The following is a 72,089-nucleotide window of genomic DNA, read 5'->3' as shown; positions in this document are numbered from 1 at the left end:
CAAAGAAACTCATGTGCCCCCAAAGCTCGTACCATAGGTTTGTCCGTAATGTAAGTCTCAACTAATTTAAGCTCACAAAGTCTAGGATCAATTAGGTCTTCATGGGTTGTAATGTAGGCTAAGGGACGGGTAGGATAGATATGGATAATAGTGACTAACCCTCCTAAGTACTTTAATACAATACACTTTAACTTTTAAGCATATCCTACTCATGATCACTCAACATATCGATATGCCACCGTAAATAACGTTGCCCATTGACTTTAAGCACAGCTACACAAGCACTAGCATATATCAAAGTGAGTTAGAGGGATTTTTTTTTGTTCAAAATTTTTTCAACACCCTCCATAAATTGGTATTTCTAGCTAGTAGCTCTCTCTATTCACACATGCACCTTTTAGCCTTTCTATGGTTCCACTCAAAAACTACCCAATCTCTTTTCCTTCTCTTCTAGCGACTTAAGTGCTTTCGGAGGTAAAGGTTCAACAAGATTTAATTAAGAACAAAAGGAATTCGTCTTGTGATGTGGGTACCAAAGAAAAGGTTTACAGGCTCAAACGGGCTAACAAAGGATACTTTTTATCACTAATAGGCAAATAGACTGAAGGATCAACCAAAGAAACGCCTATATCATTTCCTAAACTCACAAGATTTAATCATTTCGCTTCAACTCACACACGGGGAAAGTTCTAGACTAACAAGGTGGCATAGAGTACAACCAAAATCTCACCTCTCACAATGCACATGACTTACTCAGGACACTCAGACCCGATTCTCAAGTTAAAGCAACTAGCACAGTTGTATACGGTTAAAACCGAACTTACCCAATTTTCCTATTTGATCGAGACCAGGGAATTGCATCGAAGGTTAGCCTCATAGTGGATCGGACCGGAGCACGAGGACAAGGTATCGAGTTAGAGAATTAAGCTGCTTGTCAAGATAGAGGCCAGTAGCGATCAAGACCAAATATGGCAAACTTCGAGCAAAGCGCAATAAACGGAAAAGCAAGATATCCGTAATCGGTCGAAGATTACGATGGAAATCCCCGAACAGATCAAATCAAAGGCGATTATTTAGGCTAATCATGGGATTTACTTCCGTAATTAGAATTGTACCATAGATAAGATTTCTCTACTATATAAAGAGGGTTCTAATCATTTTGTATACACCTTACACTCTGAGATATCAAAGCAATATAATGCCTTTTCTTTAGTTCAAATTCTTGTTTATCAGCTTGTTATATTTTAACTATTCATGCACAAATGAGTTCGAGGGTATTCAAGCTCAAGGACTGAATTTCATTCAAACACTGGTTTGCTTTATCCTATTGTTAATTTCCATTACTAATCTTTATATTTATCAATTGGTATTAGGTGAAATCACGTATCCTTAAAACCATATTATAACTTTAATTGTTATCCAGTTTTTAGGGTAAACAGTTTGGCGCTCACCGTAGGGCTAAGGATAATAGTGATTTCCCAGTATTAATTCTTATTACACATACTGCTTTACGCTTGTTCTCATAAGTGTCATTGATTTTAGGAATCAGCATGTCAAACTCTCAAGTAGCACCCACTCACATATACAATGGCCTTGGCCTTCATGACAAAACCGAAAACATAGTCGCCTCGGGAAACGAAGTACCTCCAGCCAACCCCGATGGACCACCGGCCATAGACCTAGTCGATATCAGCTCTCATATTGCCATTAATGGGAATTTGGGCGTCAACTATGAAAATAGAGCGGCTGATCAGAACACACAGAGCGGTGAAGAAGGCGGAATTAGCCTTCGAATGATATTCGAAATGTTGCAGACTCAACAAGTTGCGATAGCACAAATCCAAAACCAAAATCGAGCACCAAGCATAATAGAGCTCGAAACATCACAAGAAGTTATTCATAGAATCAAAACTTACCAGAGAAATCGAACACCAATGAATCGGGGACTGGCCCCACCAATATGAAGATGCTCAAGGAGCTCATTAAGCGGATCGAATCAGGTGAAACGAAAATCGAGGCTAATGACAAAAAGGTAGAAACGTACAACTCACAAATTGACCAAATACCAGGGGCACCCCCGATTCTAAAGGGTTTGGAATCGAAGAAGTCCGTGCAGAAGCCTTTTCCTCCAAGTGCGGCTCCGAAACCCATTCCCAAGAAATTCCGTATGCCAAAAATCCCCAAATACAATGGGACCACAGACCTTAATGATCACGTCACTTCTTATACATGTGCAATAAAGGGGAATGACTTAGAAGATGATGAGATTGAATCTCTTCTATTGAAGAAATTTGGAGAAACTTTATCGAAGGGTGCCATGATATGGTATCATGACTTACCACCCAACTCTATTGATTCGTTTGCTATGCTCGTGGATTCTTTTGTGAAAATCCATGCCAGAGCCATTAAAGTTGCAACAAGAAAATCGGACCTTTTCAAGGTAAGATAGAAGGATAACGAGATGCTTAGGGAATTCGTATCTTGGTTCCAAACGGAGAGAATGGATTTGCCTCCAGTCAAAGATTATGGTCGATGATGATCAACTGGGAACTCCAATTGGTTTGATTTACCCAACAGGCCCGTGGACAGAGTTAAAAGTGACGTCGATTGGGAACCACGATCGAATAGATATAGATACCAGCCTTACAGTGAAGATCAGAGAAATAACAGGCTTGGACGCAGCCCCATAAGAAATGATAGAATGAATGATCGAGGACAGAGTTCCCGGGGGCTTATGAGCAAGAGTGATTTAGATAGGGATGTCGGGTCCAAAGAGGCACCTCTACTGTCAGAATATAACTTTAGCATCGATGCATCAGGTATTGGATCAGCCATTGGTCGGAGTAAGGATACTAGATGTCCCAGACCCTTACAGAGGGATCCAGCTCAAAGGAACCCTAATCAAATGTGCAAATACCATGGTTCCCATGGTCATAGAACTGAAAACTGCAGACAGTTGAGGGAGGAGGTGGCATGTCTATTCAACGAGGGTCACCTTCGAGAATTCTTAAGTGATCGATCTAAGAACCACTTCAAAAATAGATATTCGAACAGACAGAATGAGTAGGAAGAGCCACAGCATGTGATTCACATGATAGTTGGAGTAGTCGATGTTCCTCAAGGACAGGTATTTAAATGCACCAAGGTGAAAATCACAAGGGAAAAGCAAACTAGAGATTACTTACCAGAAGAAACCTTGTCTTTCAATGATGAGGATGCAGAAGGAATCGAGCAACCTCATAACGATGCACTGGTAATATCTATCCTTTTGAATAAAATTCAAGTTAAATGTATGTTGATTGATCCAGGTAGCTCGGCCAAAATTATTCGAACAAGGGTCGTAGAACAACTCGGCCTACAAGATCAAATTGTGGCCGCAACTCGAGTACTTAATGGCTTCAACATGGTGAGTGAAACCACCAAAGGAGAAATTATTTTACTAGTAAACGTGGCTGGGACCATCCAAGAAACGAAGTTCCACATGATCAAAGGACGGCCTCAGCCCGATCAGAGGAGCAGGAAACTTTCGAGGATGATGATTATATGATACCTCGAACCTTCATAATCCCCAATGATTCCGATGTAAGAAAGTCGACAGTCGAAGAGCTGGAACAAATCATACTGATCAATCATCTTCCCAATCGAAAGGTATACCTGCCATAGGGTTAACTCCCGAGCTCAGGAAAAAACTCGTTTTATTACTTTTAAATAACATGGATTGTTTTGCTTGGTCCCACCTAGATATGACAGGGATCCCACTAGAAATCACTAGGCATCGACTGAGCTTGGACCCAAAGTTCTGCGCGGTGAAATAAAAGAGAAAACCTCAGCCCGAGGTAAAACATGCATTCATTAAGGACGAGGTAACAAAACTTCTCAATATAGGATCCATTCGGGAGGTAAATATCTAGAATGGTTAGCAAACATAGTTGTATTCCCTAAAAAGAGAAACAAACTTAGAATGTACGTAGACTATAAGGATTTAAACAAGGCATGCCCTAAAAGTTCTTTTCCTTTGCTGAATATCAATCGCATGATCGATGTCACGGCTAGCCACGAGATCCTTAGTTTTCTCGATGCATATTCCGGAAACAATCAAATACAAATGAACCCGGAGGATCAGGAACAGACTTCATTTATCACTAAATACGGCAGCTATTGCTATAATGTAATGTAGTTAAGACTAAAAAATGTCGGTGCTACTTATCAACGCCTAGTAAATCGAATGTTCGAAGAAAAAATAGGTAAATCAATGGAGGTTTATATTGATGATATGCTAGTTAAGTCCCTACAAGTAGAGGACCATTTGATACATTTGCAAGAGACCTTTGACATATTGAGAAAATACAACATGAAGTTCAACCCAGAGAAATGTGCATTCGGGGTCGGTTCGGGAAAGTTCCTCAACTTTATGGTATCAAATCGGGAAATCAAAATCAACCCCGATAAAATCAAGGCAATCGAAGACATAACAGTTGTTGATAATGTTAAGGTTGTACAAAAGGTTAACACGACGCATAGCCGCCCTAGGTTGATTTATTTCGAGGTCCTAAGATAGGAGCCATCGGTTCTTCTCACTGCTTAAGAAAAATAGCAGTTTCGCATGGACCCCGGAATCTCAATAGGCCTTGGAGGAACTCAAGCGATACCTGTCGAGCCCGACATTGCTTCACACCCCAGAGGCGGATGAGCAACTTTACTTATACTTAGTAGTCTCGGAGATAGGGGTAAGTGGGGTCTTAGTTCGAGAAGAGCAAGGTACACAATTTCTTGTTTATTATGTTAGTCGGACTCTAGGAGAAGCCAAGACCTGATACCCACACTTAGAAAAATTAGCGCTTGCTTTAATAAGCGTCTCTAGGAAATTAAAACCATATTTTCAATGTCACCCAATTTGTGTTGTAACCACCTACCCCCTTCGCAACATTTTGCACAAGCCCAAACTCTCGAGTAAATTTGCCAAATGGGTTGTCGAGATCAGTGGGTATGATATCGAGTATCAACCCCGAACGACCATCAAGTCTTAAATCTTGGCAGACTTCATGGCCGACTTCACGCTAGCCCTCGTATCCGAGGTCGAAAAAGAACTATTATTAAAATCGGGTACATCATTGGGGGTCTGGACCCTCTTCACAGACGGCTCTTTGAACGTGAATGGTCCGGACTAGGCATTATTTTGAAACCACCCACAGGTAATACAATTAGGCAGTCTATCAAAACTTTAAAATTGACTAACAATGAGGCCGAGTATGAGGCCATGATTGCAAGTCTCGAGCTCGCCAAGAGTTTGGGAGTAGAGGTCATCGAAGCCAAGTGTGACTCCCAACTTGTGGTAAATCAAGTCAATAGAACTTTCGAGGTTCGAGAAGATCAAATGTAGAGGTACTTAGACAAACTACAAGCGTCTCTACATCGATTCAAAGAATGGACACTATATTATGTGCCTCGAGAATAAATAGTGAGGCCGATACCCTGGCAAATTTAGGGTCGTCGATCGAAGACGATGAACTTAGCTTGGGGACTGTCGTACAACTTTTGAGTTCAGTAATCGAAAAAGGACATACCGAAATAAACTCCACAAGTCTAACCTAGGATTGGAGGAATAAGTACATTGAATACCTAAAGAACGGGAAGCTGCCATCGGATCCTAAAGAATCGAGGACTCTACGCACGAAGGCCGCACGGTTCACATTGGTCGAAGATGGAACACTATATAGGAGAACGTTCGATGGACCGTTAGCAAAATGTTTGGGACCAGGAGGCACTGACTACGTTCTATGGGAAATTCATGAGGGCACTTGCAGAAATCATTCTGGTGCCGAGTCATTGGTTCACAAAGTCATCAGAGCAAGAATTGGGCCAATATGGAAAAAGATACAAAAGAGTTTGTTCGAAGATGCGACAAGTGCCAAAGGTATGCGCCGATGATTCACTAGCCCGAAGAATAACTCCACTCAATCTTATCCCCGTGGTCGTACATGAAATGGGTAATGGCTATCGCCGGCCCTCTATCATCGACCCCAAGTAAAGCTAAATTCATTTTGTTTATGACTGACTATTTTTCTAAGTGGGTTGAAGCACAAGCTTTCGAGAAAGTCAGAGAAAAAGAAGTCATAGACTTTATTTGGGACCACATTATATGTTGATTCGGGATGCCTACAAAAATTGTATGTGACAATGGAATGTAATTTGTCGACAGCAAAGTGACAAAGTTTTTCGAAGGCCATAAAATAAAAAGGACTCTGTCAATGCCATATCATCCTAGTGGTAACGGACAGGCCGAATTGACAAGCAAGACCATTATACAAAACCTAAAGAAAAGATTGAACGACGCTAAAGGAAAATGGAGAGAAATATTGCTCGAGGTCCTTTGGGTGTTTCGAACGACGTCGAAATCCAGTACAGGGGCAACACCGTTCTCTTTAATCTATGGTGCTGAAGCTCTGATTTCAATCGAAGTCAGGGAACCTAGCTTCAAATTTTGGTATGCAATGGAAATAATCAAATCATGAGGCTATGAGTACAAACCTCGAGTTACTTGATGAAAGACAGGAAGTTGCCCTCGTTCGAATGGCCAAACAAAAATAGCGGGTCGAAAGGTATTACAACCGAAGAGCCAATCTTCGACATTTTAAAATTGGTGACTTAATCTTGAGAAAGGTCACCCTCGATACTCGAGACCCAAACGAAGGAAAACTTTGTCCGAACTGGGAGGGGTCGTATCAGGTCCTCGATATCGTCAGAAAAGGATCCTACAAACTTGGCACGATGGACGGTGAGAAATTACCAAACAATTGGAACATATCACTCCTCAAACGATATTACTGCTAAGGTACGGCCTTCTCCATTTTCATTTATATTTTATACTAACCAATTGCAGGTGTTCGACCAAAAATATCTAAGGATCATTCATCATAAAGTCCTTAGGTCTGAAAGCATGCGTTGCACTCTTTTTTCCTTAGATCGGTTTTTGTCCCAAATGGGTTTTTTCGGCAAGGTTTTTAATGAGGCAACCATTGTTCGTGCTAACTTAGAGCAACTCAATAGTATCTGAGGCTTCTTTACAATCAACCTCGAATACTAGGGGGCATCACCCTCGGATGTTAACTTTGTTACAAGGAAGGTACTTTGTGTCAATAGGGTCTCGATAGGTATAACTTTGTAAAGGCCAAACGGTCAAATAAACCGTGCCCATGTAGATTACTTGTGCCCAAAAGACAAACATATGCACATGTATAATCTATTGAGAGAAGTATTTTTCCTTGCCAAATATTTCATGCCTTATAGAAAATTTAACTTCACAATTTCTTACTTTTGGTCTGTTGTGGAAACAGGCTTAAGGGCCGATCACAACTGAAGTTCAAACAAATTACCCCATATTCGGGGACTCCCGTCCGAAAAATCGATGCAATCGAATTACTAAAATCTCGAGATCATAAGACCTTAAAAAGGCAACCCTTGTTTTTATAGGCCACGGCCACCCCACTTGGGGACTGACATTTCAAACAAGTTCGAAGTATAACCTGGAAACAAGCCAAAGAGGCAAATCCCAAGTTAAAGGCTACGACCAAACCAACACGGCTCGGAGACGTCCGAATTTCGTAATAAAATAGGCCTTCAAATATTTTCATAAAACCGGTTTAAAAGGCTACCCTCGACAAATTTACAAAGGGTTTCAATCACATCAACCCTCAAAAAACCTAAGGGGTACTGAATTGTTCGAACTACCTAGCAAGCTTATTTTGCGCTAAGGCGTATTGAAGCAAAGGGTTTCAATAACACTAACCCTCGAAAACTCTGATGCGTATAAATTTATCTCGTGCTAAGGCGTAACAAATTTTTATATGATTAACTTTTTAAGCCGGAAATGGAGAACAGCCATTCCTTTTTAAGGCCATATCAGCCTAATTCAAGAGCCTAAGGGTCATTTTATTTTTTGAGTTCGAAAAGTCATCCTCACTCAACTAAAACCTAAGGGTCATCCTACTTCGAGTTCGAGCAAGTACTCACTCGATTATAAAGATTACATTAGTCCGACTTCGATCAAATTGCCTAAGCCTTGTACTCATGAAAAAGTCATGGATGAAACAGAATTTTCACAAGGCAGAAATTGAAATAAAGACATGTCAGAAAGCATAGAGATCTTATATATATATATATATATGTGTGTGTGTGTGTGTGTGTGTGTGTGTGTGTGTGAAAATATTTACAAGGACCGATCAGGGTCCTACACAAAAAATCAAAAAAAAATCCTAAGTGCCTAATTTCCTCGGGAACTACATCCTCGCCATCGAGATCTCCTCCGCTCTCAGATCTACTCACGCTCCCAGAATCATCATCATCAAAAGAGAGGAACGTCTTGGCTTCAGCCTCAAGCTCCTTCGTATTCTCGATCTCGACAGCAAGGTTAAAGCCACAAGAATGAATCTCCTCAAGAGTCTCTCTTCGAGACTGACACTTGACAACTCGGCAACCCAGTATGCTTGAGTCTGAGTAGTATCAGTAACTTTCTTTGCTCGAGCTTGAGCGGCTTTGGAATCGGATTGGTAGACGGCAGCAATTGCCTCAGCATTGGCCTTAGCCTTTTCAACCTACAATTTCGCCACTACAAGATCTTTGACCAACCGAGCCTGGAGTTCCTCGATTTTCTTGGATTGTGCCAAGTTCTTTTCTTTCATACCATGGAGCTAGCTTTCAGCTAAGGTTAACTGAGCTTGAACAATCTCTTTCTCTGAGGCAAGGCGGTCCATATTTTGCTTTCACGCTATGGTTTCCACCTTCACCACATCTACCTCTCCATAGAGTTGCCCGATCGTCTCATGCATTTGCTAGACCTATGAGATCGAATTGTTAGCCACCAGTCTCGAACTGAGGCCGTGAGCTTCTAAGACTTTATTTACCTACTCGGTCAGTTCATTCTGTTCTTTTTGAGTTGTTGCCAGTTCATCTCGGAGGCCTTTGATTTCCTCTTCTTTCCGCCCACTAAGAATTTCAAAGGCATTCTTCTCTCGGTAAGCCTTTGAATATCGGTGTCATACCGACTTAGTTCTGCCTTGGATTTGGAGAATGCCTCCTGATAAAGCACCAAGGCCTATACAGATAGATGAAAAGGAATTAGACGAAGAAGGGAAAAAATGCAATTATGATATCAAGGGGAACTAAAGCTTACCCGATTCAGAGCATGTTGTGCCTCATCGAAGAGACTCGGCGCTCTGCCCGAATCTTTCCTCAATGTATACAAGTCACTCAAGCCAGGGATGTCCTCGATCCCAGTAAAGCATCCATGAAAAAGGTCCTCCCCTCTGTGGGCTCCTTCTATGGAAGAAGCCTTTATGGTCCAAGCCTCCTAAATCATCCCCTCAGAAAACAAAGGAAGCGACGGGGAATCTCCAATTTCAATTGCCCCAAGTAGGTCACTTGGGGCGTTCTCTTCATCTCTAAGAGCCTCGAGCTCGGCACCCATTGCCTCTTCAACAGCCTCTTCGCCCTGAGGTAAAATGCCTTTTGGCATAGGACTTGGGCTGAAGCATCCTGTTCAACCTCATCGACCTTAGACCAGTAAGTATCGGCCCCCATTGGCTCTGAAGCCTTCCTAGCCCCAGTGTTGTCTTGAGTTCGGGCTACCAGCCCTGAATAATCTTCTTTTTCTTCTTCTTGTTCACCCTCTTCGGGCTCATTTCGTAGCCTAAGGACAAAGGGATAACATTCCCCTTGTGGGTTTGCCTCTTTTAAGGCTTTTTCTCATCCAAGTTTGTAGAGCTCGAAGCCTATTTCCTTTTCCGCTCTTTCTTCTATTTCGAAGTAGACGATTGGGGAGAGTTTTCTTCCTCCTTGGATGAGGGCCTCATGATAGAATTTTCTCCGAGTCTTGTATGAAAGGAAATCAGATGAGTATAAAAGAAACATTTCAGGGAAAATCATCAAATACGTGAAAATGAGTTTACCATGATTTTTGGCCTCCCATCGGCCCCTTGACAAATCACACCATGAGCACTCAGCGTGCGAAGAGGTCGAAGCCAGGTCTCAAACCTAGCTCTCGAGGTTAGGAATTGCACGAGGCATCCAAGAGACCGTTACATCATAGGAAGGGTGTTAAGTTAAATTCCAAGGTTTCAATGATGACAATGTTCCCTTACCTTATTTTGCAGGAATCATCAAAAGGAAAGAAAACTAATAAGAAGTTGTACAAAGATGTGATTGCTGACTTTATGGACAAGAATAAGGAATAAAAAATTAGCACATTCATTTGGCCTCAATCAAAGGAAATCAGATTACAAATCAAGGAGCCATTGCCAGCAAATATTTAGTATCCTTAATAGCTCAATCAAAGGCTTGATTATCTCGTAAATGAAAGCCTATGACAAGGAAAGTCACGATCGAATCTAGCCCTTCCCAAGATTAGAATTTGAAGAGGCACCCCTTGGGTCAAATCCTTTTAAAGATCTCATGCCTCTATTTTCGGTCAAGGCTCAACGGCTCTTTTCTCTCTTATAAGAAGTCTGCTAAGATCAAATGGTTAAGACTTGCACAACTACACACATTGTTTTCTAAGTCTCTCTACTTCTTAGCCTAAACACTGTAATCCTTAGTTTACCAGTATCTCAAAAGATAGGAAGAGTTAGAACACAAAAGAGAGTTGTGTCATTATTCAAGATTCATTATTGCTATACTTTATTGGTGGTGAACGAATCAAAACCAACTGTAATGTAATACTTTCAAGATCTAAAGGGAACCCTTGTGACCCAAGGGAAACTGGACATAAGTACCACATCGGTACTGAACCAGTATAAAATCGTTGTGTAACATTCTCTTTCCATTTATTGATATTACATTCTGCTCTTAATCTAGTCAACTAAAATCATCGTTAGTCGACTAATTTTTAATAGACCATAATTCACCCTCCCTCTTCCCCTTCCCCCCTCTTGTACTTTCAATTGGTATCAGAGCAAGGCTCACAAACTTTGCTTAACAGCTAGTGAGGAAAAGATCATGGGATCAAACATAGTTGTCGGTGTACTATTTCAAGAGGGAACCTCTCAAGTTCGACCACCATACTTCAACGGACAACACTTCTCTCATTGGAAAGTGCGTATGGAAACATACACCATATTATATGACATCAAAGTCTGGCGGGTGATCAAAAAGGGAAATCATCCAATTCCCCCAAAGAAAGATGAGAATGATCAAGTAATAGTATCTATTGATCCACTTGATTTGGATGACTACACTGATGAGCAAGCTGCTGTCATAACTGTGAATGCTAAAGCAAAAAATCTATTGTACAGTGCTATCAGTGGTGAAGAGTATGAAAAGATCTCAAGCTGTGAAACTGCTAAGGAAATGTGGAAAAAATTGGAAGTCACATATGAAGAAACCAACAGGGTAAAAGAAATAAGGATAAATCTTTTAGTTCATGAGTACGAGCTATTTCAAATGAAGGACAAAGAATCTACTGAAGAAATGTTCTCCAGGTTTAGCAAAATTCTTGGAGATCTCAAATCTTTTGGTAGAACAACAAAAATCGGAAAACAAGTCAGAAAAATTCTTAGAAGTCTACCTACGATTTGGCAGCCAAAGGTCATTGCTCTCGAATGTTAGGATCTTGACAAAATGTCCTATGATGAACTCAGAGGTGAAAATATTCAACAAGAAAAGAAAAAAAATAGTTGCCTTCAAAGCAATTATGGCTGAACTAATAGATGAAGAAGAAGAAGAGGAAGGAGGATAACAGGGTGATAATATAGCCATGCTCTCTCACGTTATAACTAGCATGATGAAGAAAAATAGAAATAGCAGAAGAGGTAAACCAAACTTCAGAAATGGAGGAAAAACAATGAAAATGATGGAAGATACTACGAATGTGGAAAACACAGACACATTCAAGATGATTGTCCCGAACTAAAGAAGAAGCTCAGCAGGAACCTTCAAAGGAAGAAGTATTTTGGAGCCTGGAGTGATAAAGAAGAGTCTGATCATGAAGACATTGCAAATATATGCTTTATGGCCATAGAATATGATAGCAATGAAGAATCAGGAGAGCGTAGATTCTCAAGAAATAGAGGAGCAAATGAAGAAGAAGATTCAGATCAACTTGGTCTCATGGCAGACGACGGAACTAGTGAGGTACGTCACCCCACTTGCCCTAATTGTTATGAACTTAAAGAATTTGTTGATATTGCTCTTGAAGATATTGAAATAGTTTTAAATGAACTCAGAAATATTCAAAAAAAAAAAGAGTGGGCCTTGAAGCTAGAAGTTTGTGAAATTGAGCGTGATATGCTATAGGAAGAAGTTAATGAACTTCAACTTCAATTGAATGGATTGCAAAAATCCACTAGTCATAGTTCAGTCAAATCAAATCAGACTGTTCATCACAAATAGAAGAAATCTCATGCATGTTCCTTTTGTGGTAAAAATGGCCATAGTACTAACCAATGCAGGAACAGAATCAAAGCAGAAAAAGACTCTGAAAATTCTAATAGTCCATCTTGTTTTTATTTTGGTAAAAGGGGTCACACCTCAAATTGTTGTAGGTTCAAGGATAACAGGAGATGGGTCTAGCGACCCAAATCTTCAAATCAAACTAACACTCAACATTCTAATCATTTAGGACCAAAGCAAGCTTGGGTACCTAAAAACAAGTAATTTTGTTTTGCAGGAACACCGAAAGAAGAATCAAAAAGTAAAATAGTATCTCGACAGCATGTGTTCCAGACATATGACTGGTGACATATAATTATTCAAGACAGTCACCAAATTAGATGGAGGAACGGTTATATTTGGAGACAAATCCAAAGGAAATATAATTGGTGTTGGAAAAGTTCCTCTAATCTCAACATGTGATGTAGATGAAGTCTACCTGGTTGATAAACTCGGCTATAATCTTCTCAGCATTAGTCAACTATGTGATAATGACTACGAGGTTCGTTTTAAGAAACATGGTTGGTTTATAGAAGCTGAATCAGGTAAAGTTATTCTTTCAGGTAATAGAGACATAAATGTCTATACTATTAGCAACTTAGATAATCTTGGGGATCAAATTTGTCTTGCTTCCATAATTGATGATCCCTGGGTCTGGCATACAAAACTTGGTCATGCTAGCATGCATACTATTCAAAAGCTTTCTAAACATGATCTCGTTATTGGAGTTCCAAAACTAGATTTTTCAAAGGATCATATTTGTGATGCATGTCAACTAGGAAAACAAACTTGCTCATCTTTCAAAATCAAGAACATTGTTTCCACTTCCAAACCTCTCCAACTATTGCATATGGATTTATTTGGTCCAACTAGAACTGCTAGCATAGGTGGTAGGAAATATGCTTTTGTCATTGTGGATGATTTCTCTAGATTTACCTGGGTTATGTTTTTAAGTCATAAAGATGATGCTCTAAAGAATTTTGAAGTTTTCTGTAAGAAGGTTCAACGAGAAAAGGGTTACTGCATCTCTTCTATCATAAGTGATCATGGAGGAGAATTTGAAAGCAGAGCTTTTGAAAACTTTTGCAACGATCAAGGAATCTATCACAACTTCTCTTCACCAAGATCTCCGCAACAAAATGGAGTGGTAGAGTGTAAAAATAGAACTTTACAGGACATGGCAAGAACCATGATTGTGGAAAACTCTCTACCTCACCATTTTTGGAAGAAGCAGTAAGCACAGCATGCCATATCATCAATAGGTGTCTGATTCGACCAATCCTCAAAAAGACACTGTATGAACTGTGGAATGGTAAGAAACCCAATATTAGCTATTTTCACCTGTTTGGATGCAATTGCTTTATTCACAACAATGGAAAGGAAAATTTGGGTAAGTTCGATCCTAAAAGTGATGAAGGTATATTTCTTGGTTACTCTCCTTCAAGTAGAGCATATAGAGTTTATAATAAAAGAATGTTATGCATTGAAGAATCAATTCATGTTGCTTTTATTTATACTAATCCTTGCCCAAGGAATGAAAAACTTCCTGAAGATGAGGAAATTCCTTTTGTCCCTAAATCTGTCATTATAGGAAAGGATCATCAAAGTGAGTCGGTTGATCAGCAAACTCAACCAGCTGAAGAGTCTATAGAATTTCACGAACCATCTCAAACAGATTAGTCGACTAATGTCGAAAGAGAACCTTCCTCAAACACTCCAAGTGAATGGAAAAGCAAACCTGGCTATCCTTACAAATTCATTATAGGAGATCAACAGGAAGGAATCACTACAAGAAGATCTTAGAAGAACAAATCTCATGTGGCTCTTATTTCTCAACTTGAACCAAAGAAAGTGGATAAAGCTTTGAAAGATACTCATTGGATAAGTGTTATGAAAGAGGAACTAGATCAATTTGAAAGAAATAAAGTATGGGAATTGGTTCCAAGACCTTCAAACTCCTCCATCATTAGAACTAAATGGGTATTCAGAAACAAATTGAATAAATCTGGTCAAGTGGTTCAAAATAAAGCAAGATTGGTTGCTCAAAGATACTCTCAGCAAGAAGGAATCGACTATGATGAAACCTTTGCTCATGTAGCACGACTCGAATCCATACCAATATTACTTACTTTCGCTACTCACAAAGGATTCAAGCTGTTTCAAATGGATGTTAAAAGTGTGTTCCTAAATGGCTATATCTCCGAAGGAATATATGTGAAGCAACCACCAGGATTTGCAAACATCACCTTTCCTGATCATGTATACAAGCTGACTAAAGCTTTGTATGGTCTCAAACAAGCTCTGCGTGCCTGGTATGAAAGGTTAAGTTCTTTTCTTCTAAATCAAGGGTTCAAAAGAGGTAATATCGATACAACCCTATTTATTATGCAGTCTAGTTCAGGTAATCTAATTACTCAAATTTATGTTGATGACATTATTTTTTGTAGTCCTAACTTTGTTCTATGTGAAGAATTTTCTCTTTCCATGAAAGGAGAATTCGAAATGGGCATAATGGGAGAACTGACATTCTTTCTCGGACTTCAAATCAAATAGTATCCTAGATAGATATTCATTAGCCAAACCAAGTACACTATGGAACTTATCAAAAATTTTGGCATGGAAAATGTTATGTCAATCGGCACTCCAATGAGTCCGGCGACAATGGTCGATGAAGACAGCAATGGAAAAAAGTCGATGAAATCATGTATAAAGGGATGATTGGATCTCTATTGTATCTTACTGCTAGTCAACCAGATATTATGTTTAGTGTATGCAAGTGTGCAAGATTTCAGTCGGCTCCTAAGAAATCCCATCTCACTGCTGTTAAACAAATTATTAGATATCTAATTGGTACTTCTGAGCTAGTATTATGGTATGATGGTTCTAACAATTTTACTTTAAGAGGTTTTTCAAATGCAGATTTTGCAGGTGACAAGACTGATAGAAAAGGCACTGGTGGCACGTGTCAACTCTTGGGAAATGCATCAGTATCTTGGCATAGCAAGAAATAAAATTGTGTTTCCCTATCAACGACTGAAGCAGAATATTTAGTTGTTGGAAGCTGTTGTACACAAGTTCTATGGATTATACATCAACTTCTCAACTATGATTTATCTCTTACCTCTACTTCTATATTTTGTGATAATACCAGTGCTATTTGCTTATCAAAAAATTATGTGCATCATTCTAGAGCAAAGCATATAGAAATTAAGCATCATTTTATCCGTGATCATGTCGCTAAAGGTGATATTGTGTTAGAATTTATTAGTATTGATTCTCAACTTGCTGATATTTTTACAAAACCACTTTTGGAAGAAAGATTTTGTTTTCTCAAAAAAAAGATTGGCATTTTTGCCAAATTTGAAAAATAAATCTTTTACCGTGTTCTAAAATATTTTATTTCCTTAAGTATGTGTGGTTTAATTATTTTTCTTGTAAGTGTAATAATTGTTTCTTCATCAGTACCGCCGTTCAGACACTTCAGAAGCATCACTTCCTTTTGAACCCGCATTTTCCTTTAACTAGGGCGACCCTTCGTTCCTCCCAAAAGTACCAATAAAAACCCTTCTATCCTTATTACTCTCTCCATTATCATCAAAGCCAACCTTCTCACCATGGCTAAAAGAAACTCCTCTTCTTCCACTGCAACCAGACGCAGCCAAAGATTTCAAAAACCCCTCAATCCTAAAGAACCTGTAGACCTGGAGTCATCCATTGAGTCGGATTTCCTCAAAACGGATAATGAGAGTAGTGAATCTTCCAAAAATCTTCCCACTAGCCAGAAAAATACAAGCCAAAGACCTGTGGAGCAAACCCACAAAAAGTCTACATGCAAGAAAGGAAAGGTGGAGATCACTGAATTCGGACCTGAGGACAAGTTGATCTTTTATGGCCCAAGTGAAAAAGCAAGGTTTGAGTCCTACAAGTCAAAATTTATGGCTTACAGGACACTCTATAAGTCCCTCTTATGAAAAATCTATACTGTGATGTGACCGCTATGTTTGATTTTTAGCATCTTTCTTCTCTGTTTGACACTATTGGCAACTCTGTTTATGAGGAACTTGTGAGGATGTTTCATGCAAACCTGTTTGTGAATGACAAAGATGATTTGGAATCTATGGTGTTAGGCACTCGAATTGTTCTGGACTCTTATCAATTTGAAAAGAGTTTCTCTGCTAAGTTTAGTGGGTTTGATGTTTTTGTGCAAAATTCTTGGCCAAAAGATTTTGAAGTATCCTTTGAAGAAGCCAAAACCTTTTTATCTGATAACCCTCCTGATATTGTCCGCAAGAACCTAAAGTTTGAACATCGTGTCTTGGCCCACATGATTGCTATTACTTTACTCCTTAGAACTAGGTCGCTTAACACTTTATCCACTAGAGATGTTTTTGTCTTTTACTGTCTTATTAATAATAAAGACTGGATTGGTTTGTGTGGATTCGACAATACATGCTTGAAAGTATTATGGACATATCTTCCTCCGCTGCTTGTTTACCATATGGTCTGCTCATGTCACACATTCTCGAAGTTGTGAAGGTAGATTTGGCACCCTTTACACCAAAGCACATTACCAGCACTTATGATAAGACAGCCTTTTCAATGATAGGGTACACTTTGGGTGATGATGGATGGGTTAAGCGCGCCAAAGTTGAAAGCATTCCAGTTCCAGTTGAAGTTCAAACTGAACAACCAGCATCTCAGTCGATTGCCTCTCAAAATCTTCAGCAGATGCAGCAATATTTAGATGAGGTAAAACAGCTAGTGGTTGAGATGAAGGAACAGGTAGACAAGATCAGGGAAGTCACTAAGGAGACAGGTATAGATGTGGCTAAGCTCATAGGAGCTACGCGGAGACAAGGAACCAATTTAATTCTATGAGTGAAAAGATAGATAAACTTGTCAAAGATGTCGAAAATTCTTATGACTCCTTCTGCACCAAAGTGATCAACACTCTCAAATACTTCCTGGGAAGAAGCTAATGTGTATTTGTGTGATGGTGTTGAAAAATAATATTCTCTTTTCTTGTTTTTTTTGCTTGCTTGTTGGTGGTTCTAACAAACTTTTTATTTTTCTTGGGTCTGTATAACCTATGCCTCTGCTGAAGGCACTACTTTTGCTGCAGTATCTCGCTAGTTATTATGTATATTACTTCCTATATTACTTGTCTTGGTTGTTTTCTTTCCCTTTTTGATTGAGTCAAAGAGGGAGAACATGTAAAGAAGTAAACAGGTAGAGAAGTAAATCAACCACTCAGGAGGAGACAGCATCAACTAGGGGGGAGCAAGCATCAACTCAGGAGGAGCAACTTAGGAAGTGAAATAAAAAGGAAAGTCTCATAATTCATGTTTACTCTCTCTTGATTGTCATCATCAAAAAGAGAAAAATTATTAAGTCAAATTCCAAGGTTTTAATGATAACAATATTCACTTGCCTTGTTTTGCAGGAATCATCAAAAGAAAAGAAAACTAATGAGAAATTGTCCAAAGATGTGATTGCTGAATTTATGGACAAGAAGAAGGAATCAAAAATTAGCACATTCATTCGGCCTCAATCAAAGGAAATAAGATTACAAATCAAGGAGCTATTGCCAGCAAATATTCAGTATCCTTAATTAAGCTCAATCAAAGGCTTGATTGTCTCGTAAATGAAAGCCTATGACAAGGAAAGTCATGATCGAATCCGGCCCTTCCCAAAAGCAGGATTCAAAGAGGCACCCCTTGGATCAAATCCTTTTAAAGACCTCGTGCCTCTATTTTCGGTCAAGACTCAACGGTTCTTTTACGGTAAGAAAATCAAAACAAACACTAACATATATTTGGTTCTGTTTAGTTTATGTATTTAGTAAATCAATATAGTTGGTGTGATTTTTATTTAAGAATAAAATAGATCTATGTATAACCCAATTCTAAAACTATAAACAGTTAAATGTTATGTGCAGCTACATCCTTTCTTACCAGCATCAAACTATCAAAATATAATCAATATAGGAACGCCAAGAATAAAGGAGAAGACATGCATTTTCTGTAGATGGCTAAGCTTATAATTTCTGTAAAATATTCTAGATTTTCTGAAGATATTTTTGGTCACAAGGTACACCATTACATAGAGCTTCGGTGGTCGCTCCCATATGTAATCGGTGGCAATTTAGTTTGTTTTTCTTGTTATATTAATCATTTGTTGAGGTATGTCCTATTTCTATTCTTGTGTAATTGATTTCTTTGTATGCTTCGTGGCTTACTTTAGATAGATGTCTAAGAACCTGTTTGGCCAAAGTGTCAAAACTACTTATTTTGAAAAATACTTTTGTTCAAAAATGTTTTTGAAAAAGTACTTTTGCAAAATAGCAGTTTGTATTTGGCCAACTCATTTGAGTTGTGCTTTTTGTAAGTAAATTGTGTTTGGCCAATCTTTACAAAAAAGTACTTTGGAGTATCGAATTACAAAAAGGACAATAAGAATTCAGTTTGTAATTAGTATTATTTAAAAAGAGATATGCATTTATATTTATTATAAAGAAATTCAACTAAAATATAAAACATAAAGTAACAATATAAATTTAAGATTTTGATCAATATAAAATATATTTATTTCAAAGCAAAAATATCGGGTAACTAGTATTACCTATTATTGAAATACATGATTCAATATAAATTAAAAATCTACTCTTATAAATCAGTATATAAAAGAAGAGATCTATTTATAAGAGAGAATATTCCAATGAGTAATAGGAGAAAGAGAATAAAAAAACAACAAAAATAAAAAAGAAAAAAGAAAAAAGGTATGGTAAAAAAACTAAATTAATAAGGGATAAATTGAAAAATATAAATTTATTGCAAGGATATTTTTGTCCAGAATAAATTAATTGTCTGCTTCTGCTTCTTGGAAGAAACTAAAATTTGTAGTTTCTTCCCAAAAGCAGAAAAATTGCTTTTACTGCTGCTCAAAATCACTTTTTCATCCTAGCCAAACTTCTCAAATTTTTCAATAAGTATTTTTTTGAGCAAAAAAAATACTTTTAACCTCCAAGAAACTTGGCCAAACAAGCTTTAAGTAATTTTTTAGAATATTCCTTTCGTCAAGGCTTATTTTATAATTACGATGACTTTTTGTGAGTTTATTGTTTACTTAATTTTTGTGTAACTAATGGGATTCGAAGACAATTTTTCTTTTATTGATTAGTCAATAAACAATACTAGATAAATCTATGAACATCATTAGAGTATTTCTTCTGATGAAGAATGTTAACTATGAATTGTTCTAGTAAGACAATTCAATTATCCCTTGCGTTTTGGAAGTAAAAATTGCACAGGGCGTCCTATTTGGTCGCCCCTATTTAACCTATACCCATTTTTTTAAAAAGTTTTAATTTGTTCCCACTTTTTAAACAATTTCAGTCTCCTTTCTCCTTCTCCTTCTTCCAGTGATCTTCATATCTCTCCGGAACTTAACATTGATGTAACAATATAATGGCTCGATTTAAGAGCTATTTTTTCCAACCACTATTTCTTCCTCATCTTGCTGTTAGTCTTTTTTGCTGCTTCTTCCGCTAAGGCACAGAAAGAATCTTCCCCTTTCTATTCCATTTACAGCTTTGGAGACAGTGACTCTGCTTCTACTTCTGATCATTTAGATGTTGTACTTGGTCTGCCTTCTCTACAACATTACACCAACGAAGGCGTTGAGTTCGAGTCCGGTATTAGTTTCATGACGCCTGGAGCAACAGTTATGAGTCCCTTTTGTTGAACCAATAGAAGGCTGAAGTTCGCCAGTTACAAACAAAAATTTCAGCTCTAGAGCTGAAGTTCGCCAGTTACAAAAACAAACAAAAACTTCAGCAATTACAAACAAAAACTTCAGCAAATAGATAACAAAACTTCAGCTACTATTCTTAAGTTCAGCAATTACAAACAAAAACTTCAGCACACTTGGTTCAACACACTTGCTACTTCAGTCTCGTCTACTAGAATGCTGAAGTTTTGCGTGATTGACTTTGCTACTTCAGCCCGTATGCTGAAGTTACGCGAAAAAGTGGATACGCTTGCAATTTTTTTTGCAAAGCGGGTATAAGTTAAAACGTGACCAAAAAAACGGGTATAAATACAAATGCCCCGTTTTGGAAGGACTAGATAATGATCCTGCATATGCTTTGTAACTCACTTGTGAATTCAACAAAACTCACTAATCTTTCTTTGATTCTAAATGTGTGCTCTAGCGATAACTGATAGTTTGATACGATAGGATAAAAATCACATTAGGGGTCGTTTGGTTTGAATACGGCTTATACCTGAATAAGTTATGCTGGGATTAATTATGCTGGGACTTGTTATCCTGGTATTGTTTTTTATCCATTGTTTGGTATGTCTTATTAAAAATGACAATAGCATAATTTCTAAGAAGAAGGTATAAGTTATCTCGACACTAATTAACCCGCCCTCTACAAGGTATAAGCTATTCCAGTACTAATTTTAGTCTCGGAATAACTTATACCAGGTTTGCTAACCAAACAATGTATTAAGGTGATATTAAATTTTTATACCAACACTATACCTTCTTATACCTCATACCAAACGACTCCTTAGTGATTCGCCGCCGGTGTGCAAGATGAAGAACAAAGTCAGGCTCAAGCGATAAAATAACGAAGGCAGAATTTGTATAATCCAAAAGAAGGAGCTTCGTCGGATAAAGACAGCGATACGCCTTTGTTCCACACTCATGCTCAATGGACAAGCTAATCACATTCAAAATACCTTTCGCATCCTATCAATAAGATTTAAAAAAAGAAAAAGCCCACGGCCCCCAACTTGGGTCATGATAGGTCTCGTCACCAACATTAATCGCAAGGTAGTCCTGAAGCGAGTCGACAATCCCATCATCATGCACAGCTAATATGCAAAGGTAGCCGGGCAGGTAATCTACCAAATAAACTTAAGGTAATCTACCAAATAAACTTTCTTAACCTTCTAAGGTTATAGAAAAAATTAATTTGACAAAGAGCATTTGTTTGAAGAGCAAACAAAATAACAAAATATTATAATGAATCGGCACTTTCGATTTTTCCCTCTTTTTCTGGTTATTCCGCACACTGTTAGAAAGACCAGTGAAAGTATCGTGTCAAAAACCAAATTAAAATTTGACTGTAGTCAAGTAATCCAAGCAGAGGCATCATGATACATAACATAAAGTCGACTTATTTTACCAAAAAGGCACAACCATTTTGCAAGCACATCAATGAATCAAGAAAGTGAAAGAGACATTTTCTGCGCAGATTCTTCAAATATATAATTCTACTTTTGCCGTGGGCAGATCAGCTTGTCCATGTTAATTACTCCCTTTGTTCACTTTTACTTGGCACGTTTTGACTTTTCACGTCCCTTAAGAAATAATAAATGCAGTACATAATTTACCATAATACTCATATTAATTGATGCATATTTTATTGGATTTGAGAAAATGATTTGAAATGAATAATAAATACTGTGTGTATAACAGGAACAAAAAAAATTATCTCCTCTTAATATGCATAAAGTGACAAGTAAAAATGAAAATCTATTTTTAGTATACATGTCATGTAAAAGTGAACGGAGGGAGTTAGTCCTACTTACTACTAACTTTAGTAAGAAGGCGTCACTGTCCTCCAACGTGATTTCTGCGTATAAATACAGCAGCAAGGATTCACATTTGATTCCTATTAGTCTTGATGCATAAAATCTAGCAACGATTTAACAGAAATAAAGAAAAACAACTGATTAATGCATCTAACAATTATGAGCATCTCAACTGCCATTTGTTACAAATTACAACCAAAAGATGACGACCAAACAAGATTTGAAAAGATAGAAAAATCATAACAGACAGAAAGACTAACTTGTGCTTCTGTGAAGCTGGAATCGAGTCAACTCTAACACATGGAATATAGCAATCATGATCACTAACGTGACAAATGTTCACAAAAATATAATTCTGTACATCATCTAACCCCACCCCACCCAAACTCTTTCTAGGGGTTAATGAGAAAAATGGGTAAAAGCCGCCACTTGATGCTTTATTTTTCAACGCCCTACTCTTAGACTGAAGCACAACACAGATTAAGTAAAGCAGTACCCTTTTGATGGAATTACTAGTCGAGGTGAAGAAAGATGAAAGAATGCCTTACGAGAATGCGATTAGATGATCTCCACCTTGTTCTTGTGGAAGAGGCTACTCATCTTGATATCGAGCAAAAAGCTCAAAAATAATGTAATGAGCCTCTAGTGGGTTGAACTAGGGTAAGCGGCAACAAAGGATTGTTCGAATGAAACTAATTTGCAATCAAAACTTTTGACTTGAGGAAATTAAGGCGGTTTTTAGTTAGAGTTAACTTCTCTTCTGCTTCTGCCGCTTTTTCTCGGACGCCACGAACAATATCCTCAGGAGCTTTCTCTACAAACTGCACATAGCAACTCTATAAGGTCCGTGACATAGAAAAGTGGAAATGGAGAAGCAAGACATAATACTGTAAGATTTTAACTATATACTGTTTCAACAGTCGGGGGAGAGCCTTTTGAAATGTTGAACATATCAGGAAAAAACTAGAACGCCTACTTTGCATCTGAGGTATTCCAATTTTCGTTCACAATAAAACTTTGCCTAGTTGCACCATTCTTGGTATATCAAATAGAAGTGATGGTATGTATGCACACAAATTAATAGTATAAAACTATCTTTTGATAAAGTAAATGGAAAAGTAAGACATCTTTATTTCTTGAAGTAAATGGAAAAGTAAGACATCTTTATTTATTATTCGCAATATGTGGGCGTATTTGCCTCTAAGTACCATGTTGCCTTTTTTATTTTTACTGTAAGGAATTCTGAAGTAAATTTAAGTTTGGCATTCAATTTATTTATCCGGCAAAATGAGAAAATGGAGAACTCACACTTGAAGAACTCAAACGAGCCATCAGCCCATCATATTCAGCTTGCATCTTGACAAGGCGCTTAGAGAGACGCTGAACTTCAGCAGAGATGTCCACCATATCTGATAGAGGAAGATAAGCTTCTAGACCTTCACTAGCAACAACGTGGACAGACTGATTTGCATCTCCTGCAATTCATCTCATATTAAGATAAAACTACAATTAAAAAGAACATTAAACCAGAGAGATCTAACGATGCGGAGTTTATCAACCTTTTGCAACGTGTGATACTTGAGTTCGACATACCTGGGGGAGCTTCTGCAAAATTGACATTTCCCAAATCCAGTCTTGAAAGAAGAGCTAAAACTTCTCTCTCTCCCTGCATTAAGTGATAGCCATGTGCTGATATCCACATAGGCATATATAAATTTCTTCTGGTAAGAGAAATGCATTTAATATGGCACAAAATTGAGAACAAACAGAAGTGACTGATCTGTTATAATATGGCCGCCATGCGGTAAGCTGACCTCACTGACTCAGAAGGCAGATAGTGAACACTATGGGTGTGTTTGGTACGAAGAAAAATATTTTCCGGAAAATATTTTCCAGTTTTCCCATGTTTGGTTGGCTTAAATGTTTTGGAAAATATTTTCCTCATAAACTCATTTTTCTCCAATAGGATAAAAATGTTTTCCCTATCAAAAAAAGGGAAAACATTTTCCAATATTCTTTTTCAACCTTCTCCACCCTATTCCTTATCCCCACCAACCCACCCCCACCCTAACTCATCCATCCCACCCCCAAACCACCCCTATCCCACCCAGCCCCATCCCTACTCCCCCACCACACCCCAATCTTGCCCACCTCCCACCCTAAATAGAAATATTATTAAGAGTACTTTCTTTTCATGTCTTAAATAGAGTAATTTGTTTTATTACAACAAAACGAATATATTCTTTTTATGATGTAGAAAAAATATTTTCTTTCATTTCAACTAAACGAGTACTTTTTTTCGTGAGGTAAAAAAAGTATTTTCTTTCATTTCAACAAAAACGACTATTTTTTTTCCTGAAAGAGAAAAAGTATTTTTCTCCCAATAAAACGAGTATTTTCTTTTCACGATGTAGAAAAGTATTTCATTTCAACAAAACGAGTATTTTTTTTCATGATGTAGAAAAAAGATTTTCTTTCATTCAACAAAATGAGTAATTTCTTTTCATGTTGTAGAAATAATAATATCTTTTTCAACAAAAAATATATATTTTCTTTTTAGTTATCAAGCTCAAATTTCAACGTTGTTCTTGTGTGAAAAAGTAAACTAGCACATTAGTTCCTTCGGATTTGTGTGAATTTGAAAAGAATAACTAATTATTGAAGAAACTAGAGTTCCGGAGGAGGAAAGAGGCCCCGGGGGGGGGGGGGTGTAGGAAACATGAGGATTTTGGGGAAGGTGGGTTGAGGAGAGTAGCATATAGAATTATTTTCCTAAAAATATTTTATACTCTCTAACCAAACACTAGAAAATATTTTCCGAAAAAAGTTTTTCTCTCACCAACCAAACAAGGGAAAAGAAGTGATAAAATCACTCATTTTCCATGAAAACATTCTGCATGAAAACATTTTCCTTCATACCAAACACACCCTATATGTAGTTAATTTACCTATGTGGTACGGGTTCAGCCGAACCCACTGATCTTTGCTTAAACTCTGTATTTGTATTAAGAAATTCATTAAATCTCTCTCTGTGTGTGTGTGTATATATATATAAATACTTAATTGCAAACCCAGTAACTGAGACGAACTATGGGAATTGTGGTAAATTTAGAACCCACAAACTTCAAATTATAGCTCTGGCTCTGATCACATAAGGGCACATCACTTCCTCAGCCTACATTCTTTGGGATCCTCAAGAAAGTAATAGGAAGCCAATGGAACGTTCTTATCGCAAGGATGACATGAACAAATCGAGAAATGGTCTATGTCATTAGTGTACGAAGTACGAGCCTTTTCCCAAACTAAATAACATGCCTAGAACAGACCGAACAAGGGCATCAACTTGGAATCAATAGATTGCCACGGGATACTACATAACTGAGCATCGACCTTCTCCCAAAGTGTTTTGGCATTTTCATCTCATTCGCTAGCCTTTTTTGTTAAATGATATTGAACACCTTGATCTTTACACCACAACTCGACAGACAAAGCCCAAGCTAAGTAGTTTTAACTTTCCATTAAAGGTTCTAAGGTTACCATAATACCGGAACTTTCAGAACCCGTGTTTTTAGACTCAAAAACATCAACTCCCACAGACATTGTTGGATTGAAAAGAGGTATAGCAAATTAGCACCAAATAAAACAAAGAATCAATTATAGTTGCCAGAAAAACACTGTATAGTTGCCGGAAAAATCTTGCAGCTGCCGGAAAACTACTGTAATTACCGGAAAATTTTCAAAGTGCTCGAAATTTTTAAAAAAAATTACAGGTTAGCTCGGAATTAAAAGGCGGTCCAACTGTTTCGAAGAATGTTTTTCAAAAAGTGGCAAGAAAGGGCTCCACGCGCAAGCGCATAGAGTAGATCTCGCCGGAAAAATATTGTCTCTGATCGGCGCGTGGCGGCGCGTGAGAAGTCGGTTGCCGGAGGTTTCTGTTGAGGTTTGGTCGTCGGGGGTTGGGGGACCTTGTGGTGGTATTGGTTTTTGCACAACATCGATGGAAATTGGTTTGACGAAAAATAGCCCTAAAAAGGTCGCCGGAATTGAAGCACGACGACTGTTTCGGCTGGGTTTTCTTTCCCGGATATTTTCTCATTGCCACTTTGATACCATGTGAGAAATATGACACGGAAAAATTATATTATAGATGTACATTAACTATAATACAAGTACCCCTATTTATGACAATACACAATACCTACATTACTCCTATTTCATGTAAGACTATGCTTATTTACATAACAACTAACTAACTAACAACTTTTCTACATTCGATTTTAGGCTTGCTTGTCCCTTTTAATCATCTGCAATCATCATTTTGTTGCACCTACAGACCAATGATCGTGGAGGTCTACATCGAATGTGCTCAAACTATCTCAAGCGACCTCTCATTTATTCTTCTCTTTGTGTTACTCGCTAGATATCGTATGTGATCATGTCTTATCCTATCAAGTTTTCAACATGTTACTGACACTCTCTATCATATGTGATCATTTCTAGTCTAATCAAATTTTGTATGAGAAGTGTTACAGAATAAAGAGAAAATGTTTCCTTCAACACGTATCCCATTGCGTAGTATTCATCGAACAAGATAGCAATGATAACCACCACAAGTCTGTTTGTCCATGTAAAAAGGGGAAAGATGAGAGAGTAGTTCTTGGTGAATTGATTATCAATGTTAAATAGTTATGTGTAAATAGTCCTAGTCCTATATTTAGTAGGAGTAGAATATGTCCTAGTCCAATATGTAGTACGAGTAGAATCAACAACAACAACATTCTCAGTAAAATCCCACTAGTGGGTCTGGGGAGGGTAGGATGTACGCAGACCTTACCCCTACCCCAGAACGATAGAGAGGCTGTTTCTGGGAGACCCTCGGCTCAACAGAGGAGACAATAATATCAGAAAAGAAACGAAAGAAGAGAATAGTAGGAGTAGAATATGTATTATATATAGGGCTCATTGTAACATTGTTAAAATAAATAAATTTTTCTCTCATGCATTCTCACATGGTATCAGAGCTCCAGTGAGAAAATTATCGTTGTGCATCATTCCAGCGACATCCGGGAAGAAAAATCTAATTGATGTGCAATTTTCCAGCAAATTCGTCTTGTTCTTAGGGTTCATCACTGCTACAATGGTACTGTGCATAATATCAGTACCACCATCAGATCTGAAACCCTTGTGCGACCAAACCCCAGAAATCCCAGTCCCATCTTAACAGAAAAGTCAAGTCACCGTGCATCTTTCCGGTTGACAGCTCAAGATTGATCTGTGTTATCTCCTCATCGATAAGTGCTGTACGAAAACCAACACTACCATCTTGTTCGGAAAAGTCAGACGACAAAACCCCAGTCAATCGCTCCGGCAGAAAGTCACGCGCCTTCACGTGCCGCCAGAACTAGGGTTCTGACAAGCTACAGTAACTTTTCCGGTGCATGAGCCATTCCGGCCACTTTTTGACAAAACTTCTTCAGGACAACTTACTCGTCCAGTGATTCCGCGCCTACCTATATAAATTACATCAGATTTTGACAACTTTTATTTTCTCCGACGTGAACAATGCACTTTTTCTGGCATGAACAATGATTTCTCGGTGTGAACAGTAATTTCCAGAAAAGTTTCTGTTTTCTGGTGGTGTTTTAGAACCTATTTTGTAGTGTGGAATTCGGTTTAGTCTCACTATTTTCAAATTTTTCCGGCGACCTTTCGGCCAACTTCTGCTTATCAGCAACCACTTGGTTTTGTTGCTCAAGGGAGTCTAGTGGTCTTGTATGTCGAATGATCAGCTTGTAAATATTTTCACCAAGTCCATCACTGGTCCTCGTATTAGTTACATATGTAACAAGCTCGGTACATATGATTTGTATGCACCGGCTTGAGGGGGAGTGTTAGATAGTTATGTGTAAATAGTTCTAGTCCTATATGTAGTAGGAGTAGAATATGTCCTAGTCCAATATGTAGTAGGGGTAGAATCAACAACAACAACATACCCAGTAAAATCCCACTAGTGGGGTCTGGGGAGGGTAGGATGTATGCAGACCTTACCCCTACCCTGGAAGGGTAGAGAGGCTGTTTCGGGGAGACCCTCGGCTCAACAGAGGAGACAATAATATCAGAAAAGAAACGAAAGAAGAGAATAATAGGAGTAGAATATGTATTATATATAGGACTCATTGTAACATTGTTAAAATAAATAAATTTTTCTCCCGTGCATTCTCACAATCAACAATGTCAACAAAGGCTCCTTATATGAGAATCTCAGTGTATGAATAATATGGTATGTTTTAAATCAAAAAATGAATAGTATGGTAAGTAATTATTTCATGGTAGAGGCAAAATATTCTACAATGTCTTATAGAATGTCATGGGATAATCTTCAGCATCTCCTGCAAAAATCAAAAGAATCTAGACATATTTTGAAACTAGGCGCATATTAACTGATAAGTTCATTAATTTTGTTGCATTTCAAAGGTCCATTATTTTTAAGTGCTCCTGCATTTTATCGTGTTCGTTTGATTAGTAACACAGGAAAATGATACCAGAAAACCATAGCCACCACCTTTCAGAAAGAATAGTTATCCGAACACAGTCCACGTTTATGAATAAAGTGGAGATCTTACAGAGATATACTGAATGACATCTGGATTTGCAACAATAGATGCAGAAATAAGTTTTGCTGGCTCAACTGCATACTCCGCTCGTACATTTCTGATGGCTCTAGTCTGAATTGATGGAAGGGATAAATTATCCAGGATAACTAGAATTATAGATAAAATGAAAATTGGGACAAGAAAAGTTGATAATCAAACTCACCAATGCCTGTAAGTTCTCAAATTTTTTTATGGAATCAATATCCCTGGGAAGTGAAGTAGGTGGCCATGCAGATACTATAAGAGCTTCCTGTCGACTGGGTAATGCCTGCAGAAACGGGAGAAGTCAAACTGCAATGAGAACAGCATGTATTCTTAAGCTATTTTGCTATTGAAGCAAAACTGAATAATCATATAAGATTTCCAGATTTTGCAGCAAGCTAAGTTACTGCTTGCATCCTCATCAGCTAGCAGGCCCAAGGCCAAATAAAAGCTGATGTAGAGATATATGTGGAATAATTGACCAGTATCATCAACATTGAAGCTGATATTAGATTTCTATTTCTTCCCAATGTTAACCGAATTTGGAAACAAACGGGTACCCAAATTCCATTTCTTTTCTATTTGAAAGTGGGTATTCCTTTGTCTCCACTTTGGCTATCTTTGGACAAAATCAGAAATTTATATCAGCTTCAACATTGACAATATTGCATCTGTTATTCTACAACCACTTCCAAATTATGCAGTCTATTTTATTTTATTGTTGTACTATAAATGACAGTGGCATCAGATCGACAACACAAGAAAATAGCCAAATCCTCCTAAAAGAAAAATCGATAAAATAAGTCATAGTTTAAATCTGCTACTAATTAAGATATTAATGCATTTCAGGAAATCAACGACAAGAAGCTATGGTGATACCGAATAGGTGGAAGACCATGCTACTACTTAAACACATATTTGCAGACCATTTCATCAACTGATAATGCAGATTTACCGGGGCTTGACCTTTCACAGACATGATTATAGTAAAGAACTACATAGAATTAACATGGGAAAAGAACTAGGATGCAAGACTATCAGAATCTAAGTTGCTCCGACACGGCAGTTTAGGTGCCACACCCGTGTCGCCATGACACTAGTGTGGGTGTTGGTATGGGATACGTACCGGATCTGATCAAACAATTTTGGGTACTTTGACCACGACGGATGGAAAATTTTGAGACGAGATACAATTTAATTCCCGGAATCGGAACCAAAACTAGGGTAAATTTGAAGAAAATAGCATACCTTATCTAGGAAATCAATCATTTACTTATCTATAACCTTGAGAATAAAAAAGAAATCTACACTTTACAAGCTATACGTAAGTATTCCATAAAATTTCTCATAATTTAGAGATATTTTTATATATTTCTTTGAATTATTTTTAGCAAGATCCCTCATCCGTATCCGTACTAGGATCCGTATCCCCGAATCTTAGAATTTACATCTCAAAGGATCTGACCTCTAGATCCGCACCCGTTTCGAACATCCGCAACGTGTCTGAGCAACTTAGATCAGAATGGTAATAAGTTGGCATGTTATGACGCCAGAAGACTCAAATCAGCTATGAGTGGACTAGGACCCAAAGTTATGGATCAGCATTAGAACTCATAAACAAATTAGTGTGACCTTGTGTGAAAAAAGTAAGTATTGACAAGCTTTAAGCCACTCTTTTCTTTTTCTTTTTCCTTTTAGGGGAGTGAGGGTGGGATTGGGTGGGGGTGCATTCACTAGAGGCTGACTGACATCTAGAAATGAAATTTAACAAGTGTTGGTAAAAGCTCGCCTAAGACATGCTTAAGCTTTCGAGCTTCGCATGCTTCTCTTCACCTTGTAAATATACTTCACAAAGTGATACATTAATCATTAAGAAAATATGTCGATTGAAGTGTTAGTGATTAGGAACAAGAAACTACAGGTTTAGTATAAGAAACTAACAACTAAATAGCCAAAAGTTAAGTGTTCAAACTACATATCTTCATCTAAGTTAGAAATTTAAAATGGTCAATGAACTTGATTGACATGATTCTTTTTGTATATTTCACTTAAGTATAGTTTGACAATTCTTCTGTCCAAATAATTACTCCCTCTGTTTCAATTTATGTGAACCTATTTCCTTTTTAGTTCGTGCCAAAAAGAATGGCTCCTTATTATATTGAAAACAATTTACCTTTATTCAATGATTTATAGCCGCACAAAATATTATGTGCCTCATTTTACACCACAATTTCAAAAGTCGTCTTTTTATTTTTAAACTCCGAGCGCAGTCAAATAGGTTCACATAATTTGAAACGGAGGGAGTATAATTTATACTTGTAGTAATGTTTTCTTGCATTACATTTTTAACTTGGGACTTGGGTATTCTTCATTAGCGTTTTTTCCTGCAAAAGCCAATGCTTTAATTCTGCTATGCGCGTAAAGCAACTTTAGCCTTGTTTAAGCTTTTCGCCTTTGACTACTCTATATTTAAATAGCTCCATTGCCTTTAATGTTACCTCAAACAAACACCTATCTTTAAGTGAAAAAACCCGAAAATAAAAACTATACCATTGTAAAACAACTAAAATTCAGATTGTTCCATACATCCCACATATTTGCATGTAAGTTTTAGTTACCAGGAGGTAAACAATATGGATATTTTGTTATTCAACTATAATATTAAGACTTTCGGAGTGAGAAACTCTTTTCCGTAGATTGCGAGTTCTCATAAATATCCCATTGCATAATCCTCACTCATCTTGTAACATCGGATTTGGCATGAACTATACATATATAAAACAATAAAAGGCACTGATCAAAGCACAAAAGTAAAAGGATATATCACATCACCTGCCAGAGCTCTTCAGTTACGAAAGGCATAAATGGATGTAGCAATTTAAGGATGCTCCCAAAAATATATAGCAGAGCTGCTTGTGATACAGATGCAACAGAATGATCTCCGGAGTGATACAGGCGAGCTTTACTAACTTCAATGTACCTTATAAAGTAGACAGAGATTTAGTGACAGAAGATGAGATAGATAAATTATAAAGCTATACTATATTTGGCTAAGGTTTGGATGACGATAGGATGGATTAAAGGAAAAGAATAAATGAAAACAGGTAATTTCTTTTTCTTTTCTTTGGGTCAGAAGTGAAGAAAAAGAGGAGAGTGGAGGAACATTACACTTCTACATCAGCTTTTTCAACCCCTCTATAGCAGGAAGGGAAGGAGGAACTGAACATTACTAAACTTCCAACTCCAGTTACTATAAGTTTCCCAATGAAAAGGTCAATAGTTCGCCTTGGGGAATAAACAAGCACGCCCACCTCCCCCTTCCCATTTGTCTCCCTCTTATACCAAACATAATGTAGATTACCTATCACTTAAACCCTCCAACAGGTTCCATGTCACGCTTGCCATTGATGCAACTAAAATTGTCCAGAACCAGATTTTATGTTTTAGAAACTCAGATGTATTCAATAGTACTCCTCCAATACAATACACCCACAAATATCATGACATTAAAGCTTGCATCTTCAAGGAGCATCAATGGGCATATTAGCAACGTATATCTCATTCTTATCTAAGTTCATTAACATTTTAAATTTCGCCTATTCCACTTCACCAAGAAAAAGCAAGAGAACTTCCTGTCAGGGTAAGCAAAGAAGAGATAAACGAGGTAAGCATTAATGAGGAGGCTCTTACATTCTGCTCAAGAGAAACGTATCAGAAATCACTTTATCATCACCAATTTCATGGTAGAATTTAGAAAACTTGTTTCATGATGAAGGAGAAGTAAACATTTTCATAACCTCCTTTCACAGCTAGGCTTACTCATTTTAACTTTATTCTTAACCCAAGAGTTGGAGGGGCTGTTGTCGCTATGGGAGCTTGGAGGAGCAGTGGTGACGCGAGCATTATGTGGTCAATGACAGCAGACTGTATGAGAGAGGCTGCGAGAGAGGTGTTAGGGGTCTCAACGGGCGTCTCTGGTGGGTACAAAGGAGACTGGTGGTGGAATGAAGTGGTACAAGGTAAAATGGAAGCGAAAAAGGCGGCGTACCTGAAGTTAGTGGGGAGCATAGGTGAGGAGTAGAGGCGAGCGTGCATGGAGAGGTATAAGGTAGCTAGAAAGGAAGCTAAGTTGGCGGCCACGGAGGCTAAGACTGCAGCTTATGGTCGTATGTACGAGGAACTGGGGGGAAAAGGCAGGGAGAAGAAGTTATTCCGGCTGGCCAAGCTGAGAGAGAGGAAGGCTCGGGATTTAGACCAAGTGAGATGCATCAAGGACGACGACGGTAGAGTATTGATGGAAGATTCCCAGATTAAGAGGAGATGGCACACTTACTTTCACAAACTTCTGAATGAAGTAGGGGATCGGGATATTGTGCTAGGTGAATTGGAGCATTCCGAGAGTCACGGTGACTCTGCGTACTGCAGGCGCATCAAGGTTGAGGAGGTCGTGGGAGCTATGAGTAAGATGAGTAGGGGCAGAGCGACCGGGCCTGACGAGATTCCGGTGGAATTTTGGAAGTGTGTGGGGAGAGCAGGTTTGGAGTGGTTGACTAGGTTGTTTAATGTTATTTTTAAGGCGAAGAGGATGCCGGATGAGTGGAGGTGGAGTACGGTGGTCCCATTGTATAAGAACAAAGGTGATATCCAGAGTTGTAACAATTATAGGGGTATCAAATTATTGAGTCATACTATGAAAGTGTGGGAGAGGGTGGTTGAAGCGAGGGTGAGGATGACGGTGTCCGTTTCCGACAACCAGTTTGGGTTCATGCCAGGTCGTTCTACTACAGAAGTTATACACCTTGTTAGGAGGTTGGTTGAACAGTACAAAGATAGGAAGAAAGAACTGCACATGGTGTTATTGACCTAGAGAAAGCGTTTGACAAGGTTCCTAGAGAAGTTCTCTGGAGAAGCTTGGAGGCAAAAGGTGTGTCGGTTCCCTACATTATAGCGATTAAGGACATGTATGATGGGGCTAAGACTCGGGTTAGGATAGTAAGAGGCGACTCTGAGGATTTTCCGGTTGTTATGGGGTTACACCAAGGTTCTGCGCTCAGTCCGTTCTTATTCGCCCTGGTGATGGACGTGTTAACACACCACATTCAAGGGGATGTGCCATGGTGCATGCTATTCGCCGATGGCATAGTTCTGATTGATGAGTCGTGATCCGATGTTAACGAGAGGCTAGAGGTTTGGAGACAGACTCTTGAATCTAAGGGTTTCAACCTTAGCAGGACGAAGACGGAATATCTGGAGTGTAAGTTCAACGTGGAGCCGGGAGAAGTGGGCGTGGATGTGAGGCTTGAATCACATGTCATCCCGATTAGAGGCAGCTTCAAGTACCTTGGGTCGGTTATCCAGGGGAGGGGAGATCGACGAGGATGTCACACACCGTATTGGAGTAGGATGGATAAAGTGGAGGTTAGCACCTAGAGTATTGTGTGACAAGAGAGTGCCACTGATACTCAAAGGTAAGTTCTATAAAGCGGTGGTTAGACTGGCCATGATGTACGGGCTAATGAAGGTAGCAGAAATGAGGATGTTGAGGTGTATGTGCGGGCATACTAGGATGGATAAGATTAGGAATGATGATATTCGGGAGAAGGTGCGCGTGGCTCCCATTGATGACAAGATGCAGGAAGCGAGAATCAGATGGTTCTGGTATGTACAGAGGAGAAGCCCAGATGCTCCGGTAAGGAGGTGTGAGCGGCTGGTTGTGGAGGGCACGAGAAGAGGTAGAGGGCGGCCTAAGAAGTATTGGGGGAAGGTGATCAGGCAGGATATGGCGAGGCTTCAGATTTTCGAGGACATAGGAAAATGTGGAGGTCGAGTATTAGGGTCGTAGGTTAGGAGGTAGTTGAGTCTTGCCTTACTTCATAACTTTGTGAGACTAGTTTGGCAAAGTTACTATTTTGCTTTTGCTTTTGCTTTGCATCTTTCTTCTGGATTTCATGTTGTTTCTATTTTTCCTATGAGTTCTGTGGTGTTACTCATATTGTCTCCTTTTGTCTTTTTGTCTTCTTGAGCCGAGGGTCTTTCGGAAATAGTCTCTCTACTCCTTCGGGATAAGGGTAAGGTTTGCGTACACACTACCCTCCCCATACCCCACTAGTGAGATTTCACTGGGTCGTTGTTGTTGTTGTCGTCGTCTTAATACACCTAACACGTATCATTAAGTTTTTGTCGGGAGGTGATGACCTCTGTTTTAGTCACAGTTGACTAGTTCTTCGAGCATGAATAAGGCAGGTCACCATGCAAGCGCGTAATGAATTACAGATAAAATTTTCATGCCTACCATCACCATCATTCTTTCTGCATATTACTCTTCAATAAAAATAGTCTCCACTTCAGATTTTAGATAATGTATAAGAATGAACTACAAATTAAATTCCCATCCACCAATAACATCATTCTTTCTGCATATTAATTCAATGGAAATAATTTCCATTCTAGATGGTCAAGAGTTCACATTTTGGATAATGTCTTACTAAAATAGAAGAATTACAAGACTAACATGGAAACCAAAATGACGTAAAAGCACCTAAAACAATAGGAAGAACATACCAATCAGCAAAATCAGCCCAAAAGAAGTCATATATTTCTCTTCCAACATCTCCAAAGAAAAGTTTCTCATAACTTGCAGTGACTTCATCAACAAGTACATGAAGTTTTGATACCTGAAAGATGTAGAAGTGGTAAAACAGGACCGTTATGCCATAGTGCACATAATGAGGATCAAGAACATCATATTTACCAATAGAAAAAGGATCAAAAGCATCATCTTACCACCCAGCATTCAGGTAGTGGGAGCTTCACCACTGACTCCACTTTATCAAACTGAGAAAACAGTAGATAGTGCAATATATAAGCATTTCGTATGTTATATTATTGGCACGTAATGCAGAATTCAAACATAAGTCAACTTTGGACCCTTGAAAACCTTGGGATTACTCCTACTTTTTATTATGTGATCATTGAAGTTCACCGGTGAATAACCATCTAAGATATTTTGAAGAAGTGATTTCATTGTACTTCAAAAGTTTCTCACTTTAGAATCTACATAGAAACCAAGGATCTTGATTTGAACACCAAATATTTGGGCTTCGGTGAGAACATAATTCTTTTGGAGCAACTATGTTCTAGGACGTGAATTTGCATGCCATGCAGAATTGAGAACTCTCGAAGAACTTGACTTCAATATTGAGAGACGTGCGTATATACCAAAATATTTAACAGCGAAAATTTTCTGAGCTGCCAGCCTATGCTGCAAAACAGAGTAAATTAAAAAATTGGACGTGTTTGAGAGTTTTGTCAACAACCAGGATTAAGCTCTTGAGTATTTAAGCCCTTACTGGTCACGAAGCTCAATCTGATAGTCAATGTGAATCACCAAACACAATCTGACACTTTGACGATCTCTGATTTAGTGCATTTTTTCATTTCATTTACTGAAATACTTATCTCAGTTCTTCCAGGCATTTTGCTTTTTAATAAGTATTTCAGCTCTTTCAAACATTCGTATTGCATGTTGCCTTACTGCTTCTGATCCACAGATCTTGAAGCAAACTGTCATAAAACATATATTTGGGTTGAAACACCAAAATCGACAAACCTTATGGGCCAGTAAAGCTTCCCAAGCAAGAGTGTCATCTTGATGAGGCAAATTCCGCAATATGAACTTGCCAGCATTCCATAATTTGTTGGTGAATGCCTTGTTAGAGGTCAACCTTTCCATGGACAAATTTAGATCCTATAACAAAGAGATAAGCTGGCTGATGAAAGCATCCAAAGTGGACACCATTGCAGAAAAAGGAATATGCATATCCATGATTTAGTGACAAAATGAGCTCATAACAAACCTGACCAGCAGTCCCTAAGGCAAGAGTGAAGCGCAAAGCATCTGTGCCATACTCTGCAATGGTGTCGAGGGGATCTATGACATTCCCCAATGTTTTAGACATTTTTCTGCCCTGGAACAGGGCATTGACAAGTTTAAAGCTATAATATATAGAGTAAAAGATGCATGGAAATGGAGATGTAAATCCATATCTTATCATAACTAATGATGGCTTGAGATTAGTCCAGGAGGAAACTCAGATGCAGATACCGCAGGTTCAACCCATATTCAATTATTTCAGCAAATCTCAACTCATTATCACAAATATGTACATGACGTTCAACAAAAACTGCATACTTGGAGCCCATCAATCCAAAGACCAATCAACGAGAAGTTCGGGGATATCTGTAAAATATTAACTTCAATGCAGGGCCTGGAACAACTTTTTTAGAAGTTGGACACTTCCACCAGAGAACTAGGAAGAATATAATGTTCTCTTTCCTCCGAAACAGCAGAAGCTCTTCTTTACAAGTAGTAAAACAATGTTACTAGGCATACCTTCATGCTGAAACGGTAGCGAAGAGCAGGAAGGGAAATGTGAATTAACTAAACGCATCGGCTTAGGACAAATGTAAATTTGCAACAACCAGACGCACATTTTGTACAAAACAAAAGGGAATTGTATTTACAGGACAAGTAACTGCACTGAACAATAAATCAACTAGCATGGTCAATAAATTATCCAGAAAAAATGGATCAAGAAGATTAAGGACATACATTCAAAGCAAGTAAATTAAAAGCATGAACTCACTTGAGAGTCACGAATTAGTCCATGAAGATAAACATTTGAGAAGGGGACAGTCCCAGTAAACTCAATTCCCATCATCACCATTCGTGCCACCCAAAAGAACAGTATGTCGTGCCTGTTACCAAGTAACTATTCAGAGACTATGGCAGTATAGCATTGTTATAATTTCGAAACATGGCAATAATTAACCATAGAAGAGAAAAAGAGCTGGAAGTAAAGACATGACAAGTGCTTCCAGAATACAAAAGCTCCCTACTAATTTGCTAAATCCACGAAAATGAACACATTGAGACCATTGGCAGCCAGTCTTGCAATCCAATCAACCCACAGGCCCCTATATCTAGGGGAGTCAAATGCAATAGCAACATACAAGTGTCGGATTACAGGATAGGCTAGAAAAGATACTAAAAATAAAAATATGAAACCTATTGACTTTCTTGAAACAAAGGAAAAGAAAAAATCAATAAATATATTCCTAGATATATTAAATGTCAAGTGTTAGTATGTGAAAGTTATAACATTAGAGTTACTATTAAGCTATCCCTCATTGGATCAATATAACGTGTTGATGCTATCTCGCGCTTATAAATAGGTGTCTTGTATTCCATGTTTATCATGTAATCATTACATTTCTTTTCTTCTCTACTAGTATTTCTCACATAGAACAGAGTTTCTAGTTGGAGGACTAAGTAGCCTTGGAAGGAAAATTTTCTTTTCAAAGATTATTGTTGCATGTAATTGATAACTGTTCCAACAGCACCAAACTGTTCCAAGAGTGCTGCGTCTCTTTCCTGTAACTGTTCTGGCAGCACAGCACCTCTTTCCAGTGATCGCACCAGCAACACCGTTCCTTTTTTCAGTCACCTCTCTCAGGAACCTGCTGCTATTTTGGCCAGTCCAAACCATTTTTCCACTGTACTTTTCCAGGGATATTCAGATTTCAGGCAACCCAACATTCTTAATTCGAAACTTAATTTGAAAGCCATATTTCGACCCGGACATTTTTGGGATGTCTCTGATAACCAACGAATGGCAATGGCAAGGCTTTTCCCTGTGTGGATCCTATTTCAATGGGAACTTGATGAATCGATCCACCTATACGTCTTGCTTTTACTATTATATCGGGAGTTACTCCATGTATTGCTTGACATAAAACAGATAGTGGATTTGTTTCTGTCTTTTGTTAAATCTTTTTCATGGCTCGATGGATAATTTGATAAGCCAATGGTTTTTTCCGTGTTTGAGAATATGATTAACCAACATGTTAACTAATTGATTACGATAAATTGGATCGAATTTTGCTATTTTTTTTCCTGCACTACCTCGACATAACATGAGCGTGAAAGGGGTTCAAGAATCAGTTTTCTTTTTTATAAGGGTTAAAATCACTTATTTTGGATTTTTCACCTCATATATTGTAGGGTGGATCTCGAAAGATATGAAAGATCTCCCTCCAAGCCGTACATACGACTTTCATCAAATACGGCTTTTCGCAGAATTCTATATGTATCTATGAGAACGAGTATGGAATTTTGTTTATTCACTTACATGTTTTCGCTTATTAAGTGGCAGTCAATCTCAATGTGTTTAGTCCTCCATAGAACACCGGATTTGATGCAATATAAAAGGCAGCTTGATTATCACGCACAAGTTTCATCTAACATTTTTTTCAAACTTCAATTCTTTGAGCATCTGTTTGATCCAAACTAGCTCACACGTTGCCAGAGCCATTGCTCGATATTCTGCTTCTGCATTAGATCAAGCAACCACATTTTGTTTCTTACTCTTTCAGGACATTTTTGTAGCTATAGTTGTAGCTGTAGGTGATGAAAGTGGAGATGTAGGTGGTGGAGCCAGAGCTATAGAATATGAAGGAGAGATAGTGCCTGAATCTCCAAAAGATGAAACTGGTAACACCTCAGAGATGTCTAAGTCATCACTTGGACTAGTGAAGTATGATTGGGTTCCAAAGAAGGTAACATCAGCAGACATAAGGCACCGCTGGAGATCAAGTGAATAGCATCGATATCCCTTTTGCATTCTCCAGTATCCTAATAATACGCACTTACCATCACGGGTAGCTAATTTATCTTTTCCTATGTAAGGTTATCAACAAAACATGTGCCCCCAAAGGGGGGGGGGAGGACAAAGGTGAGCAGGGAAACAAGACAGAGAATGAAATTTGATTCTGGATAGCTGAGAATGGCATACGATTAATAAGATAACAAGATGTGAAGATTGCATCCCCAAAAAACGCAATGGAATATGAGATTGTATGAGTAGATTACGAGTAGTCTCATTGAGATGCCTATTCTTCCTTTCAGCTACCCCATTTTGTTGAGATGTGTATGGACAAGATATTTGATGAATGATCCCACAAGAATTCAGAAATGGAGAAGACAAATACTCTGAAACATTATCACTACGAAATGTGCAGATAGAAATCCCAAATTTATTTTTGAATTTCAGCATGGAAGATCTGAAAAATAGAAAATAACTCAAATCAATTTTGCACCAAGAGTATCCAAGTGCACCTAGAATATTCATCAATGAAATTGACAAAGTAGCGGAATCCCAAGGTAGAACTGAACCGACTACGACCACAAACATCTGAATGGACTAAAGTGAAAGGTAACTGCCCGATTATCAAGACGCCGAGGAAAATAGGAGCGAGTATTCTTACCGAGCTGACATGACTCACACTCTAGAATGGACAAGTGAGACAAACCAAATACCATTTTCTGAAGTTTTGATAAACTTGGATGTCCCAACCGTTTATGTAATAAATCTGATTACTCAATGACAGGACAAGCTATTAAAGGAGGACGAGATATGAGTCTAGTGATTTAGTAAGGATTAGGTAACAAAATCCATCTAGTGGCCTTGTATGTCAGTTGAGTCGGTCCCTCTATGGTCTAAAACAGTTTCCTCGAGCCTGGTTTAATAAGTTCAGCATAGTTATTCAGGAATTTAGCATGACTCATGGTGAAGCTAATCACTCTATATTTTACCAGCATTCTGCTTCTGCCTGGAGCATAGGGGCGCATGGAAGGGAATCTACCGGCAGGGTTTTGTGGGGTTTGGTCGTCGTACAATGCTGAATTTGATGGTGTTGTCGGATTTTGCACAACACCTAAGAGACCAAGATCTAATCGTTTGACAATGTAGGAGGATAACTCTCAGTCACCAGAAAAATTGCACGGTGAGTGATTTCTTTTTTTTTTTTCCGAGGCGTTGGTATGTTGCACAATGATAAACTCTCTCACGAAAGCTCTGATACCATGTGAGAAATAGCACGGAAAAATATTATTGATACTCAGCCATTTGCTATAATACAAGGCCCCTATTCATATCTACATTCTACACAATACATACTACTCCTATTCCAACTGTGGAACTAATCATCCTATATACATTAATTCTCTAACATTATAAATAAATGGACACAATTTGACTTCTCTTCCTCAGACTTGTGGAACTAATCATCCTATATACATTAATTCTCTAACGTTATAAATAAATGGACACAATTTGACTTCTCTTCCTCAACTTGAGTCTGATGGTGCATGCTATTGTGTTATGAAGTTACAATGAAGAGTCAATATAAGTTTGTCTCTCATCATTGATTGTATCTCACACCTATAAATATGTACTTATATTCACCAGTATCATCAAGTGATCAATAAATCTCAAACCCAAAGCTTTGGCCAACGGCGAAGGGAATGTTGTGCACAAATGTATAGCAAGTGCACAACACGAGTTCATATCCTACTAGTAAACCATGTCTAGCATTTAAGTAGAGAAGGGTAGAGGGAAGGGCCAATTATCCACCCAGTTTCAAATCGGTAAACAGTGTATTTCTCGGTTATCAAACTAAAAGGTAAAAAATAACATCGCCTCCCTTCTCTCGTATTTCACAATTTACTTTATTTTTTAATTCAGTTGAGTTTTCCCTTCTTTTTTATTTTTGGAGGTTGGTTGCTAGAAACAATCTTACATAGACTATCTCACTAGTAGAGCCAAGCACTAAATTGAAATTCCTTCATCTCGAAGAACTAGCTAGGTATAACTCATAACTTTTGGCTTAATCAATCTAATGCCATGAGCATATAGAATCCACCCACATGAGTAGCAGCTGGAACAAAGAAGCTCGGCATGATGTAAAGCCAACTTTATTTCAAATTTCTTAGAAAATAAAAACCAACTTTAAGTATACCAGTATGAATGAATTATGCAGCCCATTAATAATTCATGTTGCATATTTGTAGCGCTTTATGAGCTAAAAAATGTACTTCAATTCTTATATACTAATATTTTTGCTTCATATAATATAGGGTCCCTCCTAATTTGAATTCATCAAAAAGCCTCTCCACTGTTGGCCCCATTTCAAGTAAATGTAACAGAAGTCAATAGTTGCTCTATTAACCAAGGTAGTTAAATTAGGTTACCTCACCTAACTTTAGATGGAGGGACCTCCCGATTTTTCTTTCAAGGCACTAAACATCCTCAAATAGGAAAGAAGGAACCATATCAAACTCAAGGTTTAAGTGATAACATATCGTCACCAGCATAAACTAAGATCTTAAATAATGCATGTATCTACTTTCTTTCTTTTTGTTTAACACCAAGTGAAGTTGCATATTTCCATCAATAGGTTTGTTAAATGGACAGGAAGGATACTTCCATTATTTTTCCAACTTGATTAATAGATGGATTTGGACTGAGTGATTGAAGGGAACAAGATTTACTATGGAATTGAGTCTAGTAGCTATATTAATATCAGGATCCTAATCCTATCCAAAGCTTAAATCAACAATTGCAGAAAGAAGAGAAAATTCAAATATCTACCATAAACCTGACAAGTTTTGTAACAAATAATTAACTGCAAGACATATAATTCGCAACACACAAAATTTAAATGACGTAGTAATAGCAAATCAAAACGAAAAATTGCCAAGAAAAAGTTTTACGTGTATTTCATTGCAGACAAAAGTGTGTGCTGTTTCAATCATCACTAAGGTTAGGATTTTTGTGTTATTGTCAGTAGCAGTATTCGGAGGGTTTTACTTTTTAGTTATTTCTCTAGCATGTCCATTTCTGAACCTCATGTGTATGTCGGAACCTTAGGTCTCCTTATATTCTCGTTGCTGCTATCAATGCGAGAGAGAAAGAGAGCAGGGGAAATTCAAGGCTGTGCAGTGCAGGACGGGAAGAGGAAAGATCAGCCAAAAAAATTGGGGGTTATACATTGAACTATGTGAAATCAAATGGTAAATAACTCATCAGATGCAGAAAAGTTGAAGAATGCAAACCCTTGAACTCCCTTATGAAACAATAGAAAAGAAGAGGGAATAAGTACAAACCCAGTTTCAAGAACGGAAGTTGGATAGAACCGCTTGAAATCCTCCGCTGACTCATCTGGCCATCCAAGAGTGCTGAAGGGCCACAATGAACTGAAAGGAAAGAACAATGACTTCAATCAGAGATACTAGAAACTCAGCAACCACATGGACCAAAATCATGTGAAGACTGCCAGTAATTTAAACCAGAAAGCAAAATATTATCAAATTCGTAGTTTAATGAAAAGCAGAAGTAGACAATTCCAGTAGCATCAAAAGCGAAGACTGAAGGTTTACAACAACAACAACAACAACAACCCAGTGTAATCCCACAAGTGGGGTCTGGGGAGGGTAATATGTACGCAGACCTTACCTCTACCCCGAGGGGCAGAGAGGCTGTTTCCAGGAGACCCTCGGCTCAAAGAGGCAACAAGAGACACTATATTAGTACTATCAATAGACTCATAATAAAACAACATAAAATACCATAAAATCCATAACATAACATAAATACCATAAAATAACAAAGTAACAGCAATATAAGAGATATAGGAAATACGAGAAAGATGTAAGGTATTAATACACAACAGATAAAGCCCATCATCAGTAGTTGATCAATAACATCCTAAGACTAATTCCTAACTGGCTAGTCTCACTCTAGTGCGCTGTAGAAAAGACATCACAATTTCCCCTAACCTACAACCTTAATGCTCGATCTCCACAATTCCCTGTTTAGGGCCATGTCCTCAGTAACCCTAAGTCGCGCCATATCCTGCCTGATCACCTCTCCCCAATACTTCTTAGGTCTCCCTCTACCTCTCCTCGTACCCACCACCGCCAGTCGTTCACACCTTCTCACCGGTGCATCAGTGTTCCTCCTCTGAATGTGCCCGAACCATCTGAGTCTTGCTTCCCGCATCTTGTCCTCCATGGGGGCCACACCCACCTTCTCTCGAATATCTTCATTTCTAATCTTATCCTTCCTTGTATGCCCGCACATCCACCTCAACATCCTCATCTCTGCAACTTTCATCCTCTGGATGTGTGAGATCTTCACCGGCCAACACTCGGTCCCATACAACATAGCAGGCCTAACCACTGCCCTATAAAATTTACCTTTCAGTAACAGTGGCACTTTCTTGTCACACAGGACTCCCGTCGCTAACCTCCATTTCATCCACCCCACCCCTATACGGTGTGTGACATCCTCGTCGATCTCCCCGGACCCCTGAATAAACGACCCCAGGTACTTGAAACTACCCCTCTTAGGGATGACTTGAGAATCAAGCCTCACTTCCACTCCCGCTTCCGTCGGCTCTGCCCCAAATTTGCACTCAAGGTATTCCGTCTTCGTCCTGCTCAACCTGAAACCTTTGGACTCAAGGGTATGTCTCCAAACCTCTAACCTCTCGCTGACGCCGCGTCGTGTCTCGTCGATTAGGACTATGTCATCAGCAAATAGCATGCACCATGGCACCTCCCCTTGAATATGATGCGTTATAGCATCCGTCACCAGGGCAAATAGGAAAGGGCTGAACGCCGACCCTTGGTGCAACCCCGTAATAACCGGAAAATAAAAGACTGAAGGTTTAAAATGCATAAAATTGAAAAAACAATTAAATTAACGTCAAAATTTCACAGTTGCAGAAAAGAAGATGAGAAGAAACAACACACTTCTCTTGAGATACAATAATGTGGTGCTGATAGAGAATAAACTCAGAAGCATCAGATTTACAAAATTACGAAATGTCCCCAAAAAAAAAGGCTTGATGCATGTTGAACGGCAAAGATGATAATTGAGAATATTAGAGAAAAAAGGAAAACCAAAAATATCATTGAAACAAAATCGAAAATGAGAACAGCAGTTGGCGCTTATTGATGAACATTGGCCCCTATTGGTGATGAATAGAGCTGACAAGCTCATAGACAACTGTCGACTAAGTGATAATAAGATAAGACTGAGTTAAGTTCTGTGACAAATAAGACAAGAATTACAATGAAAACTTATTCCAGAAGCCTTGAAGAAGCTTGGGAGACAGATAGCTAAGACATGGAGCTTTGAACTGTAAATTGCGACAAAACATAGAAGTCTACATCGTTCAAAAGGATGGATTTTTTTTTCTAGATTAATAAATATCCAAATGCTTCATAAAAATACCCAAGTGGAGTTCAAGGGGAAAAAAGCAAGTTAAACAAATAACCTCGAAAACCAGGTATCAAGAACATCTGGATCCTGATATATTTCGACATTTTTCCCATACTTCTCTTGGGCTTTTGAGAGAGCTTCTCTGTGACTCCTAGCAACAATATATTCTTCTTCACAGTCTTTACCAGAAACATACCAAACTGGTATTCGGTGTCCCCACCATAACTGTCTGCTTATACACCAATCCTTGATATTCGAGAGCCAGTGGTTATATATCTGCAGCACATCAAGAGAGAACACACATAATTAGGCAAATGAAAACCTACTAAAACTAGTCGAGGTTGATAGGCAATCAGGCTGTTCTCAAACTTTTAACTTTTTGGTGCAACTAAAGCTAGATTACCAGATAAGTGAATACATCCTTAACAAATACCATAGCTTCATTAGCAAAAATACACATTCTCAACTTGTTCCACAAATATAATTTACTGCTAATACAACAAGAGCATGTCTGTAAGCCTCATATAATGATATATGACCAGCTCTAGTGCTGTCATTCTCCCCAACAACTCCATGGATGCGGTCCTCAGACTCTTCACTTACTGGATTATCCCAACAAAAAGCTTTCTGTTGATCAGAAAGACCAATAGAATCAAAATATGTAGAAGGCTTAGATGCAAAAAGTGAATAAGAAGCTAATGGAAACCCCGCGTAATAGACAAAACAGTTTAAGCAACAACTTTTTCTTGTATAATATTATTGAGCACATGAAAAGCAGTCGACCCTCAAGTTGAATGTGAGGCAACATCTAGCATTTTTCGAAGCCTAAGAAACTCAAACAATGAAAGGATAAACAGAGAAGAGCTTACGAAAAAGCTCAAAAGTAAATGATTTTTTAGCCATATGAAGCAAGACAGTTACCAATATGATCTCCATACCTTCTCAAATCGTTCAGGCATAATAGTCAATTCTCCTTTTGAAACTGCTTCAAGTGCCCTCTCAGCCAAAGGCTCCATCGAGACAAACCATTGCTTACTCACTAGAGGTTCTATAATCTGAAAACAAAAGTAACGTGAGAACAAAGCCTGGATAAAGGAATTATTTCTTCTTTATCACTTTCACATAATAAAGAGCAGAACATAAGAGTCGCACTTCTCCACCACGCTGGGATCTAGGAACTCGTGAAGTGTGAGCCTCTTTCTTCACAGCCAAACCCGTCTCCTCAAGATCTGACCAAAGTTTCTTTCTTGCCTCAAACCGGTCAAGGCCACTGAAAAAATGGAATAACCGTGCACAAAACAAATTATAATCTTTCAAAAACCAACAGTGCTCAAACAATAGGAAAGAAGCTTGTTACTTACGCATATAGCCCAGCCACCTCATTTAGGGTCCCATCTTTATTCATCACATTAAGTATAGGAAGACCAAGCTTGCGAGCAAGGAGGTAATCATTGTGATCATGTCCAGGACTTATCTTCAATACACCAGTTCCAAAGTCTTTGTCGACATACTGTAATAAATCATGCATTAGCAAAACTTACCCTAACAACCTTACAATTCTTTCAAATGGAAAAAGGAAAACATCTTAAACATTTTTTGTTCCAATGAGCCTTATGTTTGAATATAGGTCTGTCGGGGCTTTAAGCGCAAATCACAATTAAAGCGTGGTCTTTAATGAAGAAACATACAAATGGAGAAAAAAATACAAAATAGTATATGTAGTCCAAGACTAAAAAATATAAGCATGGATAATAAAAATGTGGACAAAGAAATTGAAAAAGGTAGGATGAAGTTGTTAAATAGATAGTAATGTATAGTGTCCCACATCGGAAAGTAGATACCCATTATTATGTAACACTGTATAAAAATATGGCGTTGTACAACACTTTAGAAATAATTAATAAAAAAATTTCGTGCTATACTTCTCACATGGTATCAGAGCATGAGTGAGACACATCTGGGAAAGTCAACCAGTGTTGTGCGTCAAATTCCGGCGACTTTGTAGGGCTGATTGCGTCAGATCAGTCTCTGTTGATGTTGTGCGAAAACCAACACCACCACAGGGTCCCCCGCCTTCCACGACAAAACCCTAGAAAAAATCTCGGGCAACCGACTCCTCACGCGCTCTCACGTGCCGATCAGAGGTCAGAAATTCCGACGAGATCTACTCCGTGCGTCAGCGCGTGGAGCCTTTGCCGGTCACTTTTTGAAAAAGTTTCTTTAGAACAATGTGGTCGCTTACCTTTTCCGAGCCTATCCATACTATTTTCTTTTTATTCCGATCACTTTCAAAGTTTACTTCTGGCAACTTTTTTGTTACCGGCGAGATACAGTATTTTTTCTTCACAGTTCCTGTGAGCCTTTTTATTGTTCTTGATTGTCTGTGCAATTTGGTCCAACAATGTCTTTGGGACTTGATGTTGTTGGTTCTAAAAGCATAGATTCTGGAAATTCAAGTTTGATGATTACTTCGGAACCCTTAATAGGAAGTTCAAACTACTTAGCCTGGGCTTCTTCTGTTGAGTTGTGGTGCAAGGGTCAAGGTGTTCAAGATCACCTGGCCAAGAAGACTAGTGATGGAGATGAAAAGGCCAAATCACTATAGGAGAAAATTGATGATCAATTATGTAGTTTGTTGTGGCGATTGATTGATTCCAAGAAATTTCTTTGTTTCGTCTATTTCAGACATGTTATTCAGTTTGGAAGAAGGCTCGTACTTTATACACTAATGACATATACTGTTTTTAGGATGTGATATCTCAGATAACAAACTTAAAGAAATATAAATTGTATATGTCTACCTACTTGGGACTAGTGCAGGCAGTTATGGAGGAATTTGAGAAGTTGATGTCAGTCACTGCTAGTGTTGAAAAAACAACAAGAGCAACAACAGAAGATATTTTTAGTTCTTACACTTGTTGGACCGCCTAATGACCTTGACTCGGTGAGAGACCAAATTTTGGCTAGTCCTTCCATCCCTACAGTTGATGAACTATTCTCTCGATTGCTTCGTTTTGCTGCGCCACCCAGTCACACAGTGGTCTCACCACCAACTGTTGACTCCTATATTCTCGCATCTCAGACAATGGAAAATCGGACATCTTAGGCTATGGAGAATTGACGAGGAAGAGGTCATTTTGGGAGATCTTGAACCAAGTGTTCTCATTGTAATAAACTTGGACACACTCGTGAAATGTGCTATTCTTTACATGGAACCCAAAAACGCTCATTTTGCTCACGCCGAGACTATAGATAACCAGGGATTTTCTGTTGCTGGTGATTCTTTTGCTTGTGTTTTTCAGTCTAGTACTCTTGGACCGTGGGTCATGGACTCAGGAGCTTCTGATCATATCTTTTGTAATAAATCACGTTAGTCGAATATTGTGTATCCACAGTTTTTTCCTATTGTTACTTTAGCCAATGGGTTCCAAACTAAAGCAAAAAGAGTTGGAAGCTAATCCTTCATCTTCTATCACTCTAGATTCCGTTCTTTATGTCACTAGCTGTCCTTTTAGTCTTGCATATGTTAGTCGTTTGACTCGTGCCCTCCATTGTGGTATATATTTTATTGATGATTCTTTGGCACAGGGCGTGAATCACAAGGCCTTTACTACCTTAATTCACTCAATCCCCCGACAACATGTCCAATACAGATCCTCCAGACCTAATTCACAGACGTTTAGGACATCCGAGTTTATCCAAGCTTCAGAAGATGGTGCCTAGTTTGTCTAGTTTGTCTATATTAGATTGTGAGTCGTGTCAACTTGGGAAACATACCCGAGCCACCTTTCTGCGTAGTGCTGAGAGTCGTTCCAAGTCTATTTTTTTTATCAGGTAAGGTAACTTTTATTAAGAAACTTCAAAAAAGTACCAAGGGGGTACTTTCAAAGTACAAGCAGTTCCAAGTCTATTTTTTCTTTAGCCCATTCTAATATATGGGGTCCTAGTACAGTTAGTTTAACCTTAGGATTTCGTTATTTTGTTAGCTTCATTGATGATTACTCCAGATGTACTTGGATTTTCCTAATGAAAGATCGTTCCGAGTTGTTTCCCATCTTCTAGAATTTTTGTGCTGAAATTAAAAATCAATTTGGTGTTTCTATTCGCATTTTTCGTAGTGATAATGCTCTAGAATACTTATCCTCTTAGTTTCAGCAGTTTATGACCTCTCAAGCAATTATCCATCAAACATCTTGTCTGTATACCCCTCAATAGAATGGGGTAGCAGAGAGAAAGAATAGGCATCTCAATGAAACTGCTCGCACATTTCTCCTTCAGTCCCATGTTCCACTACGTTTTTCGGGCAATGCAGTTCTTACAGCTTGTTACTTAATTAATCGGATAGCTTCATCTGCTATCTAGAATCAGATTCCACATTCAGCATCGTTCCTTAAGTCACCCTTATAGTCTCTTTCTCCTCGTGTTTTTGGGAGTACATGTTTTGTTCACAACTTAGCTCCAGGGAAAGATAAGTTAGCTCCTCGTGATCTTAAGCGTGTCTTCCTTGGCTATTCTCGGGTTCAAAAGGGGTATCGCTACTACTCGCATGACCTTCGTAGGTATCTTATGTCAGATGTCACACTTTTTGAGTCACAACCTTACTTTACTTCTTTTGATCATCGTAATATATCTGAGCTATTACATATACCTACTTGTGAGGAATCCACATCCATAGCACCACCACAACCATTACTACCTATATAGACTTTTGAGGAGTTTACAGTTGCTCCTCCTACATCCCCACCCACAAGGCCACCACTCTTGACTTATTATCGCCGTCCACGTCCAGCATCAGGCTCAGATGATTCACGTCCTGCATCAGATTCTGCACCCACTGCGGACTTGTCTTCTCCTAGTCCACCAATTGCACTCTGAAAAGGTGTATGATCCACACTTAATCTTAATCCCCATTATGTCGTTTAAGTTATCATCGTTTATCATCACCTCATTATGCCTTTGTCTCATCTTTGTCCACTATTCCTATTCCTAAGTCTACAGGTGAGGCACTATCTCATACAGGATGGCGACAAGCTATGGTCGACGAGATGTCTTTACATGCGAGTGGCACTTGAGAGCTTGTTCTTCTTCCTTCAGGTAAGTTCTATTGTTGGTTGTCGTTGGATTTATGCAGTAAAAGCCGGCCCGACAGGTTGATCGGTTTAAGGCTTGTCTTGTGGCAAAAGGATAAACTCAGATATTTGGGCTTTGATTATAGTGACACTTTCTCTCTCGTGGCTAAAGTAGCATATGTTCACCTCTTTTGTCCATGGTTGTTGTTCGCCATTGGCCTCTTTATTAGTTAGATATTAAGAATGTTTTTCTCCACGGTGATCTTGAGGAAGAAGTTTATATAGAGCAACCACCTGATTTTGTTGCTCAATGGGAGTCTAGTGGTTTTATATGTTGATTACGCAGGTCACTCTATGGTTAGAAACAATCTCCTCGAGCTTGGTTTGGTAAGTTCAACACAGTTATTTAGGAGTTCGGCATGACTCGTAGTGAAGTTGATCACTTTATGTTTTTTCGGCATTCTACTCATAATCTGTGTATTTATCTGGTGGTTTATGTTGATGATATTGTTATTACTGGCAATGATCAGGATGGTATTACTATCTGAAGCAGCATCTCTTTCGACACTTCTAGACTAAGGATCTGGGCAATTGAAGTATTTTCTAGGTATTGAGATCGCTCAGTCTAGCTGCGTTATTATAATTTCACAGCGGAAGTGCCTTAAACATTCTTGAGGAGACATGAATGATGGGTTGCAGACCTGTTGACACTCCTATGGATCTGAATGTTAAGCTTGTGCCCGGACAGGGGGGAGCTTCTTAGCGATTCTGCGAGATAAAGGAGATTGGTTGGCAAATTAAATTACCTAACTAGACCTGACATTTCTTTTCTTGTGAGTTTTGTAAGTCAGTTTATGGATTCTCTCTGTGATAGTCATTGGGATGCAGTTGTTCGTATTCTTCGGTATATCAAGTCAGCTCCAGGTAAAGGATTACTATTCGAGGATCGAGGCCATGAGCAGATTGTTGGGTACACATATGTTGATTGGGCAGGATCACTTGTTATGTTCTAGTATAAGGTAATTTGGTCTCTTGAGAAAGCAAGAAACAGAATGTAGTTGTTAAGAATATTGAGCCATGGCTCTGGCAACGTCTGAGTTAGTTTGGATCAAGCAGTTGCTAAAGGAATTGAAGTTCGGACAAGTCAGACAAATGGAACTGGTGTGTGATAATCAAGCTGCTCTTCATATTGCCCAAATCCGGTGCTCCATAAGATGACTAAACACATTGGGATCGACTGTCACTTTGTCGGAGAAAAGATACTCTCAGGAGATATTATTACAAGTTTGTGAAGTCGAATGATCAGCTTGCAAATATTTTTCACCAAGTCTTTTACTAGTTCTCGTATTAGTTACATTCGTAACAAGCTCGGTACATATGATTTATATGCACCGGCTTGAGGGGGAGTGAAATAGTTAGTAATATATAGTGTCCCACATCGGGAAGTAGATACTCCCTCTGTTCCAGTTTATGTGAACCTATTTCCTTTTTGGTCCGTTCCAAAAAGAATAACCCCTTTCTAAATTTGATAACAATTTAGCTTAAACTTACAATTCTACCCTCAATGAGAAGCTTTTATAACCACACAAATACTCTGGGTCCCTTTTTTGACTTGTTTAGGACCGCAAATTCTAAAAGTCTTCATTTTTTCTTAAACTTCGTGCCCAGTCAAACAGGTTCACATAAATTGGAACGGAGGGAGTACCTATTATTATATAATCACTATATATAAATAGGCATTGTACAACACTTAAGAAATAATTAATAAAACTTTTCCGTGCTATACTTCTCACAGAAGTGAAATATCATTTTTTTAGTATCGTCTCTTTAGGATTACGCTTATTGGCAAGTAAAAGTATGCCTTAGAGACTAGGTGACAACACTGAAGTGCTCGCTAAGCAAGGTGAAGCGCTCAACATGTTTTGCGCCTTGCTTCAGGGATTAACTGCGCTTTAAGCGTGCCTTTGACAACAGTATATGCATGGGCATCAGTTCTTGACTCAAATTTCAGAGAAATAGTTACTATGTATACGCTGACAAGATTAAAAACTTGTGACTCATTCCTCCAGGTGACACTTCACCTACCATTAGAGATCACTTCATATACTTTGAGCTTGAAGAGAAGTCAAACCTAGTCTCACTAGAGGAGAAGTATTTTTCCTACCTTGTCGGAGAGAATTGGCACATGGCGACCAAATGTCAAGGGCACAATAGCCTGCTTTCCTATAAACTTAGCATAACGTTCATCCTGCAAAACAGCATCACCAATACATCAACTGCAGATTCACATGGAAAGGGATTACGATTTCTCTGTAGAATCATTTAACTCTATAAATAGAGAACAGTTATACAAGACACAAGAAAAATTACCAACTTCTCTTGATTAAATTCTTCATACATGACGTGATGACATAGAATGCGACCAAATAGACTGTAAGCAAAGCACTCTTCCATGTTCAGTTTTTCATCAGAACAATTCAATTCGGCCAGCACATAGAAATGTGCGGGTAGGCATACTAAGGGCATAGGCAAGCAAAAAATTTCTTCGTTCTCAAATAGTTAAAACTTGTGGAGGAAGTGACATCTTATAATATTCATAAATGAGAAACCTCAATGTGCAAAACTATCAATAGAACACAATTAGCAACTAGTGAGACACCATAAAATGCTTGGATACGAATTCACGAGCATGAATTCTAACAATTCAAGCATGTGTTAGTAGAGTTTAATCTGGCGATTGCTTATTCTAGGCTCGAGGGAAAGGCAGACTTACTTTGCCAACATAAACTTCTGTGATAACACACTTAAAAGGCCTTCATCCTCCAAGGCTTAGAACATTTTGGGTTGATGCAAACCAGACCTTTTCTATGCTTTCCGATAAGAAAATGGACCTTAGACCTAACTCAAACCCAAAGCTAGGTAAAGAGATAAGGATTGCCCAAAACCATATAAGGATACAACAGCCCATTTCCAGTAATGTATTAAACATGTACAGTAATGTTTTCTGTATGAAACCCATTACATTAATATACTATCTTTATAAGGTATTTTCTTCTAATATACAAATCGAATTAACTTACTCCATTTCCAGTCAAATATCGTCATATAAAATGTAACAGGAGCAATAATTTTTCCCCTCTTTTGAGAAAAATCATTTCTGAATTCTGATTAGATATAGTTCAGGGCGACATACCTGAGGATTAACAGCAACAGCAGTATCACCAAATAAAGTCTCTGGGCGTGTGGTTGCAATTGTCAAATAGTCACTCCTGCACCAAAAAATTATAAAAATTAATAAGAAATAACCAAATTAGAACATTGGGAAAAAGAATTACGTTGCTCAAAAAGGCAATTAACTGGATAAACCCTTTTATAAGCTACACAGAACAGCAAATAGCCAAAGCCCAATAGTGAAGAAAAATAAGCACAGAGCTTGGCTGATAAGAAAATTAGAATCTCGGCTACAATTAAGGCTCGCAGCGAGCAGTTACAAATTGAAAATCATGTTATCAATAACTTGAAAGCGTGTTCAATTTTCTAATATCGTGTGACCAAAAGATACATTAAGCGAAACAGCATTTCACTTGTGTCTGACTAGAGTGAAGCCCTATTTACAACATAAAAGTTCTGAAAATTTTACTGTGGGAAATGTTATACAGAAGAAAGCTATCTCATAAACTGATTCCGAAATCTAATTGGTCGTGGCATTGGCCTGCTGTTTGAATGATGATGATAAGCAGATAATATAGCAATGATGTTCACTTAAAAGACATAAGCTGTTTCTGTATTTACTGTAAACCATTTCCTTGAGGAAAATATTTTTATGTAGTTTTTATAAACCAAACAATAGTTTACAAAATACAGAACTTATCTTAATATATATTGCGTCAAAACCAAAAAAGACTTGTTCATACCAATTTCTTTTGAGTGAAATAGCTAGATTTGATTGCGGCTGAAAGCAAACAAAGCTAGGACACGGATTGGGCAACTTATTGAAAAAGAAAACTCTCTTAGCAGCAAGACAAAAAGTATAAAGTCACTGAAGCTACTGGACTGGTAAAAGTCTCATATCCATACTACCATTTCAAAGATCACTTAAATGGATAGTTTACAGCATTAAACTGAAGTCAAGAAGAAAATAAAAGTGATTAGCTGCAAGTACATGTCTTTACTTTGAACCTCCAGCAACACGATACTTGATGTAATAAAGAGTACCAGGTTCTTCAGAATACTCTACTTCCTGAGGTGGAAAAGAAATTCTGTTAACCACTGAGATTTAACCACTAATTAACAAGAGAAGCATAGAAGATGCAAGTATTTCCAACTGCATAAATAGCATACCAAGTCTGAAACTGCAGTCTGCAAATTAGGAGACCAATTAACCATGTAAGAACCTGCAAATTTCCGATTTGACAGCTAAGAAATTTAGGTGAAAGTTGACATCCAGAAGAACACTTAGGTTTACTTGTTATGCATCAGTGTTATCAAAGGCGAAAAGCGTAAAAAAGCTCTAATGTCCGTTGGGGTTTTAAGCGCAAAGCGCAAATAAAGCGTGGGCTTTAATGGAAAAAGGCGCAATTGGAGAAAAAGTAAAAATATGTATAAGCAGTCCAAGACTAATAATTATAAGCATGACTAACAAATATATGGACAAAGAAATTGAAAAAAAATTATGATAAAGTGAAATATCAATTGTTTAATGTCGTCTTTTCAGGATTACACTCATTGGCAAGGAAAAGTATGTCTTAGAGCATTGATGCGATACTAAAGCGCCCACAAAGCGAGGCGAAGCACTCAACATGTGTTGAGCCTGGCTTTAGGGCTTAAGCGCGCTTTAAGCGCGACTTTGACAACACTGTTATGCATCTTGCAAAAAGACTATGGTGAGTCGAGTCCAGTATTAGATTAAAAACAGTGCAGTTCAAATGCTATTTGATCCTGAAGGGTTTATCAACAGCTTCATGCTTCTAAAGGAAGTGTTAGAAATGTATGACCATCTAAAAGCTTAAGCTCTTAGAGAAAGCACACTTCTAACTGAATTATATTATGTCTCAAGATGCCCCCTCACTTATACACTTGATTCTTTTCTTCCTTTTTTTCATGGGCCCAAGACATGGAATATCTTTTGCTTTTTGGGTGGCGGTGAGATTTGCACTCAGGACCTCTTACTTGCGCTGTTACCATGTTGAAATGTGTAACCATCTCATTTAAAAGCTTAAGCTCTTAGAGGGAACACACTTTTTACTACTTAATTATATTATGTCTCAACTAGAAGCTCCAAATTACTTTCAGCTCTACATAGAGGTATTTTAGGTTTGAATGCTTCAGAGTAGCAGTTTTGCTTCTATAAAGATCAAGTAAAATTAGAGGAACAGGAATAACTTTAGTCGTCAACATCCGACGAAGAGAAAAATGCTTAGCAATTGTGTATGCTGCAGAATGTTGAAATTTGTCTCCACCAACCGCTATCCTTCAGCAACAATGATTGGGAAAGCTTATAAGATAAAGGATTGAACAATTCTTATCAACACAACCAAGTGGAATTTAGATGTTCATTTTGTGCCGTTCATTTAGGATAGGGGTAAGGCTGCGTACACACTACCCTCCGCAAACCTCATGTATGGGATTAAACTGGGTTTGTTGTTGTTGTTGTTGTTGTATTTTGTGCCGTACATATACCCTGAGGTTAGCTCCCCACATCCTTCCTTTATCTTTCTCACAGCCAAGACGCTGTTTTTGCTGTTCGTAAAGTAAATTCATCTATGATACCATTAAATTTTGGTTGTCATCGGAGACAAAATATCTATTCAAAAGACGGGCCAAAAGGAAATAAAAGGAAAACATACTCTCAACGCCACCAACAACCCTCAACCGAATAGAAAAATAAAAAAACCCAAAACATAATATAGAAAAGGGCAATACTACTCTCGGAAAAATTAAAATCATGAAGTTCTCGAGGTAAGTCTACTTTCATCAAAACAACAGAGTTGGCAAAGATAGCTCATTGGATCAAGCAAAAGTATCTATCTTTTACAAACTAAAATCATACGATTTTTTGGAAAAGCAGTGTGTACCCTGATAGATTAACCCTTTTTCATGAAGCCTTATAAATGCTTCAACTACTGCTCCTGCAACAATCGAAATTTTAAAATTTAGACTCCCATTATGAAAATTGATGATATATATATAACAAACAAGAAATAATACACATTTTATCACTGGACTAGTATTCATCTACATCTTGACACAGGACCAGGTACATCCAGATGTAATAAACTATTATTGGGAAACAGTGCATAGGATGACAAAGTAAGAAGACAAATGAACTGAAGAGCCCCTTAGAGAATTCATAGCTTGCTAGCCTAGAGAGTTGATATCCATATTATGAAGACAAATTCGCACCACAGAGTTGATGGGAGTTTTACTGAATTGAAGGCAGTCTTACTACTCAGCTGTTCATCAAGGGTAAAACGTTCTCTGGTCCAATCACAGGATGCACCAAGTCTCTTTATTTGGTTAGTAATGGTTCCACCATACCTAAGTAATAAAAAGAGAATAAGTGTTTATATTTTAGATTGAAAAGGAAAATATTGAAAAAGCATGGGAAGGGAAAAGATTGCAATGACAAGATATACTTAGAAGGAGAAAAAAGATGCATATAAATTAGAAATAGGAGGATATGCATTGAACACGAAGAATGATAGCATACTGCAACACTGTAGAAATCATAACCACTGATAGGTGTCTTCCCTGTAAAATGGAAGCATATAATTCTAATGTTTTGATGTGTGGCCATAGAAGATTGGACAAGATTAGATACAGATTGCTACGTAGGAGCAAAAAAAAATCTGATAATTGAAGGTAAAAGGAGATTAGATATACCTAAAATCAAATGGAGATAAAGTTATTTCAAAACACCTATAATCTCAAAATAATGCCTTCTTAGCTAAGAATTTAACAGAATGGAGGCAGAGGGTTCAAATGGGAAATACCGACTAGTTAAGACTAAACTTTAATTATTTTTGTTATACTGACATTAGGTCCAGCATTTGCCAAGTCTTTTCATTCTAGATATAAACAACAATGTCCGCAGCTGGATAAGTGTGAGAATTAGAGAACATTTATCTTACGCAACCCCTAATTTGCCTTAAAAGATAAATAATTTAGTACTGGTAAGATAAATAATTTATCTTACCAGAACAAATGTAATACGATGATATGCCCTTTGATTTCACCTGCTTCAGCCTGTGCTTTAAAATTCTCAACTATCAATAATACTAATATTGTTTGATTCAAGATCAAATCTCCTCTAGTTCGTCAGTCACTCACCGACTATACTCTTTGAGCAACTATTCATTTTCTAACAGTATCAAATATTATGCTTTTTCTGGATATTCGGGTACCAATATCAAGGGTTCACTTTTGGGGTCCCCACTTGACTGGGGCCACCAAGATGGTTTTTCCCATATGGAATGAAAATATTGGATTCATGTAAAAGGAGAAAGATTTGTATGTATGTGTGTGTTGATATGTATAATCCAAAAGTTTGCCTAGTTAGCCAAACCTCACACAGCAAGATGTGTACTAAATGTTCACTTGTCTATTGGATAGGCAAACTCTTCATTAAGATTATGTAGGTTTTTAAGAAAAGTGGAACATCAGGCCCGCAGAAACCTACTGAAAAATTTCCATTAGCTAGATAGTCACAAGCATGTCAAATTGCTACAAAATGATATAACGTTTTCGTTTTTCTACAGTCACTAGAAACGTGAAACATCACTATCAGGATTATGGAGAGCACACTTCATCAACATTCAACTTCACATCAAACTGTCGAGGAAGAACATGCTTCCGGCTTCTTCTCATTCTAGTGTTGGCTTCTTATGTTCAGACTTGCCATCAGGTCCTGATTTATAATTTATAATGACCCATCCAACGGTTTGGAATGTTACAAAGCATTGGATCAGATTTCTTTTAAGATCAATTCCGGGAAAAAGCTATCAGAATGGACAAATAGGATGAAGCATCATTGAACATGCAGCTGCAAACCAGTTCTCTTAGAAAAAAAAATGTACCACCTTATCTTCCCATACTTACCTTTCTCATAAGAAAATTAAAAAAAAAAAATTATCTTCCCCCTTGCCAAATACAAAAGTATGTGGAATAGTTAAGTGAGCTCGAAAGGCCTCCATAGCTTTGGTCTAATTATAAGAAAGCAGCGTATAATGTGTGGGTTAGGCGCACGTCACGGTTTGAACCCTACTGCATTTAAGTGAAGCAGAGTAACAGAGTGGGTCCACTATCCACTGAGTATAGAACCGGGAATCATTGGCCTCTCAAGAATTCTTCGTTATCAAAAAAATGAGGGCGCAAGATATTAGTCAATATAAAATTAGGAATTAAGGTGAAACTATCCTAGCATTTAAGGACAACAGGTGAAGAATAAATAGGGGAAAAAATAGATGAGCAAACTACTAGGTAATTTCTTTCCATCTGTCTACGACTTGGTGGCCAGAGTTACCCAGTACCTGCATTGGTGGAAGGTAGAAGGTACCCCTTGGAATTAGTCGAGTTGTGTACAAGTTGGATGGAACAACGCGGTTATCAAAAAAAAAGACCAAAGGAGTACCTTACCAAATGAAGAGACTACTATGCATTTCAATATCATGATTGAAGACAAACCACACTATAGAAGTAATTGTCACATAGTCACGATAAAAAGTATCTTTCTCTAGGGGTGGAGTGGATACTAATAGACAGCTTAATTAGAAGTGAGTGAGGAAAATGTTGGCACATTGTAAATGTAGCTAACTATTAGTGCATAGGGAACTAATGTACCATAATAGAAGCGTAATATAGATGCAGGAACAAAGATGGCTATTAGTAAGCTCAAGCTAATCTCGTTATGGAACGAAAATGGAAGATTACCATATTAATCAATGGAAGGTCCCGAAGAATTCCATAGAACTAGGAGCCCTTTGTCAAGTTAAATTATTTCCAAATACAAAGCTCATTTAAAGTTAAATTATTTCCAAATACAAAGAGGTACGCTCTTTTTTAACAGACTAAAAAGGGAAAGATTGTTACATAAAATGGAAAAGAGGGAGTATAGGAAAAAAAAGCTCATTTCATCCAAAAACTAAAGAAGTCTTATAGGTTTCTCTTTTTCCAGGCCTTCAACACTATTTAGAGCATCAGAGCTCAACTCATTGACATGTTACCAGAATATAAGGAAATTTCTATGAGAAAAAAATTCTCATGAGAAATTTCCTGTTTTGGTACTCTACTGCTCAATGACCCCACTTTGTGGGATTTTACCGAGTAGTTGTTGTTGTTGTTGTTGTACTCTACTGCTCAATGGTTGCAGAACTTGTAGAAATATTATTTGTTTTTTCATTTCATTTTTTTAATAAGAAATTAAAATGTTCATTTTTAATGGGGGGAGGTTGTTCTAACTGGGACATACAATAATAGATGCCAATTAGATTTCTCTATCCAACAAGGAGATCGTGGACCTTACTATCAAAGAAGAAGAGGAAGACCTTGGTACTTTACCTTCCATAATGTTTGTTATCTTCTTTTCATTGTATATTATCTTTCCAAGGTTTCTATTTTTTGGTATACTTCAAACGTATACAAACACGTGTTTGCCCTTTTTTAATGAAATTTATTAATTTATCACAAAGAAGTTATATTTCCTTACTTGTCAGGGTCTGTTGATAGCCACTAATGGTACTCATTTAACAAAATATGTTACTTATCTAAAAGAATTGTCGACATCTTCTGGATGCTTTTAATAAAATAATTGTTATTTCATCAAGAAAATGAATAGATAAAAGAATTCACCAGTAACTTGGGAGATTCCTACGATGACATGTAGGTGAAAAAGTTTCTCTATCCTTTTTTTATTGGATTGCATATGCGAGAAAAAGTTTTATACCATCAATCATGTAGCATTGTAGAATTTAGTAAACAAATAGCTTAAATAAGAATTAGTAGATATACTTCTGTTTCCATTCCCATACTCGTTTTGTAAACTCATCTCTACCCAAATCAGCCCGTTTTACTCCTTCTGCAGCTAGCATTCTCTCCACAACCAACTAGAAAAAATAGAGAAAAAGAAAAAGATAAAAGGTATTCAGTTTTTCACACCCAAGAAACAATAAAAATTTTGATAGTTAAGATCATTCTGGAAAATGAGAGCAGTTGTGAAAAAAAAGGATAAATGACAAGTGGAGCCAATTACACAAAAAGATTAAGTACTCCACAAGTTTGAGAAAGAAAAAGGACTACCAACATGTTACCAACCACAGATAAAGGAAATGTTGACATAATTGAGGGAGTAAATGACAGAACACCTAAGCTACACATCAAAACTCTATAACTAATATCAGTACCGGAAAGTCATATTGGCAACCACAGTTCCTTCCACCAAAACAAGCAAAAATAACTTCCATTCCATGTGCATTTGCACAAAGATAACATTGGAAAACAAGAACTCAAACTCAACTAGCTAGCAACGAAATTTCCTGCATACCACCAAAATGGTCCATCATAGTAAGAAAATTTGATCAAAATTAGACGAAACCAAGAATGTAAATTATCAACGAATCGCACGCATCCATAAGTTAGCAATATAAAGTCAAATGTAAAATGAGATGCAGTTAAGTAAAAGCACTAAGCTTTTGGATGTAGAGGGAACCTGAGTTGCAATACCAGCATGATCTGTTCCAGGAAGCCAAAGGGTAGGTCTTCCCTTCATGCGGTTATATCGTATCATGATATCCTGACAAAGGAGATGATAGAAATGAAGTAATGTAGAAAATTTGAGATATGTCAAATAACAGATAAAATAATGACTATGTTAGGTGAAAAATGAAAGAGTAAAAGGCTAATGGTAATCAAGAACAACATTGTCCAATTCCTCCCCGTTAAAATTCTTAGACCATCCAAAAAGAGTTAGTTTTGTCAGCCACGAACGACGACTTTCAGAATCATGCCATCCACAGTCGTTGTTTCCGCCTTCATATGTTTTTTACGAGTTGATCTTGGGGCATTCTTTTTTTATTGAGCTATCAATGAGCAGTCAATGTGTTTCTAGAAGGAACTGACTGAAGCATATTTGGTTAGATGCAGCGGCATCGTGCTAAGCTATTGGGATTAAGTTGTAAGACTAGGCAGAGAAGTATCTATAGAGCCTATGTCTATATTGTGATCATCTATCAATGTGTCAGATACTCTATCAGCAGTGGGCTCAACTGGCAGCTTTTTTCAGCAAAGCATGGACTTGGCTAGAATGTCTTGTGGATGTGTCGTGCGAGATTCTTGCACAATTCGAGCAAAGAAGGTTCATCTGCATCAGATAATTGTCAATTCAAGATGTTTTTGCCATGCTATGCGTCGATGCAAAGTTGCTACCCAACTTAATGAGGCGAAATTGGTAACAGAATTTTCTCTCCGTGACCACGACCCTAACAGAACGACTTGCCCTTCCATGCGCTAAGCTGGATAGAGAGCTTTTAGAAAGAGGACTACCTGATTATAGAGAAGCATTCTTCTCCTTCACATCGTCGGTCAACTTTGGGGATAGTGGATAGAGCTCGTCCCTATTTGACTGAAAAGGGAAGGGTTCATTCCGATGACAAGTGATGCTTGTTGACTGAATTCCATTGAATATTGGGTCATGTCGATAAGTTGAGGTAAGATAAGTCCACGTTTACCAGGTTGGGCATACCAAGATTGCAAGTGCATCATTTGAAGAGTTCTCCTAGAAAGTTGGCGTTGAGCTGAGTATGCTAGATGTTTATCTATCATAGGGCTAAATTGAATGGAAGGTGAATCCCCCGAGCACCATGTAAGAAAAATAGATTTGGTGCCTACCATCATATAACACGCAGCAAACCAAGCAAGCAAGGTTAAGGCCAACCTAGTGGGGGTGTTCGCACGAGTGTCACATCAACAACCGCGTTAGGTGAATAGGTTTTGTACCTATCATCACGAAGGAGAGAATCTCCAAGAGTAAGCTCTACACAAAGTTGACACCAACCAAGGAAAGGGCGTGCATATGGGTCACGACAACCATGAGGAAAGACTTGAGCCTTGCGGGGAGTTCGAGTGTTACAAATAGGTGGAGTCAGCTCCCATATGTGTAAAAGTGGGTCAAAACCACTTCAAGAGGAGGGCCAGAATTGGACCAAACCGCTGAGGCGAGGAGGCAATGTCACTACAGAGTCAAGCCACTTAAAGCGGGGAGATGCAGAATTGGCCAAGCCACCATGTGGGCAGACAATATGTTGAATCATGAGAAGCAAGATCAAAGCATGAATAGCTTAAACTTTTAGATGAGGTGGTCATACACTTCAAAATGGTATCAGAGTAGGAAGAGGTTCAAGATTTCAATTCTCACCGCCATTGACTGTCAAAACAAAAAACTCTATGTGCCTAGCCATGAAAAATAACTAGACTCAAACGTGAGGGGGCGTATAAAAGATATAACTAAGTAGAAGATATAACTAAGTGAATAAAAGTTTGCCCTAATCTAACAACTAAAACGTATAAATGAGATGGTCATATGATTTAACATTCCCAAACCCAGCCCTTCCCTTTAAGTAGACATCGAAATCTCCGAGGAAAGATAAATCCTTCAAGAAAGTGTGTCTCCGTGTGCACAAAGACATGGGTAAGGTGACACCTAGTATGATAACTACAATCGCCATAGAAAAATGAGATATACCAAGTGTGCCTGCCCGTAGGAAGTGAAGCATCAACTAACTATCCCATGATAACTATAACCCCATACGGCTTCATTATGTTCTAAAATTTTCAGTCATATCTGCATTGCACTAGAAAATTTCATCTCCATTAATCTTTGACAACCAAAATGGAGAAAAGATACTGAAAAATAGAATAGTCAATATGGATTTACCATCTTCTAGAACCACTTGATAATACTACGAAATTAGAACTATTCATATTTCTTAGCAACAATAAATAGAATTCCATAATACGGAAGACAAATGGTTTGTCAATGCATTTGAATGTAATACAGTATTGTGGGGAAATAGATCCTGGAAAAACAAAACAGAAAGAATTATGAATATTGGAAAATAGGGATCAAAGACGGGTTAAGGTGATAGCATACATCTAAACACAAGATGCAAGGAATCAAAAGTACCATATATATCAAACTGTAAGCTGAGTTCTCTAAGACAAATTAAGTTATTTTCAGGTCATCATCTATACATCCTCACTTAAATGACATTTATCATCCATTTATGATAGCATGATTGTTCTAGCATAAAGCAACTATCTATATTCTACATTTTAAACTGAGACACAATGTAGAACTAACAAGGCACTGATTGTTATCCGACTTCGTCAGCAGTCACCTAAATTGACATTTGATAATTTCCTTCATCTATTTATTATATAGAATGTCGATCTAGCATAAGGCACTGTTTCTTTATCAAACAAAAAAAACAGAAAGTGTTTCTGATAATTTTATTGACTGTTCATGTTAAACCTGACAAGACATGATAAAAATAACAATTTGTTGGCTGGTAGCCTTATTAGTTGGTCATTGTCAGGAAAATGATTTTCAAGACAAAGATAAGACACCACATACATTCAGTTTTCAATTATAGGGCCTCTTTTCTATAAGCTATCATGTAATCAACTTTATCTTTAGCTTTGTGCCCCAAAATAGAGTAGCAAGTGAGATCTAGACAACAATTACTTGATATATTGAATGATGAGCTCATACAACTCAAGATAGACACTCAAAGTAATAGATTAGAGCAAAAATATTAAAAGAATTGCAACTGAATTCAACCTCAAGGGTCACAAACATGGCATGCCCCATGTGCAGTGAACCAGTAACATTAGGTGGTGGCATTGGAACTACGAAAGGATCACCCCCTTTGTCAATATTTGGTTTGAAATATCCTTGAGACTCCCACCTAATAATCAGCAAATTCACTCATTAGTATTTTGCAGAGTAATGAATACTTAGATAGTGATATAACCATTATTCTTTGATGCAGAAATGGTATTGATTTTGTTTTATTAATGGAGAAGATGATATAATAACCTACAGTAAACTGGCCAAATTTTGTGTAATTATTAGTCACTCTAAGTATTGCCAATTGAAGTTAATATGAACAGCTTTGTATACTAAAACCACAAAATATCTAAAACTTAACAGGAATTTGCATTTCAACATTTCGAGCCAACATAATAGCAGTTCACGGTAGAAACAGTAAAAACAAAATCTACTGAACCGTTTCTAAAGTTTTTGTCTATAACTGCAGTTAGCTTATGAGGTACACCAGAAATAAAACAAACAATCCAAAAATATAAGCGATGAATTGAGTCCAGAGAAAGCAAAATCACCATTTATATATGCGTTCTTCATTACTGAAATCAAATGACTTAGCAACTTCGGGTGAAGTAAATATACCACCGCTTTCTGCTGCTGCTGCTGCAGACACTGCATCATAAAAGCATAATTAGGAACTACAAACCTAAGCCCTAATTCAACTCCGACGCATTTTCGGTGTTAAGAATTGAAATAAGTAGAAAAAAGAGAGGGATATTTAGAAGGAGACTTACTGGCGAAGAAACGACGAGAACGGGAGAGTGAGATGGTGGAACGGCGTTGCGTGGAGAAGAGAAGAGGATTGAAACGAAAGCACAAGGAGGAGCATGAAGAAGAAGTGGAAGATAAGAAAGAGGACGAAGTGCGCAAAGCCATTGTAGCCACTTCACACCGCTGCCACTGCGCAAAACCAGTTTTATTATCCTCCCGCCGAGCAATTTAATCCCATTGATTTTCATTTTACCTTTGCTTTTGGGCAGCAATAGCCACTTTATGCCCGCTATTTAAAATATATTTATAATTTATAATATATTTTAAAATTAATCAATTCGCCCAATTTCATGATTAAGTATTCTGAATTCAGAAATTAAGTACTTGTGTCCTGAATTTTTGAACTGCTAATTTGAAAGTGAGGACTAAGTGTCCTAAATTTCTGAACTACTATTTTAAAATTCAGGACATGAGATTCGAATTTTTGGACACAATTTTTGAACTTTAGGACACAATATCTTTAAATTCGAACTTTGAGGTTTAAACACTAGGACTTCGTGTCCTGAAGTTTGAGCAAATTTAGCTAATCTTTAAATACATTGGATATATTTTAAACAGCGTGCTTAAAAATGGCTACCTAGTGTCATTTCCACTTTGATTTTCTGAAATAGCCCTTTTTGAGGACACTATTTATGTTTTAATAAGTTTTGCAAATATAAATCCATGAACTTCACAATTGATTTTGGATTTATGCTAATAGTTTCTGATAACTATATACCAAATGGCCTAAAGTTTTGTCTTAAATATTTGCATAGGAAGCCTGTTTCTTCTGTAACTTTAGCTTGGGAAAAAAAATAATGCATAACAAACACACTCAAGGAAAGACCACGCTTACAACAATAAAATTTTCTTTCATTCCAATAGTCTTCAAAAATAAACATGAATTTTGGACCTCATTAGATTCAACTATATCAAAATCAAAAATCTAACTCAACGAGACTTACTTGTTATGATTTGGATTGTTGATATCATACTTACGTCATTGCATTTATATGTTAATCAACATAGCAATTTGACATAAGTAGTGAATTGGGAAGGAAATATGTTTTTAAATTCTCTATGTCACATTCAGCTAAAGTTCCAGGCAACTTCTTGCTAGTAGTAGAGAGTTTGATCATAAAAATTTATATCGGTGATTTATTTCTTTTACAACTGAAGTTCCTAATATTTTTGTGCTTCAACGTATTTTTCACTATATTTTTAAGCTTGATCGCATTCCTGACGTAGCAATTGGCAGTGGACCCCAAAAAATTTAGCAACTTGTGTTGTATTTTTGGCCAACTAAGAGCTTTAGATATCCTATATTTTTTACTTCCTCGACCTTTTTTTTCTTCCCATTTTGACTTAGCTTCTTTTAGTTATGTACCTTTAACATACCTATACCAAAAGTAAGTGCATTAACCGAATAAGATCGAGTAAAGTCTAAGGGCATCAACATGTCCTCATATAAGTGTACTCACTATGATCAACCAGGGCACACAAATGATTATTATTTTAAAATTTTAGGATACCTAAACTGGTGGGATCATAATCGTGATTTAAGACGATTAAGTATTGGTGGGGTTGCCTGAAAATAGAACTGATTTCACTCCAAGTCCTGACAACCAGGTTTGGAAGCAGCAAACCATAGGGGCTTTCAGATAGTTTCTTTTGAAAAAAGCAGTCCAAAGTATGACTCCCTCTTATTGACCAGGCCAACTCCTTTACTAGTTATTTCTCCAAAATCATAGATGTGCTTGACGCACATGGAAACTGCTTTTTCAATGATATCGAAGCATTTTTGCCTCACAGAGTGGTTTATGATATCAGGAATAGTGGTATATTCACATCTCATCAGGAGGACAGGGGGATATGGAAAAAGAATCGTAGTGAGTCATTTATTCTCAAAGCTGGTTGGGAATCGATAAGAAATCGAACGGGCATTCAAGCAAATATATTTCCATAGCTAGTGGTTCTTCGACATCTTTCACTAGGGACGGATCCTTGTCTTTTATTATTACTTTGAACTTAGACTCTGTCTTAGTAGTTCCATCATTGGATTATAATTTATTGTTAGTTTCTCAAATTACCACTATTCTATCTTGTATTGTGATCTTTTGGCCTGAATATTATGTATTTAAGGACATTCGAACAAGGCATACGATTGCTTATGGTACTATACGAGGAAAGTTGTATTATTTGGACTTGGAGTCACAAAGTGTGAATCAGTTATGCGAAGCAATATCAGTATGTTTGTCTAGTTCTAAGGACAAATAAAAGAAATCTGATATTTGGCTATGGCATAGACGATTGAGACATGATTCTTTTGGCTAGAAACTATTTCCTAAGTTATTTATAAAAAGTGATGCTTCTAGTTTCTGCAGTGATGTATGTGAACTTGAATAGAATGTGTATTTTTTACCAAGAATGAATAGAAGTTCAATTCCTTTTATGATTATACATTCTAATGTCTGGGGTCCATCCAAGTAAATACCTTAAGGCTTAAGTGTGCCACATTGGTTTGTTACTTTTATAGATGATTGTACTACAATGACTTTGTTGTACTTGATGAAATTCAAAAGTAAAGTAGATTTGTTGTTTTGAAAGTTTCATAAAATTATTTTCTCTCAATATAATGACCAAGTAAAAGCTCTACATAGTGAGAATGTGGAAGAGTGTACTGGTCTTAGACTTCAGTAATATTTGGAAGCAAAAGGAGTTGTTCATCAGATGACTTGTCCTAATACACCTAGTAGAATGGGCTAGCCGCACGAAAAATATTTGTTAGAGGTTGTTCGTGCTTTATTGATAGAAGCTCATATGCCACTATCTTATTTGTAATGACCCAGCCGGTCGTTTTAAGTATTAGAGCTTCATTCTCCTATTTGATGATTCCTTTGGTGTCTTTCGATATTTTATCACTTCAGGGAATGGTTGGTTTGGTTTCGGAATGGCTTGAAAGTGGATTGGAACACTTAGTTCTATTTTTGGAAGCTTAAGTTATAAGAGTTGACCAAGGTTTGACTTTTAAATAAACAACTTTGAAATCAGGATTCGAGAGTTCCTATAGGTTCATATGACAATTTTGGACTTGGGAATATGTTCGAATTTGATTTTGAAGGTACTTAGAAGGTTTTGGCTCTGGTTGCCGAAAGTCGGCAATTTGGAGGATTTAATAGTTCTTATGTTTGAACAATATTTGACTTTAATGTTATCAGGTTTCAATTGGTGTTTTTTGAAAATTGTAGGTAGGTTCATTTTGTTGAATGAGACTTATGTGCAAAATTTGGTTGTGATTCGGAATGTCTAAGTATGATTCAGATGCATTTGGCAAAGCTGGAAAATTAATAAATGGTTTTGATCTTCGATCGTTGGTTTTGTTGTTGTTTTTTATGTCTCTAGTCTTAGGATAAGTTTGGAAAAGGTATCCAGACTTGTTAGTATGATTGAACGGGAGTCTGGGAGGTTCGGGGTAAGTTTTGAAGTGGTTTCGGACCATTTTGAGCAACATTCAGGTTGTTGGTGTTGTTAATACTGGATGCACTACATATGCGTGGTTGGAGTGCATGTGCGATGGTTGTACCTCTGGTAAGCAGTGCGCAAAAGCGAAGGTTGGTCAAGCCTAGGGATGGAGGCACCTGCGGAGGTTCTGATCACACCTGCAAAACCGCATATGCAGAAGATGGGTCGCAAATGTGAATGTTAGTCAACCCTGGGGAGGTCGCACATGTGGTTGTATTGATCGCAACCACATTTCCGCATCTTTGGAGTTTTGGATCGCATATGCAAAGGTGGTTCTATGGTTGGAGGCTTGCAGATGCACAACATGTAGCACTAATGCACAACATGTAGTGCAGATGCGGGGCTCGCACCTGCGGCTAAGTGTCCGAAGATGCGAAAAAGCCTCACAGATCTTGTATGTCATGTTTTGACTCATTTTTACTATTTTTGAGTTTTGGAGATCGAGAAGAGGTGATTTTTTGTTACGACCTAGAATTCTCACCTACGAGATCGTGATGGTGCCTAACATTTCACTTGCTAGGAAAGCCAACATTAGAGTAATTTTTTACCAATTTTAAACACTTAGAACAATTTAACCAATTAAATAGAAATGAAGTCCAAAATAAAGTATGAAATAGCATAATAATTCAATATCTAGTACAACCCGGATCTAAAGTTACAAGTACACGACTTCTAGAGTTTCTAAAAATAGCGTTTGAAATAAGTACAACTGTCTCGAATGAAAGAAACAGTAAATAGGGAATGAGAAAGGGGACTTCAAGGTCTACGGATGCCAGCAGATCTACCTCCAGTCTCCAAATGTTAATCTGAGCTGATGCACCTCACGTACAGCTGGGACCAATACAAAAACATATACAAGAAGTGCAGAGTGTAGTATGAGTATAATCGACCCAATGTACTCCGTAAGTGTCGAGCCTTACCTCGACGAGGTAGTGACGAGGCTATGATAGGACACTTATGTAATTAAACATGTACAAACGAAGATATACCTACCACATAACAACAATAAAGAATTAACATGCACTATTGGGAGGAGACATGCAAAATGGGTACAAGGTACGGTAACTACAATAGGAAGTGACAACATGAAGCAATCAATAAACTTCAGCCAATGAAACATATAAACATAATGAATAAAAACTGCACGACATCACCCTTCGTGTGTTTACTCTCAGCCTCCCCATGAAACAATAATAATGACACGACATCACCCTTCATTTCTTTTACTCTCAATCTCTCCACAAAATGATAAGAACGACACGACATCACCCTTCGTGCTTTTACTCTCAATTTCATCATGAAACAGTAGATATGGCACGGCATCACCCTTCGTGCTTTAACTCTCAAATACGACATGGCATCACCCTTCGTGCTTTAACACTCTCCCTTACCATGTAACAATGAACATATAACAATAGAGAAATAGAATAAGCAAGATCAAGTCTTATGTCAACAATGGTTTCATAATACCAACCTCAACTTTAGAAACAATACTCAATTATCACAGATAGCTCATAAATGTGGAAAGAACAATCAATTTAATAATTAACTAGTCTAACCATGGATATCATGATCTAAGAAAAAAATAAATTACAAGAAACAAGTCCCACTCACATGATTTGACCCAACAATAACTCACCCAACATTTAGACATGTAGCAAATAGGCAAAAAAGTCCTAATCCCTCAAGTCAAGGTTAACCACGACACTTACCTCGCTCCAAAAATCAATTTAAAGCTCAACCATGGCTTTGCCTTTCGAACAACCGAACCAACCAAATCTAGCAAATTATCAACCAAACAATTCAAAATCAGCCTTAGGAATTACCCACGAATGAAAAAGGTTCAATTTTAGGTCATTATTGAAAAGGCAACAAAAGTCAACTCCCAGGCTCACTTGGTCTAACTCGAAATTCGGACCAAAACTCGATTACCCATTCACCTACGAGCCCGATTATGTAATTTGTTTTGAAGTCTAACCTCAATTTGAGGTCTAAATTCTAATTTTACAAAAAATCTCTAATTCAACCCAAACCCCCAATTTCTACCATGAAAATCCTAAATTTTAGGTTGAAATCTTATGACATTGAAAAATTGAAAGAAAGTAGGTTAGAATCACTTATCAATGAATTAGGGAAGAAGAGCTTTTAGAAAAATTGCCTCTAGGGTTTTCTAGGTTTGAAAATTTGAAAGAATGAGAAAAATCCCGTCTAACTCAGCTTTTGACCAGGCGCAAATGTCGTAATTGCAACCTGCGAACCCCGCAAATGTAAGATTTCCTTCGCAAATGCGAAGTTCCCACATTTTTGCTATCATCGCATTTGCGATGATTTGTTCGCAAATACGAACTGGGCCTTATCGCAAATTCGAACCAATTGATCGAAAATGCGAACAAGCTTCCCCCCGGTCCCAATCCCAAATGCGAACAATTTGTTCGCAAATGCTAACCTTTGGTGCCCAGCTATTCTTCGCAAATGCAAGGAAATAGCTCGCAAATATGAACCTGACAGTAAGCCTGCCTTATCGCAAATGCGAAGCCAGACCTTGCATCGGATAGCTTTGTTAGGTGATTTGGGACTTAGGAGCATGATCGGAATGTAATTTGGAGGTTTGTGGTAGATTTAGGCTTAAATAGGCGAAAATAGATTTTTGGTGTTTTTCGGTTGATAGTGAAAATTTTGATATCGGGGTCGGAATAAATTCCGGGAGTTGCAGTAGGTCCGTTGTATAATATGGGATGTGTGTGCAAAATTTCAGATCATTCGGACGAGGTTTGATAGACTTTTTGATCGAAAGCGGAATTCAGAAGTTTTTGGAGTTCTTAGGCTTGAATCTGTGGTGGATTTGTTGTTTCGATGTTGATTTAGGTGTTTTGAATATTGGTATAAGTTTGGATGGTGGTATATGACTTGTTCGTACCTTTGGTTGAGGTCCTGGGGGCCTCGGGGTGATTTCGGATGGTTGACAGGAGGTTTGGAGTTGGAAATTTGCAGCTGAAGTTGCTGAAGCTCCTGTCATAACCGCATCTGCGGCTTGGGGACCGCAGGTGCGGGCCCGTAGAAGTGCAAGGAGGGCTGCAGATACGGAAATGGGCGAGAGGAGCTGTAACCGCAGATGCGGATGATTGAGCGCACCTGCGATAGTGCAGGTGCGGGATTTTGATCGCATGTGCGGTCCTTGGGCTTTTAAATGAATTCCGCAGACGCGCACTTGGGTCCGCAGGTGTGGGTCTGCAGGTGTGAGATTTTGACTGCAGAAGTGGTTTAGCTGGGGCAAAACATATAAATTTAGCCCTTCGCGATTTTTGAGTGGTTTTCACCATTTTCATGCGGGTTTGAGCTTGGGGAGCAATTTAAAGAGAGAATTCAAGAGGGTTTCATGGAGGTAAGATTTTTGGACCTTAAACTTGTTTCTATGATGGTTTTTGACTTATTAAGCTTGAAATCTATGGAAATTAGTAGCCAAAAATTGGGGGTTTAGGGCTTGAAAATTGGAGACCTTAATCTAGGGATTTGAGGGGTCATTTGTGGTCGAATTTTGGTATTCTTGGTATGTATAAACTCGTGAGAGTGTAAGGATTCTAGTTTGGTAAATTTTATCGAAATCCGAGATGTGGGCCCGGGGGTTGGGTTTGACCAATTTTGTAATTTGTGATGTAATTTGATTATTTTCGCGTGGGCTTTATTCCCTAAGCATATATTGATGTTATGGTTCTGATTTTGGTTAGATTCGGGGCATTCGGAGGCCGAATCGAGAGGAAAGGCGTCGCGGGCTAGAGTTTGGCTTGAGGTAAATAACACTTCCAAACTTGGTTCAGAGGGTTCGAAACCCCGAACTATGTGTTCTATGATTACTGTTGAGTTGATGCAAATTCCAAGTGACGGGCGTGTGGGTGTGCACCATGAGAAATGCGGCCTAGATCATTCCAGAGAATCGCTTAGTGAGTCTTTCTTGCTGATATCTGTGTTGTATCTATGTGATTAAGTTAATGAGCTGCAAATCATGCTAATTATCATGTTAAGGCTTCACGCCAACACTGTTGAGACTCGAGAGGTCATTTCTTGCTATCATGTCATTTTCTTCATAA

General features: G+C 37.9%; 1 protein-coding gene across 4 annotated transcripts; it reads right to left on the bottom strand.

Annotated features, from left to right (window-relative positions):
• Positions 1-22,166: 22,166 nt before the first annotated feature.
• LOC104210778 (valine--tRNA ligase, chloroplastic/mitochondrial 2) lies at positions 22,167-64,696 on the bottom strand. Of its 4 annotated transcripts, XM_009759742.2 has the most exons (27): positions 64,467-64,696; positions 64,248-64,344; positions 63,688-63,814; positions 60,559-60,642; positions 59,862-59,956; positions 56,302-56,393; positions 55,931-55,984; positions 54,198-54,250; positions 54,029-54,096; positions 53,050-53,125; positions 52,021-52,104; positions 46,149-46,297; positions 45,940-46,057; positions 45,726-45,842; positions 44,843-45,063; positions 42,666-42,755; positions 37,306-37,417; positions 36,517-36,627; positions 36,270-36,407; positions 35,444-35,494; positions 35,222-35,334; positions 31,493-31,640; positions 28,842-28,946; positions 28,649-28,750; positions 23,619-23,691; positions 23,334-23,500; positions 22,167-22,846 (listed from the first exon to the last, which is right to left on the bottom strand). In XM_009759742.2, exons 1-27 carry the CDS (start codon positions 64,606-64,608, stop codon positions 22,718-22,720), a joined length of 2,916 nt encoding a protein of 971 aa, XP_009758044.1. In that variant the 5' UTR covers positions 64,609-64,696; the 3' UTR covers positions 22,167-22,717. The 4 variants fall into 4 exon arrangements, with proteins under 4 accessions (XP_009758044.1, XP_009758046.1, XP_009758047.1 ...); XM_009759744.2 differs by lacking the exons at positions 63,688-63,814; positions 64,248-64,344; positions 64,467-64,696 and adding an exon at positions 60,254-60,385; XM_009759745.2 differs by lacking the exons at positions 63,688-63,814; positions 64,248-64,344; positions 64,467-64,696 and adding an exon at positions 60,254-60,385 and having other exon boundaries at positions 60,573-60,632.
• Positions 64,697-72,089: the final 7,393 nt, after the last annotated feature.

Source organism: Nicotiana sylvestris, chromosome 6 (genome assembly GCF_000393655.2).
Source record: "Nicotiana sylvestris chromosome 6, ASM39365v2, whole genome shotgun sequence".
Classification (NCBI taxonomy): Eukaryota; Viridiplantae; Streptophyta; class Magnoliopsida; order Solanales; family Solanaceae; genus Nicotiana; species Nicotiana sylvestris.
The sequence above is the reverse complement of the archived record's forward strand: the minus strand, read 5'-3'. Positions and strand labels throughout refer to the sequence as shown.

Bases quoted from the DNA above. Each gene is read 5' to 3' on its own strand.
- LOC104210778 (XM_009759742.2), bottom strand. From the start codon at position 64,608: ATGGCTTTGCGCACTTCGTCCTCTTTCTTATCTTCCACTTCTTCTTCA. The intron at 52,105-53,049 runs GTATGTCGCCCT...GCTGTTTTGCAG, and splicing joins CTGTTGCTGTTAATCCTCAG to GATGAACGTTATGCTAAGTT. The intron at 46,058-46,148 runs GTAAGTAACAAG...CCATTTTTTCAG, and splicing joins GAGGTGGCTGGGCTATATGC to TGGCCTTGACCGGTTTGAGG.